General features: G+C 35.4%; 8 protein-coding genes and 1 long non-coding RNA gene across 11 annotated transcripts in view; 6 read left to right on the top strand and 3 right to left on the bottom strand.

The window, feature by feature from the left end:
* LOC107631408 (FACT complex subunit SPT16) overlaps positions 1-2,077 on the bottom strand; it is a 5,271-nt gene extending 3,194 nt beyond the window's left edge. The window contains exons 1-3 of one of the 2 annotated variants that reach the window (XM_016334840.3): positions 1,639-2,077; positions 778-976; positions 1-308 (exon numbers count right to left, since the gene is read on the bottom strand). The exon at positions 1-308 is cut by the window's left edge and continues 3,194 nt beyond it. In XM_016334840.3, coding sequence (XP_016190326.1) covers positions 1-294 — 294 coding nt within the window. In that variant the 5' untranslated portion in view covers positions 295-308; positions 778-976; positions 1,639-2,077. The remainder of the gene's footprint in view (positions 309-777; positions 977-1,638) is intronic. The other variant, XM_016334842.3, reaches the window with a different exon arrangement.
* Positions 2,078-9,666: 7,589 nt separating this feature from the next.
* On the top strand, positions 9,667-15,039 carry LOC148572557 (uncharacterized). The gene is made up of 4 exons (XM_088507586.1): positions 9,667-10,335; positions 11,245-12,343; positions 12,425-14,038; positions 14,576-15,039. Exons 1-4 carry the CDS (start codon positions 9,667-9,669, stop codon positions 15,037-15,039), a joined length of 3,846 nt encoding a protein of 1,281 aa, XP_088363712.1.
* A 519-nt stretch (positions 15,040-15,558) lies between these two features.
* On the bottom strand, positions 15,559-16,431 carry LOC148572556 (uncharacterized). Its single transcript, XM_088508536.1, has one exon. The coding sequence runs from the start codon at positions 16,429-16,431 to the stop codon at positions 15,559-15,561; it is 873 nt and encodes a 290-aa protein (XP_088364662.1).
* A 2,888-nt stretch (positions 16,432-19,319) lies between these two features.
* Positions 19,320-25,287, bottom strand: LOC107631410 (UTP--glucose-1-phosphate uridylyltransferase). Its single transcript, XM_016334845.3, has 21 exons — positions 24,943-25,287; positions 24,746-24,793; positions 24,470-24,561; positions 24,281-24,371; positions 23,781-23,841; positions 23,601-23,678; positions 23,468-23,518; positions 23,296-23,369; positions 22,518-22,590; positions 22,338-22,395; positions 22,180-22,226; positions 22,017-22,082; positions 21,701-21,733; positions 21,218-21,270; positions 21,065-21,140; positions 20,929-20,985; positions 20,762-20,845; positions 20,583-20,681; positions 20,401-20,505; positions 19,515-19,586; positions 19,320-19,434 (listed from the first exon to the last, which is right to left on the bottom strand). Exons 1-21 carry the CDS (start codon positions 25,023-25,025, stop codon positions 19,408-19,410), a joined length of 1,428 nt encoding a protein of 475 aa, XP_016190331.1. The 5' UTR covers positions 25,026-25,287; the 3' UTR covers positions 19,320-19,407.
* Positions 25,288-29,106: 3,819 nt separating this feature from the next.
* On the top strand, positions 29,107-33,378 carry LOC110270373 (uncharacterized). The gene is made up of 4 exons (XR_002359830.2): positions 29,107-29,628; positions 30,225-32,269; positions 32,732-32,831; positions 33,069-33,378. It is a non-coding gene; the product is annotated as an uncharacterized LOC110270373 (long non-coding RNA).
* Positions 33,379-41,336: 7,958 nt separating this feature from the next.
* Positions 41,337-43,799, top strand: LOC107633813 (uncharacterized). Its single transcript, XM_016337412.1, has 5 exons — positions 41,337-41,538; positions 41,762-42,346; positions 42,670-42,841; positions 42,929-43,034; positions 43,134-43,799. The coding sequence occupies exons 1-5, from the start codon at positions 41,337-41,339 to the stop codon at positions 43,797-43,799; spliced, it is 1,731 nt and encodes a 576-aa protein (XP_016192898.1).
* A 9,278-nt stretch (positions 43,800-53,077) lies between these two features.
* LOC107631411 (protein REVEILLE 2) lies at positions 53,078-56,564 on the top strand. Its single transcript, XM_016334846.3, has 6 exons — positions 53,078-53,879; positions 54,332-54,466; positions 54,572-54,683; positions 54,813-54,874; positions 55,024-55,419; positions 55,546-56,564. Exons 1-6 carry the CDS (start codon positions 53,868-53,870, stop codon positions 55,903-55,905), a joined length of 1,077 nt encoding a protein of 358 aa, XP_016190332.1. The 5' UTR covers positions 53,078-53,867; the 3' UTR covers positions 55,906-56,564.
* A 2,719-nt stretch (positions 56,565-59,283) lies between these two features.
* On the top strand, positions 59,284-61,969 carry LOC107633814 (expansin-A13-like). Of its 2 annotated transcripts, XM_088510266.1 has the most exons (3): positions 59,367-60,039; positions 61,122-61,452; positions 61,635-61,969. In XM_088510266.1, the coding sequence occupies exons 1-2, from the start codon at positions 59,498-59,500 to the stop codon at positions 61,429-61,431; spliced, it is 852 nt and encodes a 283-aa protein (XP_088366392.1). In that variant the 5' UTR covers positions 59,367-59,497; the 3' UTR covers positions 61,432-61,452; positions 61,635-61,969. The 2 variants fall into 2 exon arrangements, with proteins under 2 accessions (XP_088366390.1, XP_088366392.1); XM_088510264.1 differs by lacking the exon at positions 61,635-61,969 and having other exon boundaries at positions 59,284-60,039; positions 61,122-61,616.
* A 49-nt stretch (positions 61,970-62,018) lies between these two features.
* On the top strand, positions 62,019-63,692 carry LOC107633815 (glutathione S-transferase U19-like). The gene is made up of 2 exons (XM_088510267.1): positions 62,019-62,639; positions 63,064-63,692. The coding sequence occupies exons 1-2, from the start codon at positions 62,322-62,324 to the stop codon at positions 63,406-63,408; spliced, it is 663 nt and encodes a 220-aa protein (XP_088366393.1). The 5' UTR covers positions 62,019-62,321; the 3' UTR covers positions 63,409-63,692.
* The last annotated feature ends 7,353 nt before the right edge of the window (positions 63,693-71,045 follow it).

The raw sequence follows: 71,045 nt of genomic DNA, 5'->3' as shown, positions 1-71,045 counted from the left end.
TAAGATATAGATCTGCTTCTTCATGAAGACCATAATTGTCTCCGGGAATTCAAACCCAAGCAACCATAAATTTAGTGCTGTTGATTTCAGGTATCGCAGATCTTCTGAAGGTGGTGGACATGCAACAGCAATTGCATCCGAGGAGCCCCAGAGATCCGTTCTTTGTTCATCCCAGTGTGAATAGAACAACTTAAGTCGGGTTTGAAATGCATTCAGATCAATAGAATATGCAGATCCAGCAGCGCTAGATTTTCCATTGGCAGCTTGGGCACTTCCATTCCTAAGCTCAACCATGGTGTATTATCTCTCTGAAAGAACAGGGAAAATTTGTAACTAAGGATTCTGAACAAGCAGTTATGGATGCTAATAGGATTACTATTCTCTTTGGAGAACACATAATATGGGTAGATAGACCAACAAATTGTCCAGCAGATTCCTATCTCAACAAGTTCGGTCATAAAGCATAATATGGAACTAGAGTACACTAGGATTGGAATTTATTCCATTATCATTTGGCATGTGAAAACAAGTAATTGCAATGCAGTTGGATTTTTCATTGCACATATCAGAAACACTCAACAAAATAGAAAATAAACTGATATGTCACTTTAGTCCCCAATACATACAGGCCAGATGTATGGTTCAGTTGTCAACACAGCAAATAGCAAAGTTCCAAAAACTGTTACCACATCCAGGTAGCAAATGAAAATTGTTTGCACACCATAAGAGCATATACAGATATACTATGAATGATTCCAGTAAGTAGGAGTGTAGGACCTTTTGAGGGAGAAATTTTGGCAAATTCCAGTTTGGTGTGCAGAAGGCAAATTTTCTTCCACGGTATTAGTAAAGACACAGTTGAGGTAGCAACAGCAATCCAGAAGGCAGAAGCACAGAATTCCTGTCTTATCCACTTCTAAGTGAGCCTATATTCACAGTAGTAGTAAACATAACATCACTAGTTTTGTACAATTCCCTGCAAACAATCAAGATAATTATACGAAGAGCCTGACCCCTGCTTAATCACATGAACTATGCACAACAAAAAGCATCACATAAAATCAATCAGCATGCAATTCACAAACCAAAACAGCAAAAAATCTCAAATGCGGAACTGTAAACCAAGACACACAAGCGCAAAACTTTAGGAGAAACTAGATCAAACATTTCACTTGACTCCAAACCAAATAGATCCCAGCCAATATTCATAATTCTTGAGCGAATATTAATTTGCAAATTTTACAGCCAACAGTTCACTGTTGGCACAAAAATTTTGAGAACAGCAAAAAAAACTGTTCGTATTTTCTAAAATGAAATCTAGGGTTTCACTTCCCTATTCTTTTTTCTATAAATAAAAGAAGATTTCACAAATCATCACTTCTGCAACTACACCGTATTTGTAAGCATCCGCCTAGGAATCAGTTCCACGGCAGGCGCTTACGGCGGATGAAACAAGCACCGCCTTCAGTCGTTTTGCAGTTCTGACACTGGAGAACCCAAAACACACACACAACCTCGAAACTCACAACAGGTTTAAATAGGAGGAGGAAAAAGAGAAAAAAAATGAAAACGATGAACGAGCAGAAAAGTACGAAAGGGTGCGCGATTTCAGCGGAATTAAGAGTTTGAAGTAAATACCGAAGTCGTTCACAGTGGAAGGTCAAAGTCGGCAAAAGACACTCGCTTCGTTTCGTTCCGTTTCGCTCAGTTCCTTTAGTAGGATTTGAAGAAGTGCCTCTGTTCAGTTCGAGCGTCGGAAGAAGTTAGGGTTTTTTGTTTTCTCTCTTTTCGTTCAATAACTTCTTCTGGGGCCTAATTAACTGTGTACGAAGGGTTACAGTGTCAGAGGGTGCAAGTATGAAGGAGAATGGAGTGTGAATTTGGTTAATGGAGTTTTCAGATCACTGAAAAATGCTATGGAATGTGGTGGCGGAGAAGAAGACTGGAGAAGAACGTAGAAAGAGCTCTTCGAACTTCGAAGAGAGGGAACAATTAGGGTTCTTTTGGCGCTGATGCCTCTTTAGTACTTTTAGTATTTTAACTTGAACCCGCGGAACGGGACTGAAGAAAAAAAAAATTGCGCCAAACTTTATTTTCCGCATATATCCCCTAACTCGGCAAACCAATAATTAATTCGTCGTGATACTGAGTTTTAGATGAAAATTCCAGTTGACTTTACGTAAAGTTGATAGTTGAGAATCGTTAGATAAAAATTTAGTCAAATCATTCAAAATTATTACACCTGAGTTTCCATCGAAGGGTTGTTAGTTTGTTGCTGGCCAATGGATTATTGTATACACAATATGAAATTCAAACTCTTGACACTTACTTAAGCGAACTAAGGGCTTGTTTGGGTGAGCTTTTAAAAAAAGATCTTTTTTTGAGTTATCTTTTTTTAAAAGATCTTATAGAAAAGTAAAAGTAATTTTATGTTTGGATATCTCATGTAAAAAGATCTTTTTATCTATCAATTATGTTTGGATATAACAGTATAAAAGTACTTTTTTGTTCATTTATTACATGAAAAACATCTTTTTTTTAAGGAAAAAAGATCTTTTAAAAAAAGATGTAAATTACAGCTTCTCAAAAAAGATCTTTTTTTGATTTTACTAGTGCTTTTACTTTTACTACTAGAAATTTGCCAAACACGTTAAAAAATAAAAAAAGATCTTTTTTCATTGAAAAAAGATCTTTTTTTAACAAAATAATGGCGCCCAAACATGCACTAATAAACTAACTATTAAACCAACCCAATTTAAATAAACAGCTTAATTAAACTCTTTTTGAAAAAATAGCTTAAACAATAAATGATTATATTAAAAGTAGTTTATAAATAAGTTATTTTGTATTTGGATTTTTAGTTCTAAAAGTGCTTATTTTATAGAAATGTGATAAAAAGTAATAATATTATGAAAAAAGTCATTTTTTTAAACTTCTCTGTAAGCTCTTAAATAGCTTCTTAGAAAGCTGCAATTTGGTTTTAAAAATTGCACCAGACATCAATACTACTACTTTTTATAAGTCAAAATTTCAAAAAAATTACTTTTGAAACTTTCCAAACGAACACTATGTGTTTGTTTTATTAGCTTTTCTAATGTTCAAGTCCAACTAAATTGATTTAAACTCAACAAAAACTACGTTCATTATTAGTGCATGTGAACACGTTAACTTTTCATATTTTACATTTCTTTTTTGCATTCTTTTTTTCTTTGTATTCTTCTTCTCCTTTGTATTCCTTCGTCTTCTTTACATCTTTTTTTGTCATTGTCGTTCTTTTATTGCTTTGTTATGATTGCATTTTTTTCTTTTCTTTCTCATTTTCTTAGAGATTTTTGTAGCATTATATATATCTTTTTCTTTGTTTGATTTTTTTTCCTTATTTTTATTTTTATTATGAAGATAAAACAGACAAATTATGAGAAATTGAAAAAAAAAAGATGATGATGATAACAAAGAAGAAAAATGAGTTTTGAATTATGCAGAATTTATCAGAAAATAATACTAGAATTTTTTATTATGACACTAAAATTTCTTCATTTTAACACCGAAATTTCTTAACTGTAACACTAAAAGGGTGAAATAAAAATTATAAGAATGTAAAAGAAGAGAAGGAGGAGGAATTGTTTTGAATATTATTTAGTTGAATGAATATATGTTTATATTTATTGGATTGAATTTTTGTCATAAACAAAAATAATACTGAAATTTCATAATTTTAACATCAAAATTTTGTTATAAAACACAAAAATATCTTTTTTTATGTATTTTTTTTCTTGTTATTCTTTCTTTTATTTTGCTCTTACATCTTTTTTTAGGAGTATTGCTTCTCGTATTGGATTTGAATGAACATGTTTGTATTGTATTACAATCTTATTTAATTGAACGAATATAAGTTTATACTTATTGAATTAAATTCTTACCATAAACAAAAATAGCACCGAAATTTTTTAATTTTAACACAGAAATTTTGCTACATAAACATAGATTAATCTTACTTTAATGCTATATTTTTTTATTTTATTTTTTTGTTGCTCTTAGTTCTTTTTTTAGGAGTATTGCTTTATATATTAGACTTGAATGCACACATATTGGATTGAAATTTTACATGTGCAACCAAAAAGAATGAAAGAGAAAAAAGAACACTATGATGATGATGATGATGATGATGGATGACAAAAAAGAAAGGAGTAGGAAAAATTCAAATGAAAATGAAGGAAGAGGAAGAGGAAGAGGTGACGGCAATGGCGGCGGTGGAAGTAGAGAAGAAGCGTGAATATGAAAAACAGTTATAGAACTTAGTTGAACTTGGTTAGATAAATCATTTTGTTATAAGGTATTTTTAATATTTTAAAAGGTGAAAACTCTATGTAGTTATTTTCATATTAAGTTGATAGTTAAGAACTGATAGATAATAATTTAGTCAAACTTATTAAATTATCTAACAGTTCTCTAATATCAATTTTACGTAAAAATAATTGCATGTGATTTTTCATATTTAAAAAAAAGCAGTCATTACATTAATTATTATGTTTTATATAAATAATTAATTTTTAATAAACATATAATATAGTTGTTTATTTAAATGATAATTCACAACAATTTGATAGAATTTTTTATTTAAAAAAAATAAAAAATATTTTATTTATTGAAATAAATAATTTTAAAAATTATTATGAAAATACATAGGATTACTTATCTCGTTTACAATGTAAAGGAGATAAATTTGCACGTATCTCGCTTACACCGTAAACGAGATAAGACAGTGTGTGTGACACATGTATATCTTGTTTATAGTGAAAACGAAATACGTGCAAGTTTATCTCGTTTAAACTGTAAATGAAATAAGATTGGGTGACGCCTATGAATAAATGTCGTTTACAACGAGGTTCTGTGCCCCATTTTCAACCTTTTCATTACTTTCTTCTCTCTTCTGCTATTTTCTGACCATATGTTTTAGTAAGATAAGGATGCACATAGATGCACGTGATCCGGACATCAATAGATTGCATGCGACGTGACACTACGTTGGGGCAACTAACTTCGCGGTTAGTTTCATTATCTTGATGTTTATGTTATTCCATATATGTATAGTCATGGTTAAGATACTTATGAAAAACTAGAATACAAGTTATGGTCTAGGTGGCTAAATGTATTGGTAGTAACAGGTCACTAATAGGGTATAATTCTAGAAATGTGGTTCTTATTTTTTTGTAATTAAGTTTTTAATTACATAATTATTAATTTAGGTATTAAATATTGGGGTAGATATTTTCTAACTGTTGAAATTAATTTATTGGTTCCATGTTTCTTAATTTATTAATTTAGATATTAACTATCCAAGTAAATGTTATTTTTTAAGTTAAATGAACAATTATGTAATTTTGTATCTACCTAAATTAAATTATTAAGTAAAAGTTTGTGAATTAGATTATTAATTACTTTAGTCAATGTTTTTATTTTAAGTAATGTATTGAGAAAATGTTTATTAATTAACTAAATAAATATTAGCATAAAAAATTGTATCAACAGAAATTCAATTAGTACATATGTGTAAATTTATGTTAAATAAATGTATACAATAGTTTATTCAGTTTGTTATGTCGATGCACGTATATAATTTTTTTTCTAATTGTGATCATTTATTTTTTGTTAGAGGCCTCGCTTACTTCTGCCTCGATGAGTGAATCACACGCTTCCACCACCGGATGCCATCGTCCCGTATTTGAGGGAGGCTGGCTTCGGCGACACGGTGCCTCTCAAGGACTTTGTCTTTGACAACTCCCTGATCACGGCATTTGTGGAGTGCTAGCGTCCGGAGACCCACATGTTCCACCTGTCATGGGGTGATGCTGCTATCACCATGCAGAACGTGGCGTACCACCTTGGGCTACGCGCGCACTGAGAGCCTGTGGGGTGCTTCCGTGATTTCTACAGATGGTACCGAGACATGGGAGTTGGCGGAGTGACTGCTCGGTGCCAAGCCTATGGTGGTTGCGCAGCAGGGGGCACAGAGACACTCCGACAGTATGCGAGGTGTTACATCTTGTTACTAATTGGGGGTTACTTGATAACGGACACGTCGAACAAACTGGTCCATCTCCGGTGGCTGCCACTGTTGCTGACGGATGTGTTGGGCTGTACCAACGGCAGGATGACCTTGCAAATGAGGCTGTTGTCCAACTGTTAATGGTATTGGGACATGGTGGGTGCTAAACACGTATGCGCTCCACCAACCCTCCGGACCTCCCTAACGAAATAAAACTTTCATAGTTGGAAACTACAATAGATATAGCAATCATAAATGAGTAAATACGCTATAATTAAACTTTACCTAATCAGTATTCGAGATTCTATCGGAGGGCTACACAGAGACTCTAGGGATATCCAATTGCAACTTGGCGGCAATGCACATGGTACTTTAATCGGTCTGATTCGACCACTCGTTACTCAACACTTATGTGAATGCTGTAGTTCTTCACACCCTGCATTACTGCATCTCTGCTTTTGAATTTGTGGCCGACCCGAAACTCCACTCTACCGTCTAGGTTGTAATCGTCTTTTCCGGTGTTGGAAAACGGAGATTTCTCATGCATCGCGTCCAGATACAATGCATGATAGTGACTTGGTACATCTGATAGCGTCGGAATCGGGTGGGGGAGGCAAAATATAGCGCACCGCTGCCTCGTCCGGTGTCTCCGGTATAAACTCCTCCTCCTCATCATCTTCAGAGGAAGCACTATCGTTGCTATCCGCAATGTACTCTTTGTCGGAGTCTTCATCTCCCACGTCCATATCTTCCACTGGATTAGCAACATGAATCGGTGGTGGTGCGAGAGGTGGGTCATTATGCACAAAGATCGAGATGACGGATCCACTGCCATCAACATCACCAACCTTGGTGGAAAGTTCCATCACTTGTTCCGCCATGATTTTCCCATGGATGTCAAATATGAGTTGCACATGCTCGTCGCCTTGGAGCCGAAACAGGCGAAACCGAAAAATTCCGTTACGCAATGGTGCTAGTAACCTATACCCCACCCTTTCGATCTCTTTTCTCCTTAAACCACTGAAGTTGCTCAATACCAGATTTTTCAACTCGGACAACGAACTTACGCGCCGAGTGCACAATAGTAACGGATTATCACACTCAAATATCATCCCATTGTCACAGTTCCTCATACGACAATTGGAATACACACAGACAACCACATATCCACTACTGCTAGACATTTTTGCCCATTTTTTGGAAGAAAAACGTAGGAGAAGAATATATGAAATATATGTGGAGAATGCCAAGAGTTGCACATCCTTTTATAGTTGTTAGAAATTTGTCTTATTGTATCTCATTTACAGTGTAAACGATATAAACTTGCACGTATCTCGTTTACAGTGTAAATGAGATAAGTAATCTTACGTATTTTCGTAATAATTTTTAAAATTATTTATTTCAGTAAATAAAATATTTTTTAATTTATTTAAATAAAAAATCCCAACTTGATATCTTTATATGATTAGTCTATTAAAATTCCAATTATTTTAAAAGTTTTACGGATTTCATATTTATTAATAAATTAGAAATATTTTTTTTATGCACATTGTTATGCGTTTTTACCGCAATAAACTGCAAAGAAACCAATACGAAATTATAATCTTTTAGAACCAAAATCAAAATAAAGAATTGGAGGAACTGAAATTCCAAATATAAAAGCTTTTTATACATCAAAGATAGGTATTATTGAAGTGAACAAAAATTATAAGTGAAAAAATTAAGTTGGGTTGGTTTAGTAGTTAATTTACTAGTCCGTTTAAGTAAGTATTGCGAGTTTGAATCTCGCTTTGTACATGTAGTAATTCATTGGTCGGCGACAAACTCTTGAATGGAGCTCTGATCCGGATTAGTTATTATCCTGTCGGGTTGGAGAATACCGTGAAAAAAATATATATAAATAAAAATTTTTGAGCTAGCATAAAATGTGAAAAGAATTAAGGAAAAAAAATACAATTTCTAATTTAGAAGAGAAAAAGAGAGAGTAAGAAAATCTAGACTAGCTAATAACATTAGGGATAAAATTCGGACAAAAAAATATTAACTAAGCAGTAATGACAGCCAAACTTGATAATGAAATAACATATAAAATTATAAGTGTAAATTTTATGATCATTATTGATCAAAATGATCTTGAGACTAACAACATCGAATTGTTAACAAATCAATGTTTATCAAAAAAAATTATTGAGCCATACTGAAATCCAAACGTTTTCTCATCCTGGTCCAAGACAAGGTTCAAGCATTTCATGCATTCTTGATTTAGGCAACAAAATACCGAAACTAATAGAGATAGAGTATGTAATATAACAAATCAAGATCAAGAGGATTAAGATCAAGAAGATCAAGACACATTGTTAAGTGATAGTCAAACTTAGCTTGTTTTTAATTCTGTTATTCTATTTTCTATTTTCAACAGAATTCTATGGTAACTTGCTATATATATAGTAGAGTTGTCTCATCTATTGTAACACATCCAATTACTCAATGATAAATCAACAATTCATTTGAACTCTTTGTTTCATTGAAAACTCTTTTATGGTATCAAGAGTATATAGGTGATAGATCCATGGCCTCAATTATCCCTCATCAACCCCTTCTTTTTCTTCTTCCCCTTTTCCTGAACCCTTTTACTGTGCACCTGTTCTTGACAAATTGACTGAAAATATTTTGACTTGGATCTGCATTTTGTCTGTGAGAGGGTTAATCAGAATTAATTGAAGGTTGTGCACATACTCTCTATAGAACAGGTTGCTAACATTTTCAATAAAGCCTTATCAGCTCCTACTTTTAAGAAGTTTCGTTTTAAACTCAATGTTATTTCCAAAATCACCATGAATTTGAGGGAGGGTAATAGAGATAGAGTATGTAATATAACAGATCAAGATCAAGAGGATCAAGATCAAGAAGATCAAAACAATAATAGTCAAGCCTAACTTATTTTCAATTCTGTTATTCTGTTTTCTATTTTCAACAAAATTCTATGGTAGCTTGCTATATATAGCAGAATTGCCTCATCTATTGTAACACATTCAATTACTCAATGATAAATCAACAATTCATTTCAGCTATTTGTTTCATGAAAACTCTTTCAGAGGCAATATACAAACGCCCTCACTAAGGATATAAGGAGTTGCATTTCAACATACATACTGAGTGTATTCCATTAGAATCTAACATGAAAAATATCAATTTACCTCTGTTACGGATCCGACCCACCATCCCGGATCCAAAACCGAACCCAACACCGGTTCCCCGGGTCCGACCCGTTCCTCACTTCTAGAAGGCCCAAAAACGGCATTCTCAGACTCCTAACCGACTTTTGAATTCAAACGTCTCCTTTATCTTAGCCAAATAAGATAAGATAAGATATTCTCCATCACCTATAAAATAGAGGACTCAGGTCCCTCCAGGTATTCATTCATTCCATACACTTCTACCTCTCAGATCCATTCTGACTTGAGCATCGGAGTGTCTTTGCAGGTACCTCCCCCCATCGCCCCAGTCAAGTGATCCGGCATCCGCCTCGACCCGCAGGTTTCCGATCCACCTCTCAACCCGTACCAGAGACATCTTGTACATTGGCGCCGTCTGTGGGGACCCTGCGCCAACCGGGCCCGATGGGGGACGTCCTAGAGGAAACCCCCTCAAGCCAGGATGACTCTCAACCAATTAACCCAACCCCCGAGCACCGTGAAGTCACAAACCAAGCAAGAATAGCGAGTACGGTCCAAAACGCGAACAATTACGACGTCACGGACAGACGACATCCCGAGAAAGCCAGCGACAAAGCAGCGCAGATCATCCAGGATCTCTGCCTCCGGGTTCAGGAACTCGAAGGCAGGATAACCAACAAAGGAAAACACAACAACGAGCACGGAAGCCATGCAACCTCCAGATCAAGATCTCGCCGCGGTAGATCGCCAACCCGAAGACACGACAGAAGAGACGGTCGCAGTTCATCACGCGATCACAGACACGAGAAATCACCAGAACGGCGATACAACAAGAAACATAACCGTAGCACCTCTCGAGATCTGAGTTCTCAACACTACTCAGACAAAGATCGGAGGGACCGAAACACCAAACGCACGAGAAACGACCATATAATAATGGGCGCTACACCCTTTACAGAAAGAATCCTAAGAGCAAAACTCCCCAAAGGCTTCGACAAACCTACCGATATGAAGTACGACGGAACCAAGGATCCCCAAGAACACCTAACGGCTTTCGAAGCCAGAATGAACCTAGAAGGAGCAGCCGACACGGTCCGATGCAGAGCCTTCCCGGTAACCCTCGCCGGGCCAGCGATCAAATGGTTCAACGCCCTCCCAAACGGATCCATAACCAATTTCCACGATATCACACGAAAATTCATGGCCCAGTTCACTACAAGGATCACTAAAGCCAAACACCCCATCAGCTTGCTCGGGGTCACACAAAAACAAGACGAATCCACAAGAAAATACCTCGACCGCTTCAACGACGAATGCCTAACGGTTGACGGACTCACGGATTCTGTCGCAAGCCTTTGCCTGACCAACGGACTAATGAACGAAGATTTTCGCAAACACCTCACCACCAGACCGGTATGGACCATGCATGAGATCCAGAACGTCGCCAAAGACTACATCAACGACGAAGAAGTCAGCCAAGTCGTCGCAGCCAACAAGCGGCAGCACGGCAACAACCAACGCGGCAATTCGGCTTCTCACCATAACGCAACACCCAAAGAGAATCAACGGGACCACCTGAGGCCGACCAACCGGACACCGAGAATAGGCAAATTCTCCAATTACACACCCCTAACTGCACCAATTACCGAGATATACCACCAAATAGCGGATCGAGGCATCATTCCGAAAGCCCGACAACTCAAGGAAAGGACAGGAGGCAACAAAACCCTCTACTGCGAATACCACCGAGGCTACGGTCACAAAACGCAGGATTGTTTCGACCTTAAAGACGCCCTTGAACAAGCCATACGAGACGGCAAACTCCCAGAATTTACCAAAATCATCAGAGAACCGAGACGCGCAGAGAGAGACAGGTCACCGGAGAGAGAAGGACGTAACCCGAGAACCCAAAAGCGACCCCCAAGAGAAAGTCCAGAAGAAGACCCGACCATCATAGTAAACGTCATCACGGGCAAAGATGCACCATGCAAGTCAAAATCCAAGATAAAAAAAGACCTCCAGGTAATGGCCGTCAGAAACCAAGCCCCAACTCCCGTGTCCAACAAAGCAATAACCTTCCTACCCGAGGACTGCCAGCACGGCACCGCAGCCGAATACGCACCCTTCGTGATCTCGGCGAAGATCGAAACCGGACTAGTCCGAAGAATACTAGTAGACACAGGCGCAGATTCCAACATCCTCTTTCGAGGGGCCTTCGACAAGCTTGGGCTCCGCGACGAAAATCTCCAGACGCACCGCAACGGTGTCACGGGACTCGGGGACAACTTCCTCAAACCGGAAGGCTCCATCACACTCCCCCTCACCATAGGAACCGGTGACAAGAGGAGGACGCTCATAGCCGAATTCGTGGTCCTAAAAGACTCCACTGCCTACAACGTCATCCTCGGAAGAAAGACGATCAATGACTTTTCGGCCATCATCTTTACCAAATACCTCCTTATGAAGTTCGTAGCGGAGGACGACTCCATCGGGACCATCCACGGAGATCGGGAAATCGCGGCAGAATGCGACAACACCAGCCTGGCTTTACGGAAAAAATCCCGCGACGCAGCCGGGATATTCCTAGCCGACCTAGACGCCCGACAAGACGGCCAACCTAGACCCGAACCAGAAGGCGACATGGAGAAACTGCAAATAGGACAGACCAAGGACGAGTACACCTTCATCAACAGGAACCTCCCCTATGACCCAAAAGAAGACCTTTCCCAATTTTTAAAACAAAACAGAGACCTGTTCGCTTTCACGCCAGCCGACATGCCGGGGATAGATCCCGACTTCATGTCCCACCGGCTAGCCGTGAACCCCAAAGCCAAACCCGTAGCACAAAGAAGAAGAAAAATGTCAGCAGACCGAGCGGCCGAAGTCAAGAGACAAGTACAAGCCCTGCTCGAAGCAAACTTCATCCGAGAACTTCCCTACACGACCTGGTTGGCAAACGTTGTACTTGTAAAGAAATCCAACGGAAAATGGCGAATGTGCGTCGACTATACGGACCTCAACAAAGACTGCCCAAAAGACGCCTTTCCCCTACCGAACATCGACGGACTAGTGGACTCCGCATCCGGACATCGATACCTCAGCTTTATGGACGCATACTCCGGCTACAATCAGATACCCATGCACCGACCCGACGAGGAAAAAACGGCGTTCATCACCCCCGACGGCACGTACTGCTACACAGTCATGCCCTTCGGTTTGAAAAACGCCGGAGCAACATACCAACGGCTCGTCAACAAAATATTCCAGAACCTATCCGGAACAAAACTAGAAGTCTACATAGACGACATGCTCGCCAAAACTGACTCCGACGAACAACTCATCAACGACCTCAAGGTCGTAATGGACACCCTAAGAAGACACCAAATGCGACTCAACCCAACAAAGTGCGCCTTCGGAATGGAGGCAGGGAAGTTCCTCGGCTTCATGATCACACAACGCGGAGTTGAAGCCAACCCGGAGAAATGTCGCGCCATTCTCGAGATGACGAGCCCAAAAAACCTACGCGACGTTCAGAAGCTCACCGGTCGACTGACAGCCCTATCTCGCTTTCTCGGAGCATCAGCCCAAAAAGCAATCCCCTTCTTCAAACTAATGAAGAAAGGAGCCCCCTTCATGTGGAAAGAAGAGTGCGAAGCGACATTCCAACACTTCAAGAAAACCCTGGCGGAACCACCAATCCTTGCCAAACCCCAAACAGGGGAAACCCTGTACTTATACCTCTCCATAATGGAAGAAACACTCGCAGCGGCACTCATCCGAGAAAACAAGAAAAAGGAGCAAAAACCTATATACTTCACAAGCAAAGTCCTACAAGACGCAGAGACCCGCTACTCGCGCCTAGAAAAACTAGCCTTTGCCCTCCTCACGGCGTCCCGACGCCTGCGACAATATTTCCAAGCCCACCCCGTAACGGTTCGAACCGACCAAGCAGTCAAACAGGTACTACAGAAGCCCGACCTAGCGGGTAGAATGCTAGCATGGTCCGTCAAACTATCCCAATTCGACATCAAGTTCGAACCCCGATACGCAATCAAAGCACAGGCCATGGCCGACTTCATCGCAGAGATGACCCCAGGAAACACCCCTCCCGAGGCATGGAAACTACACGTCGACGGCTCCTCGAACGTCACTTCCGGAGGCGCCGGAGTCATTCTGGAAAGCCAAAACGGCGTCGTGATCGAACAATCAGTCCGATACGATTTCCCGGTCTCAAACAACCAAGCAGAATACGAGGCCCTCCTGGCAGGCCTAACCCTAGCCAGCGAAGTCGGGGCAAAAGTCCTGGAGATCAACACGGATTCGCAAGTAGTCAGTTCCCAAATCAACGGAGACTACCAAACGCGAGATCCCCTACTACAACAATACCTCGCCAAGGTCAACAAACTAAAAGAAGAATTCGACCAGGTAATCATACAGCACGTCCCCAGGGAAAGAAACGCCAGAGCCGACCTCCTCTCCAAACTTGCTAGCACCAAACCAGGACACGGCAACAAATCGCTAATTCAAGAGATCGTCAAAACACCGTCTGTATCCTTAACAGCCGACACCCACCTGACACACTCCCACCACGAGTCATGGACCTACCCCATCCTACAGTACCTCCTCAACAGAAAACTGCCCGAAGACCCTAAAGAGGGAAAACGAATAAAAAGGGAGGCCGCCGGTTATACGGTCGTCGCAGGACAACTATACAAACGCGGATTCTCGCAACCCCTGCTCAAATGCGTCGAGCCCGGGAGCACGGAATACATACTACGCGAAATCCATGAAGGCTGTTGCGGCCACCACGTCGGAGGTAAAACCCTTGCCCAAAAAGTCATCCGCGCCAGCTACTTCTGGCCCACGATCATCCGGGACTCCATGCAACTAGTGAAAAACTGCGATAAATGTCAAAGGCACGCCAACATCCACCAAGCCACCCCACATCAGCTCAGCATCATATCGGCAGAACGGCCATTCGGCACCTGGGGGATCGACCTTGTCGGACCTTTTCCCACGGCACCAGGCCAACTCCGATACCTCATCGTCGCCATAGATTATTTCACCAAATGGATCGAGGCCGAGCCGCTAGCCTCTATCACGGCGACCCAATGTCGAAAATTCCTTTGGCGACAAATCATCACCCGATTCGGGATCCCCGAGATCGTCATCTCGGACAACGGAACCCAGTTCGCCGACACAAAATTCAAGGAATTCCTAAGCGGACTACGCATATCCCACCGCTTTAGCTCGGTAGAACACCCCCAAACAAACGGGCAAGTGGAATCAGCAAACAAAATAATAGTCAAAGGCCTCAAGAAATGACTCGACGAAGCCAAAGGGCTATGGGCAGACGAACTCGGATCGGTCTTATGGTCGTACCGCACGACCCCTCAGACAGCTACCGGGGAAACCCCCTTCCGATTAACCTACGGCACGGAAGCTATCATCCCAGTTGAAATCGGCGACCCAAGCCCACGAAGAACAATCGGAGGCAACGACGAAGAAGCAGAACGAGACCTCACTGGCGAAATAAGAAGCGTAGCCCACCTCAGAGAGCTAGCCCTAAAACAAAGAATCAGCCTGAGATACAACCACGGAGTCATTCGGCGAGAGTTCACAACTGACGACCTCGTCCTACGACGAAACGACATCGGTCCCCCAACCCCGGGAGAAGGGAAACTCGCCCCCAACTGGGAGGGACCATATAGAATCAAAGCTGCAATCGGGAAAGGAGCGTACAAGCTCGAACGGCTTAACGGTAATGAAGTCCCGAGAACGTGGAACGCCGCCAACTTACGGCGATACTACTCCTAAAACCAACCCAGGTCTCCATTCCCCCCCCCCCCGTTTTCTTTTACGCTTTCGCTTTACTTATTTGCAAAATTACATTTACATTTCAAAACTACGCCTATGTATCAAACTCGGGTACTCTTTCCCGCCAACAACGGAGGGTTTTAACGAGGCCCACCCATCAATAAAATCACATTACAAAGCTATCCCTAAATTCTTTATTTTTTCACACAATGTCCCAAATACGGAACAAAAACACGGCCACAACTGGAGGACCGATCACCCTCCAGGCCCAACCCACGGATATCCATATAAACCCGACCACACGACGGTCCACTCATCCCAAATACGGGAAGAAGATTAATTAAACGGAATAGCTTTAAAACGAAACATACGAAAAGAGCCCGAACGGCTCGAAAAGTTGTTAAAACAAAAAACCAAAAGTTACGGAGTCACGGTTACACGGCCCACGGCCAAACCAAAAGTATCCAAAAAACAAAGTAAGTCTAAAAGAGCGGGAGAACAAAGATTACAAAGACAAAGCTACTCGAGGTCGACTATCCGGCCATCACGAACGGTCTTGAATGCTCCCATCACGGACACATCCACTCCCGGAGCAAGCACCAGAGCCTGCGCCTTCATCGTCTCCTCAGTAGCAGCAATTGCATCCTTAGCATCGGCCAGCAGTTCCGTTTTCTCCCTCTTCAATGCAGCAACCTCGGCATTCAGAGCCTCCGTCTCACCAAGAAGTACGGCAGCCCGGGAACCCGCGTCGAAAGCCTTGCGCCGCTCCTCGCCCAGCTGAGAAAGGAGTGAAGTCTCAACCTCGGAAAGCCGGAGAATCTCCGCCCCGGCTTCCTCAGAAGACTTCACCGCCTTCCCCCTCGCAATCTCGGCAGCCTCAAGCTCCTCCTTCAACTTAGCCACCTCAGCCTGAGATTGGCGAAGTTTCTTATCCAATAAACCGACCTGAGCCATCACGGGCTCAGCCTTCCGAACAACAACAGCAGAGCGAAGGAGAGCACGATACACTGACTTGGCCTGGAACGAGACATCACAGCCATCAAAATAAGGCTCCGTACCAGGCATCAAATGTTGATCAATAAAACCCGGAGCATCAAAACGACGATCCATCACACTTGGCACCAAACCCTCCTCAAAAGTCTCGCTGCTCGGGTCCTCGGGCCTCTTTCTCTTCCGAGAAGCCTCAGCAGCCGACACTACCACAACCTCAGGAGAGTTCACATGGCCAGGGGAAACTTGAACCTCGGCCCGAGCAGCCGAGGAAATCACCTCCTGGGAAACATGTTGAGATTCCACGGCAGGATTGGAGACAGGAGTAGAAGGAGACGAGGATCCCTCCTCCCGGCCCATCGCCACCTTCAACCTAGCCAGAGAAGTCAGCCCACCAGCCATCTCAACTGAAAGAAATAAAAAATAACAAGTTACAAAAAGGCAAGAATAGAACATATGAAATTGGGAAAAGAAGACAAGGCACACACCGATATACGCCCGACAAGCCTCGGGATCCCCCATAACGTCCCGAGGATTCAACGGACGCTCACCAAACAAATGCCACAAAACATTGGCAACGTCCTTATCCTCCTGGGACAAGCCATCGTAGGTGAATTTAGTTAGAACCGACGGGCCAGCCTGGAAATTCCAGTATGTCGAAAACCGACGAACGCCCTCCGGTGACAGCCAGAATGGATGGTGCCCCTGGACAGGGCGCACCTTAAAATACTCCCATTTAAAACCATGAAAAGAATCCTCAAATAAGCCAAAAATACGGCGATGAGGCTGAGCCCGGAAAGACATATACCCCTTCTTATGCTTCCCCTCCTTAGTCGGGAGAGTGCATAAGAAAAGAAAAAGAAAAACAGGAACGGAAGCCGGAAGGTCGAGATACCGGCACACCAACTCAAACGACCGCACAGCAGCCCAGCTGTTCGGGTGAAGTTGAGACGGCGCCACGGAACACCGACTCAACAGATCCTGAACAAACGGCGAGAAGGGAAGTCGCACGCCAAGCCGAGTGAACATCGACTCGTAAACCCACATCCAATCCGGAACGGTGGGGGAATGCAGATTCAAGTAACAAACGCGCTCGTCGGCATCCGGGAGGACGAGCTCATACCGCCCCTCCTCATCACCACCGCCACAGATGGCCCCCTGATCACGGAGCCGTTGAAGGTCGCCCTCCGTCATCCGCGACGGAACGCCCCATACATCACTAGTCACCCAACCATAACGATTGGGAATGCCCCTGGAAGGGGCTACTGGAGCCCTCACACCCTCATTTCTCCGCCGTTGCATACCTAAAACAGGGAGGAGCACCACCATCAGCCTACTAACCCTAGACAGAAGCAAGACAGAAACCTACACACCACTACCAAACCAACGCGGCGGTACACCGCCATCACCGAATGAATACGGCGGTGCTCAACCCCTCCAAAAACTCAACAACCACCCCCCCAAAGAAACTAGTTCAACGCAAAACTAAAAACAAGCAGAACAATGCATGGCAAAAGACAGAGCAGCATTCACAAAATAACAGGAAAGAATAAGCGAAAACGCGCTAACCTGAAAATGCAGAAAGAACACTTGAGGAAGCCCGAAAAGCAGAAGCAGCAAGCAAAAACCAAAAAACGAAAGACCACAGAGAAAGGAGGAGACTTTCTGTTCAGATAGAAATTCTTCAGAAGAGAATGGAAAAAGGAAAAAGAAAGGGAAACGAGCGAGGGAACTGAAATAAAAATCCAAAACGGTTTCAAAGAGAGGGGTGAACTGACACAATTACCCCTAGGCGCAGGTAAAGCTAGTAGGGGCAGAAAAGGGAAAACGTCCCTTCACATTTAATGACCCTCCCTCGAAAAAAGAAGCTAATAAAGCATCGAAGAACGCAACAGACACGGCAGAAGCGGAGGAGTCACGTCAAACCAAAAAACGGTTAGACGAGCCCCCAAGCGAAACCGGAGCCAAGGCACCGATCTCCCTCCAAAAAACAAAACGAACTCCCGAGACAAACCAAAGCCCACGGACAGGCATCGCGCCTTTCAAGCGACAGACCGACCTTGTTCGCTCCCCCGCTGCGGGGGCAACTGTTACGGATCCGGCCCACCATCCCGGATCCAAAACCGAACCCAACACCGGTTCTCCGGGTCCGACCCGTTCCTCACTTCTAGAAGGCCCAAAAACGGCATTCTCAGACTCCTAACCGACTTTCGAATTCAAACGTCTCCTTTATCTTAGCCAAATAAGATAAGATAAGATATTCTCCATCACCTATAAAATAGAGGGCTCAGGTCCCTCCAGGTATTCATTCATTCCATACACTTCTACCTCTCAGATCCATTCTGACTTGAGCGTCGGAGTGTCTTTGCAGGTACCTCCCTCCATCGCCCCAGTCAAGTGATCCGGCATCCGCCTCGACCCGCAGGTTCCCGATCCACCTCTCAACCCGTACCAGAGACATCTTGTACAACCTCTATCTCATTTCCTCTGAAATTTTGATTTGTGAGTGTTTGTAAGGAAGAAAATTAGAAGAAAGACTAATGAGGAAAGCAGCAATGATTGATTGTTCCCTCTCTTTTCTGTTATTCTGCATTCCCTCCCTCTTTTCTCCCAGAACTTTCTCTTCCTTTGCATTTTCCGCGCTCCTCTATAATCATTCCTCATTTATCAGATTATACTCTCTTCAATTTATACCATATATATAGCACTGTTCCATTGAGTTTCTATAATAAAAATCCTAACATCTCTTTGGAAATTCATACCACTCTTCCTGCATTAGTTTCTGCAATTTAAGTTTTCACCCTTCCAGTGTTCATCAAGTCAAGTTCTTAGAGCTTGATTCCTAGCCTTGCGGTGAGACCCCAGGATCCTTCAGCTCCCTGAGGTTCATTTATTTTTCTCTTAATCTTCCACATTTTCACTTCCCTGCATAAAAAATTAGGCAATGTTTGTGTACGCCAATACTTATTTCATATCTATAGCCAAGGGAAATACCATTTCACGTTTACTGCTTGTTAGTTTATTTTAGTTCTGTCTCTTGAATTTTTCGATCTGTATACGTTGTTTATTTTGAGCCTGCCTTGTGAGAATTGGCGGCGGTACGAAGTACGGCTATTTTCCACTTTTTTTTTTTTCCGGGAAAGCTAACGCAACAAATTATTATACAAAAATGGTCTAAAACATGGTCCTCTTTGAGTCCTCGTCAATTGCTCACAAATCACACATTTAATGGAAACATTACAAAGTTAACCGTAAAGCTCCATATGCAGATAACCTCAACAAAAAACTACTTTATTTTTCTTTTCCTATGCAGCTTAAAAACAATACATAAAATAGCCCACGACTGCCAGGCTACACATCAACACTCCATTAGTTTCCTCACAGATCCTCTGGGCCATTAATTTCCTGCGCATCACAATTCAGGGTACTTAAAACGATGAACTTATAAAACACTGCCCTTTTGTACACTAAAGTTGGTAAAATACCTTGTTTGCAATGACAGCTTTGTCAGGTATTTCCAGCTTTACACCCGACTTTGCGACGATACTTACTTTTCCCTGTACCAAACCACGAGGATAACAGCTATCAAAAAGCCAATTAAAAAAAGTTTCATAGCCTCAACTGATGAGCGATTTTTTTTCCCCCTTATCAAGGCAGAAAATGAATTGCTAGCAATGAAAACATAAAAGAGGAACCCTCATCGAGAGGGTTCACTTCGGGGTAGCTTGAACGTCAATTAAATATAACATGATCAGTATTCTGTTATTCAAAGTTTACTTAATCATACAACCACCACAACCAAACCTCATGCTTCTAGTTAAACTTAGATACATGATTAAACGATGCTATAACTATGTCTAAAGTAAATGCTTTTCATTTTTTCATAGCATAATGCTTTTGTTTTTTAATTAAGCCTATAGACTTCAAACAATATCAGGTATAACTATAAGAATATCAAACTGTGTATAAGATATTCCAACTTTATATGGTTCCTATTTCAAAATTTTAGCATCAGGCTTATATTAGAAAAACAATTCTGGGTTCCTAAAACAGGATAATGCAACTCTGACTTTATTCATTGCAAGGGGAATTCCTTTGGTGTATATGCACGTGGATAGGGGAGGGGAAATAGAGGATTTGCTGGATGATCAAACTTCCAATATGATCATCACAATTACTCTAATCCTGAAGAATGTGGACCATAACAATTGGGCTACGAAAATTTGGAGTACAGAAATTTTATCACTATTAAGCAACAGTAAGCATTTCTCTACCCCGTAAAATAACCAAAATAATAACTACACGGAGAACAAAGAAAGTATTACATAAATTAAAAAAGAATCAAACGTATGTGAGGATTAGATCCCAAACCTTGAGGACAACACCAGCTCCAAACCATACATCGCCTGCCACTTTTAAGCTGTCGAGCTCAACTATACTAGGGATTGATTTAAAACGATTCAAGAAGTTGCTAACCTGTGAAGGAGATTGGGAACATCAATAATTGCATTAACCATGTTATACAATGTAGTCAGTGTTATATAGATCTTAACCTTCTTAAATTCTGGCCCCAACTCAATAGATGGGTTTTCTGGATTTGCCCTTGCTGGGTTCCTAGTAACAAATCCATCCTGTAAAGTGTAGAGGTCGGACTGCAAAACAAGAAAAACTACATTTAACGAAAGATCAATTACCAATCAATTTCCAATCACTTGAATAAAAAAACCATAACCTGGACAAGCAGCAAATCTGAAGTTGCCTTCACCGGAAGGAAGCGGGATCGAGGAACATTAATTCCAATAGCCTTGTCAAAGAACTGTTAAGAGAGAGAAATGTCAGAGCACTAAACAGTTTCCACATTAAGATCATTTTAGTAACATGTTAATATGCATTCAGTACCCTTATTGCTGCACCAGCTGCAGTTTCTAGCTGAAGAACTTTTACTCCATCAACTTCCTAAAACTCACGTGTCAGCAATTTTCCAAATAAAATGGAAAGATGAGCTATTTCACATCTATAAGTATGCAATATACACCTTTGGATTAGGAATAATCTCCATCTTAAGAGCATCAGCTTCAACAAGTCTTTTAACTGCTTTCAAGTTCACCCACCTGTAAATTGTATGTTATCAATACCCCAAATGAGCATATAATCTAAAATAACTAGATAGCTAACCAAAAAAACATACAAATTATTTGTGTTGAAAATTTTGAACTTCTCGATCGACTTGAATTCATTGACCTGCATAAAAGATAGCAGCATATGTTAAAGAAATAATTGTTGTGTCAATCAAAGTTTTAGGCTTGTATTTGGAACATGCTTCTAACTTAAATTCCTAATGTAGGTGCCATTATCAAGCAAAATCATCTTAAACCATCAATGTTTATAGTGCATAAATGATGATGGGAATTATTTTAACAACTGATGATTGTATTTCATATCATCGATGGTTATCTGTTAGTAGCAGCTGAATATGCATATATGTCTAGTAATAAGTGCTCCTGAATTTCTAATTTCCTAACATGGGAGACACCATTTCCTACTTCATTAGAGAAACCGGAAAACAGAGCTCATCATAGAAAATAACTAAATAGTGCCCTAAAGCAATTTCCCCCCTCCACTTGGGAACTAGGGATGATTCAAAAGAGAATGAGAGAGATTAGTAGCTCACGTGTTCATCTGGGACTTGGGCAATCTCCAGCAACTGCATTAGAGAATCAAAGATAAGCATCACTTAGACACTATTGCAAATTTCGAATGGACAATACAGTTTTAAAATTTTGTTTTAAGGCACAGAAACCAAAATTAGAGCGGGACAATTATCAAACTAGCAAGCAAAATATCTTTCCCCTTCTAATTTTCGGATAAAATTTGTGGAGGATTTATTAACAGGAGCAGTTTTTAATTAGACATTTGCAACCATCACAGTACAGATTTAATCAGCTAAATCTTGATTGAGAAGTGGTGATTCAGCAATGGTTACGTGCCTGAACTCTTCCTTCATAAGAAATCAAAGTGCCACCCTTCACATCAGCCAATGTTTTGGGAGTCACCTGCATAACAGGCACCAAAAAATATAAGTAAATTAATCAAAATCATGTGAGGTCTACAACTCAAAGGCAGTTGCTGATGATAATGATCGTTCTTCACCTCCATGCAGTATTCATTCTTGTTCTGGATCAAATGATTTAAGATTTCTAAATTAACCAGTCAAGGAGGCTGGATGATACTAAAGGTACCACCTTCATATAGAATTGAAAAGCAGTACAACCAAAAATGAAGAAGCGCGGAATATTAAATAAGGATACTCAAATCAACTACAGCACCCAAGTTATCTGAATTGGCAACAAACACGTACTCCTTGCCCTGTAAGAGGGAAAAAATGGGGGGAAAACAGTGATAGTTACGATTCTTAAAAAGAAAAAAAAGGGTGAAATATAAGACTTTGTCCATCCACAAATAAAAATAAATTGAGTTCTGGTGTAAACCTGTGATAATAGTGCATCAAGTTTTCCACTATTCAGTAATGATGGGAAGACATCTCCATGGCCAGGAGGGTACCTATGCATGAAGGAATTACTCATAAACCAAGCTTAGGAAGCTATGAGCAAAGACATGCTCAAAGGCCAAAGTTATGGCAGCTGACTAATGAACACACGACAAATTCCACAACAACAACAACAAGCATGTGTTCTACTTCCAGCATAACCATAATATGATAATACACGTGTTTAAGATGTACTTGGAATATGATATTACTTAAATTTGATAGATATTTTATGTCAAAGTTTGTGCCTAATTGTGTCACATCATATACAACTCGGGGTACACTAATAACAGCCCTGAAGGCTGAAATAATGATGACTGCCAAAACAAAACAGACAATATAAACTACAAATGTTCCCTCCCAAGCATGAAAAGTCGATTTAATTCAGATTGTTATCTCCAGGATTGCTGAAACATGACATTGAAATGCAGGAGACAAATCACATACCAAAAACAACGAAAGTTGTTCAACTGAGCTCCAAAGTGTAGTTAATTGGCCATAGATTCATATCTTTCTGAATCTGAATAGCCATCTAAATAGTAGTTTAAAGGATAGATATGCTATGTAAGTATCTAAATCAACCTCTGATTCATCAACAAACTATATTTATAGCAGTCCTGGACTGCCAATTCAAAGGGAGAGAAATACATGACTCGAGTGACACTAGTTACATCAATGCAGTTGAATAACAAAGGCAAAATACACAAATGAAATCATACCACCCGTCTCTGCCAGTCTGCCCTTTGGATGGGAATGGCAAAAAGTCGTCAACAACCAATCGGGGATATTGGCTCTGCATAAATTTGAATTTGCAAAACCAATCTCAGATGAGAATTTAGAGCTTGAATTCTAAAAAAACCATAATAAAGCAAGAAACTAAGTGATACAAACCTGGTTAAAGGTATGAATCTCAATGTTTGAGCTCTTGTATTTTTCAACAATCTACAGATAGTTAAATTGTTAGATCCGCAATAATTTATCGCATAATTCCAGCCAGAAGAGTTAAAAGAAAATTTTTATATACCTTTTGAGTGTCATCATGAGTGTTGAATGAGTTCATCAACAGCAACGGAACATTGCTTCCATATTTGGCATTGAGGTTCTACAACAATTTATGTTATCAGTGGAAAGTGCACACGAAGTGTATTTATCAGTGGAAAGGACGCAAAATAAAGGCCAAGCAAAGAGAGGACCGTAAACTAACCTCAATTTGGATAACAATTAAATCAAGAAAAGTCAGCCCATCACGAACTTCAATGACAGATCTGCATTACATTTATACATAAATTAAGAGTTACATACATGCCATGGAACAATGTGATGTGATATATTAAAAATAGTTTCCATAATTTTTCTCGTTCACGAATCTATAAACTTTCATGACAATACTAATAATAAAGTGACGATGTCTAGCTTGAAAGGAAATTATTTTTTAATTTTCTTCTTTTTACTGGTGATTAAATAACCAAGCTGAAAAACCAATCGAAACGCCTAGTGATGTTCCAAATTCTAGTCAATAAAGTTTATCAGACTGATCATTGCGATAAGCATCAAGGAAGCACGAACCAGAGATTCATTGGCAACATCAGACAGATGAGCTTAATCTTTAAATCACATACTGAAAATTCCGCATCTAAGGTAAGCATAAAAAAATACAAATAATTACAATAAACAAGTAAAATAATAAAATCAGATTCGGCATACTTTGGACCAGTGCAACCCATAGTTGTCCCCAAGCCTCCATTGAGCTTAAGCACCACAAGCTTGTCCAAGAGGCTCTTCACCTCGGAAGAGGCTGCACCAGTTTCAGTTCAGGCAGCAAACGCATTGATTAGTCACATCAGATTCAGATCAACCAATCAGACAAAAGAAAAACGCGAAAAAGAAACTTACCTTCAGGAGTTGGCGCTAGACTGTCATAAGGCACAACGACTTCATCCGTAGGCGTTTGGATCTTGCTCCACTCAACATGTTGAGCTTCGCCACTGCGATCCATCGTCATGCATGAAAATCGATCAAGCTAATCAGACTCAAAGTAAAATGAAATTCTCCGCCATAACGTAGCAATTAGCATAGTTCGAGAGTGAAAGACACATGCTGAGTGAATCTAATCATTATCATTAATCATGATTTAACATTAAGTAAGATTCCTGAAATAAGGATCCAGACCTGAGGTAACGAGAGACGAGGTTGATGAAGCCGTTCTTCTCATTCTCACTGCCAAAAAACAAATCAAGTTCCGATTGGAAATCGCGACAAAATTTGGCGCGCAAACAGCGATTTTCACGAGAATACAAAGGAGAAAAGAGATCGAGAGAAAAAGAAGTAAAAAGAAGCAGAAATGCGCTATGAATGGAGTATAGAACCTGATTTGGCTCAATCCGGCAACTGCAGATTTGAGATTGGAGAGCTTGTCGGTATCGGCGGGGCTGAGAGTGGCGGTGGCCATTGGCGAAGAAGAAGGAGAAGAAAGTTCCAGAAGAGAGTGTGTTTGTGTGTGTCAGTGATGGGTATAGGGAGAGATGCGAATAAAGGGAGAGAGTGGTGGTGTGGTTATAAGGGAGATGAAAGAGATCGAGGGGTGTGGTGGTGATTTCAGAGGTTGACAGACAAACAAAACGTTAATGCTTATTTAGACAGAATATGCACCGGAATATTTATACGTCACACGGAATTTTAAGGCCTTGTTTGGTTGGAGCCACGGCTCAAATGTGTAATAAACGAGTGGATTTTGTATTTGACAGTTTCAAAAGTTGCCTTCTTTTTTTTTTTTTAAATAGTTTTTAAAAGTGGTAATATTTATATTATATTAGATAATAAAATAAAAGTTGTCTCAATAAGTATAATCGTATAAGTTGTAATAATAAAATTATGAGTATTTATTTATTTTAGTCTTTAAAAAATTTTGGATAAGATATTTTAGTTTTTAACTAAAATTAATTATTCGATTGATTTTTTAAGAATTAATTTCATCAGTCATTTAGGTCATTTGCTCCGTCAATTTTAACGGAAGATAAAATAGTCTATAACCATTTTAATAGGGACAAAATGGTTCTTGACCCTCTCTGTTCGAAAAGGGTATTATTCTCTTCCAATTTCTATCATATTTTGCATAATCCTAACAGTCTAACACTACAAATTCAAGTTACACAATGCACACTCTACAACTTCAATATTAAAAATTCTCAACTTGTTCTCAACCAATTCATACTCAAGAAACTAATGACTATATCTCTCAAGTACTTGTTCTCTTCGATGGATCCCATTAATCTAGACAGCAAGTTCGATTTGTTAAGATCTATCGTCGCTGTCGCCATCTCCCTCCTCTTCTTCCCTGTCATCTCCATGGTCACATTGTCCACCACTCTGATCGCTTCTTTCAACTTCTTCTCTGAACCAATGTTCAGTAATCGCTTCAGTTTCCATATGAGTGACGACGACGACATTGCTTGCTGTACTGATAGCTTGGATGCGAGGTCGAAACTGTCAATTAGCTTGGACTCCGGAAAAGAAGGAATAAAACACTCGAGATCTATTTCAAATAAGAATTTGCATATGATGTCAAAAAAAAATCTTCTCACAATGTTCTAATATCTAACAATCTACATTACTTGCCAGGAAGTGAAGAAAAACGTGCCCTTGAGATAGTTGTAGAACTTGGTCTTGAGAATGTGGTGGACGTTGTCGGGATTGGAGGTGATGTTGTTATCAAAGACGTAGAGGTAGATACTTCTGGTGGGTGAAGTGCGGAAGACGTGGGTATACCAGTCACAAAGATTTAGGAAGTGTGTGGTTCATGACATATTGAGGTAGGTGTGACACGCATGGCAGTTATACCATGGTTTGATATTAGAGCTAAAGAGGAGGAAGGAAAAGATGGAGAAGAAGAATGTGAAGGTGAAAAAGGAGATTATGAATGTTAGGGTTATGCGAGATATAATGGAAATTGGAGGAAAATGGTATCGTTTATGAACAAGGGGTCAAGGATTATTTTATCCCCTATTAGAATTGTTAGGGACTATTTTGTCCTTCATTAGAATTGACGGAGTAAAGTACTTAAAAGTGACTGACAGGGATAATTATTAAGAAGTAATCGAGAATTAATTTTAGTTAAAGATTAAAGTGTTTGATCCGAAATTTTGTGGGGACTAAAATAGATAAATATTCTAAAATTGTAATAGGTGTTTTTTAAGAATATTCTTATCTTTTAAATATGAAAAATATAAATACATAAATTTTTTATCTATCAAATATAAAGTATTACACGCTTTAAAAAATAAAAAGCATTAATAACCTCTTAATCAACTTTACCCTACTCACCCAAAATAAAATCTGGCGTAATGTTTCATTTTCCTTTAATGCGTTAAGCTGGCATTAAAATATGATGATGATAACACCACCAAATTTAAAATTACCAAGAGACTTGTAGTTGTATCCAAACAAACCCTTAACAAATCTGAGGACGATAGAAGAACAAAGAACGAACGCCCCCGGCTTGTTCGGTTTTGAAAAAGAGTAGAGTAGCGGCCCTTTGACGCGAACATTGAGAAACTTGTTCTGAGCCCATTGGATCTGAAATTCAAATTCTTATAGTCAATTGGGCCCTTTAGTTTGTCGTGGGCTTTTTCTACATTGTTGATGTCACCTCACGATTCTGGAAGCATTCGAGTTTCAACTGATATTTAATATTTTGGTGATTGTTAGGGTGCTTTACAAAATGGGGCTAATTTATTAAAACATATACCTAATTAATATTTAATACATTTTAAATATTTGTTTTTTTATTTTAAAAATTAATTTAGATAATTTAAATAGTAAATACCAAAACAAAAAACACCATAGAATTTGTCTATTTTTATTTTATTTCTTAACAAAAAATGGATATTTGCTATATTTACAATTATACAATTGTCTGATAAAAATTATAGAAGGTTGATGATTTTGTGGCTGATGTAGACTTGCCTAAGAAGGATCAAATTACATAATAATTAATAAATTTTGATCCATTGTAAATATATACTATTTTTTTAAAAGAAAATCAAATTTAATAGTATAAGTATATATAGATCAGTTTACACCAATGATTTATCAATCAAATATTTTAATAATAATGTAAATATACGTGCTAGTTTGTTAGAGTATACAACAATGATAAAAAAAATCAAGAAGCTTTAGTAAAGGAATAATTATGTTACTCACTAACTAGAATTATCTGTTCAGCAAATTAATTCAACTCAAAGTTTGTCTTTCTGTTATAACTAATTTTTGTACTCATGTATATAAATAGATAGATGTACTTATTATATTCTATCTTATATCTTCCTATATATTATCATCATCATAATTATAAAAGACAGTATGCTGTAGTAGAATTTTAAGTTGTCAATCCTCTTAAACATGGGGCACTATTCATATCATGTTTATCATTCCACATGCCATACCATGGTATATATATGCATAGAGATTGGCTACCAGCATCTCTCAATATCATAATACTCGCATATATCATGTTCAGATAGCTGGTAAATACCAAACAAAGATTTCTAGATGTTTTACCTCGAGGAGTGCTACACATACAAGTCTTTTTGACTTACAAGTCTTACAAGTTACTAAGCCTTTTAATGCGTTATTCAACGTTTCCTATTTTTAAAGCGCTACACTCAAAACGGTTCTTCTTCCTCTTCCTCTTCCTCTTCTTCGTTTTTTTTTTCGATTTTCATAGTTTCTGAAATCAAGCTTTGAAATCGTTTTGAAGAAGAAGAAGCAGCAGAAGATGAGGAGAAAGAGAAAGAGTTCTGAATTATGCAACGAATTTTGGGTGTATTTCTTAAATACTTTGGGTGTATTTTTCGTAATCCTTTGGGTGTATTTCTGTAATCCTTTTGAAGATAATGGAACTTCAGAAATACACCCAAACGATTACAGAAGTACACCCAAAATGATTACAGAAATACACCCAAACGGTTACAGGAATTTACCCAAACGATTATAGAAATACACCCAAAGGATTACAGAAAATACACCCAAAGGATTTAAAGAAATACACCCAAAATTTGTTAAAATACATCTTATGCATAATTCAGAACTCTTTCTCTTTCTCCTCCTCATCTTCTACTGCTTCTTCTTCTTCAAAAACGATTTCACCATGAAAAATCGAAAAAAAAAAAGATAAAACAGAGAGAAAGAACGTAAATAAAGAAGAAGAGGAAGACGATGAAGAAGAACGTGCAGAAACGAAAGAAAAGGAGAAGAAGAAGAGTAAGAGGAAGAAGAACGTGCAGCAAGAAGAAGAAGAAGAAGGAGAAAGAGAAGGCAAGAAACGAAAGAAAAGAAGAAGGAGAAGACGAAGAGGAAGAAGAATGGTTCGAAGCGTGTTTTGAGCGTTAGTTTTAATTGAACTTGTAAGGCTTACAAGCCTTAATCGCTTGTATGCCAAGAATTACTCTTTTACCTCCTAATTTCTCCTCTTTTTAATACCATACTTAATTACTAAACACATCTTTCTGTAATTCCCCTTCTTAGCTAATAAGATCAATTGCTTATATCTCTTACCCCCACTTTTCAATCTGAAATCATATATATTTTTCTCATTTACCCCATTTTCATTCCATATTTTTCAAATTTTGTCCCTCATTTTAAAATTTTTAAAATTTAAATTTTTTCAGGATCATCTTTTCGTATATTATTCCCTCACCTTTATATAATTCCTTCGTTCGCACATTGTTCATTTTAATCGCGATGCAAAGACGTCGACTCCGACATCGATGACGATCTCCCCTCAAACGGTGCGTGTACTCAAGGGCTTAGGCGAGAGCTATGGCAGTGGTAGTCATAGTTGTTGTGCGTGGTGGTGGATACAAAAGAGGAGGAGGTGGTGGTGATGGTGCTTGCTGCAGCTGTGGTGGGATAGGTCACATGGCCACATATTACAACCAAAGAAGAGGCAAATGTAGTGGTAGATATGACGGCGGAGGCGGTGGTGGAAGCTGCAACAATTGGTGGGTATTCTGGGCTTTTGCAAGGGACTGCCCAACAAGCTCTCACTGAAAAATGTAAGTATAATGCTTTAATTTCTCTAATCATTACGTTGTGTTTGACATATATAGAGAACGAGTAAATGGATTTTCAATGGTTTGCGTTTTCTTGGGGTAGTTTTTGGATTTTAATTTTGGAGTTTTTATATTACGGTTTTATTTATTTTAATTTCCGAGTTTTTGTGTTTGACAAGGAAATATGTTATTGAATATTTTCTATTCTGTCTCTATTGTTGATATTGTGGTCTTTCTGTTCTAATATTGCTCATGGTTATTCTGTTCTGTTATGTATACATATACTACTATTGAGAATTTACTATTAAGTATTAGATAATTATATTGAATTGCTTATGTTGTTGTTGTGGTTTGTCGATATATGTTCTTCCAATATCATAGTTTCTAAATTTGTTTGGCCATGTCTATAAAAAATAATAATAAATAATATTATGTTAATTGATATCATTATATAAACAAGGTTTATCATTGGTTTCTCTCTAAAAAAAGGTGGTCAAAGTGTTCCTCTCTGAACAGATTAGAAATTATACTTTCTCATGAACAAGTGTCTCTACTTTACATCATTGTTGGTTCTAACTTTTTTCTTTATATCCTTTCAGAAAGTTACTACAGAATCTTTTGAGCCACCACTCTTCTTCTTGAGATTATGGAGAGATTTGAACTATGGATGTAGCTGAGTTTGAAAAAAAAAACTATTTGCAGCAAGTGATGCTAAGGAGGTAACTTTAATAATTTTTAGTATTTAAAAATGATAAAAGAGAAACATTTTAAAGATAATCAAGATGCTATATATGTTAATAAAACCAACTTGGTTTACACTTCGAGCACACGATTAAGTTTGGTAGAAGCAATGATACAGATGACAGAAATTAAGAATGAAATACCTTCCTTTCACCAAAGCCTTCACTGTTAAAGGAAAGAATTATAGGCTATAGATTCTAAAATTTAGTCTACTAAATTTAAGATAAGTAACATTGTGAAGATGTCCAGTAATTACTCAAAAACAAAAGGAGACTTCTTACAACTTCAATCTTTGGCCAGTAATTGCACCGGTTCATTCACTGGCAAACCTTTAATAACTTGATGTTATACACATTCTTTAGCTGAAGCATTCTTGCATAGATTAGATGTCTTGTTTGTATAATGTAGTCATAGGAGGGAGTGGCTTTGTTGGTTCTGTCATAGTCTTCTGAATGCTTCTCCCTGTGCACTGTTAAATGTCTTTACCTCTCATATATGGTTATTTAATTTGATCATCCAACTTGCTCTGCCTATCTATGTTTGTTTATTTTACTCATGGCTGAGTTGTTCACCATTCATTAGTAGCAAGGTCTAATTTTCCTAATTAATTACTATATAGAGGCTCATGAATTACTTTGTCCATATTATATTCCAAGCTCTTGAACTTTCATAGAGTTGAATATATAATTAATACAACCTTTAATCTTCATTTAGAAAGTTTTCCATTTTAAATTTGTGATAGGTAACAATTGCTAGACTTTTGAATCTTACATTTTTTTTTATTTTGTTTTTTTTAGTTTATGACAATTTTTTATTCCCAATGTCTGCCAGATCTCAAATACTTCTATCATTCATTTTGTAATTGCTTCCTTCATTTAAGTCATGCCAAAGATTGAAGTTGTAAGAAGCTTAGCTTCCTTTTGTTTTTGAATAATTACTGGCCATCTTCACAATGTTACTTATCTTAAATTTAGTAGACTAAAACTTTGGAATCTATAGCCTATAATTCTTTCCTTTAATAGTGAAGGTTTTGGTGAAAGGAAGGTATTTTATTCTTAATTTATGTCATCAGTATCATTACTTCTACCAAGCTTAATAGTGTGCTCGAAGATGAAGTTGGTTTTATTAACATATATACTTACATAGTACCTTGCTTATCTTGAACCTGCTGAAGAAAGGATAAGATTTCTTGCATAGGTTGTCTTTGGAGAGTTATGATATATCTCAAATTTGACCCCTTAAATACAATATTGCTTGAATATAGGATGATCCTTTTATGCATACAAGTTAACTGATTTTTTTGGGTAACGTTGAGAGTTGATGATATAAATATAAATCTTAGTAATATTTATTAACTTTGACATCTTTTTATTTGGTGATAGGTATATCTCTCTTATTAATCAAAATTAGGGGAAAAAATAGGGATAGTGATTGCAGTTGCATTTTGATATGGATATATTTGTATAACGTTGATGTGTGCATGTGCCTTTGAATTATAAGCATACTTCTAGAATTTTTATGTTTAAATCTTAATAGAAAGTATTGTCATAAAGGATGCATTTGTTTGTGATTTTGGGGTGCAGAAAGTACCTTTCGTTTTTTTCATAATTTTAGTATTGTTTAATATGTGATTGTGGTATAGATATTGTGGATGCATGCAATTTTGGATGTGAAAATTTGAAATGTTACTACATCTTAAATACTATGCATTCTTTGACTGAACTAGTGAAATTCAAATTCCATATCGACTTTTCTCTTATATGATACAAATGGGGATGGATTTGTAATTAGCAAAGCAGCAGGTAAAATTGAAGGCATTCATGATAAGTCGCTAAATGAAGCCGAGGTGACAGCAGCTACTAAAGAGAAAAGAACTCGTACTTTTGAAATTAATCCGTCTCAGGTAACTTAGTTGTGAGATTTTCAAAGATATTGTTTTGTTCTTTTACTTTCATACCAATTCCTTTTTTTTAGTTTTCCATCATTATTATTATGATAATGATAATCATGACAATTACCTTCTAGTGGTTATTACAAATAGTCAATATTGGTTCAAGTAACAGTTTAATTTATTTCATATATGATTGTTTATGATTAACCATATGCACGTTTTTATTCGTAGTTCTGATTTGTGTTGCTCAATTATTATAGGATACTAAGAAAAGTATTTGTGATACACATATAGTAAATATTTGCTCAATTCTTGGTTCTGATTTTTTTTCTTTTCCTCTTTTCAAAAAGTTAATGTAGAATCTAAGTTATCACTATTATTTTTTTTGTTTTGCTATTTTCATCTTTTTCTTCTTCTTATTATTTTTTATTAAGATTTTCTTCTTATAAGTTTTTTATTCATTGGCTAAAACAGTTGAAATTGGTTAGCATCCAAATTTACAAAGACATTTGAACTATGGATGTAGATGAGTTTGAGGAAGAACTGTTTGCAGTAGCCAACAAGTGATGGTAAGGTATGATGATTGAATATATCTTGAATAATTGAGGGGTAATTGCATTGATTATATGGTAAGTTCCCAAATATTCAGTACATAAATTGCTTTTAGCCATTCTCCATATCTATTTTGTTTGCCCCCCTCTTTGTGGTCCGTGGAAGAAGTTTCATGTAAATTTAATCTTCTTTTGTTTTTTGTTTTCAATGTTTATGAATTAAGATCATAACATTGATTTAATATTGGTTATTTCAATAGGGTTCAAGGTATGATCAAGAAGCTTTGCCTTCAGTTAGTAAGAAGAAACCACCAATTTCTTCCTTCAAATTGCTAAAGAGCAATGAAACCTCCAACTTTACTCCTACACAAATCAACAACAGCTTCTGATTCTTCAAAGCGAGATAACAGTAACATTTCTGCTACCCCAACTAGCAGCAACAACAAGCATGCTTAATTACTAAAAGTGAAACTAAATTATAATCTATATAATCCTTCTCTATGTAGCTTGTAAAATTATGATCTTTTTCACACTTTCTCTAATCTTACTTCAATATTTAATCATTGTGTATCATAGCTATAGTATTATTTTACTCATTGCTCTCAGTTGTTCATCATTTATCACTAATAAGGTCTAATTTCCCTAATTAATTACCACATAGAGGATTCACGAATTTGTCTGACCAGATTATATATATATATATATATATATATATATATATATATATATATTTATTTATTTATGAATTATTAATGTCATCATTGCAAGAGTCATGCACTTTTTTTTCCTTCCATATGCATGAGACAACATGGTAATAAAAATGATGTGTGTATCTTCAGGGTAGAAAGGCACAATGAGCCATGTGTTATATAGCACTTATCAATGCAGATTTTTTTAGTGTAAATTCTATTTTTTTTCTTACCAAGTATATAAATAGTACATTCAATAAGGAATGAAAAGCACATTGGTGAGTTTTCGTTTTACAGCATCCAAACCTGTAATAAGATTTTTTGGTGACATATGACATATTATTTAGATAATTTTGCTAAGATTTTGATTAAGTATCTTCATAAATGCAAATTTGGTTTAAGATAGGAGCATTTATATATTATTATGACGAATCATTTTTTTCTTTAATTCAATTTTTATGAAAAGTAATAATAAATTATTGTATCATTAAGCCAAAATTATTTATTCCCGTGCATCGCACATACTCATTCACTAATAACAATGTAATGTACACAATCAATAATAAAATTTAAATTATTCTTACTCTTTCTTATTCGTTTACAAATTCTGTCATAGTTATATAAAAAATAAGTGAACACTAACAACATGCTAGATAAAGTATAGTTTTCTTTTTTTCCTTTTCAACTGGTATATAGTAACATTGCCACATGCAATTAAAAATCTTATGTTGTTGTCCTAACTTCTAATTAAGCTTTTCGTGTTTATAATCTATATACTAATAATAGTTCCACCATCTTTAACTTTATAATAATAATCAAGTCTTTTTCATGTGTAAAGAATTTCTTGAATAAAATATGATATATTTTTGTGAGATAATATTAATTTTAATATATTATTAATTATAGTTGAATATTTATTATCTAGTTAAATTGTAGACTTGAATCTTTATTTGATGTAAGATATTCAATAATTATGAGTTTTTGCAAAATGTTACATTAATATCCAATAAATACATCATGATACAAGCCATTTTTTTTAGTAAATGCGAGTATGTTTACCCGTGCTTTATTTATTTTATAAAGCTTTGACAAATTAATGGAAATCAGAATTGTTTAGTAAATTTTATTGTGTCTTATAATTAGTCAAATTGACATAAGAAAGAGAAGATTCAGTTGCATAAAAGTTCAATAAAAAAATGAATGGGTGTTTATTATTAATTTTTGTGTAGGTTTTATAGGCATAAATGGTATCGGAAGATATATAAAGTTATAGGTTTACTAAAATTATTTAAAAAGAGTTGTTTCATCTTGGGTCAAAATTTTTATTTAATTTGTATTAGTCAGTAGAGTTAATAATAAAAAAAGTTGAATACATTGGGTGTTATTGATCCTAAGGACAATTTATGTATACTATGTAGTAATTAAAAATGTTAAAAATATTCACCAATTGTTTGATGCCTGTGAGTATTTTTGACAACCGTAGTGTACACTACACCACATTTGATAAATAGCAGCGGTTATGCACAGGAATAGCAGCGATTTTTAACCGTTGCCAAATGGATAGCAGCGGTTGATATACCCGCTGAAAGATAGCGTGCGACTAAACCTTTAGCAGCGGTTAATAGTAACCGCTAGTATAACCGCTGCTAAATGGTATTTTGCAGCGGCATAGTTTTGCGGCGGTTCTATCCGCTACGAAATCGAAAGAATAGGACTGCTTGGAGATGGCAGCGGTTGTTAACCGCTGCAAAATGCCATCCGTTGACAAAATTTGTTAAGATATAGCGGCGGATTAAAAACCACTGTCAAATATAGAGTTACACTTTTTTTTTTAATAAAATCCAAATTTATAATAATATATGCCAATTCTTTTATTTCTTATAGGGTTAAGTTCTGAAATCGTCCCTAAAGTCTGGGGTGAAAATCAAAATCGTCCCCGACCTTTTTTTGTTATTAAAATCATCCTCAACGTTACAAAACGTTATAAAATCGTCCTTTTCCACTTCAATTTTATTTTTTTACCATATTACCCTTCATTATTAATAAAAATAATTAAAAATAATATTAAAAAATTAAAACAAACCCCAACCCCCCACCCCCCACCCCCCTCAACCCTTCCCCCTCCGCCCTCCTCCCTCCCTCACTCCCTCCCGTAACCCCCTCAGCCTACTCCCTCTTCTTCCCGAAGATCGCGCCCGTAAAGACCGGTGGCGGCGGCGAGGACCCTTCCCCTTCCCCCTCTTCTTCTCGAAACCCCCCTTTTCCCTCTTCTCCCTTCGCGTTCCCTTCCCCCTTCCCCGAGGAACTTTCCTCTTCTCCTTTCAAATAATTTACATCTTCCCTCTCTGTAAGCAAGATTCAAGACTCACAAGTCATAAACAATCACCTTTCAAACCACAAGAACTTTGAGCAATGGAGTCAACAAGAAAAAATAAGTCCACACCTTCCGATGCAGGCTTGACTCAATTTCCAGACTTGGTACAAGAATTTCCATCACCTAGAATACACCCAACCAGACCCAACCTCATAAAAGTACATATATATCAAGAAGAGGAACGCACACAGACAGGGCCAGAACCAAAATCATCAATAAACAATCCCAGAACCAAAATCATCAATAAACAATCCTAATCCAAAAATTCAAGCCAATTCAGAGTCAGAATTTCAACTAATCAACAACAATTCCACAAATCTAGAATTCAGATTCAGATTATGAAGATGCAGAATTAGAGAGAGCAGCAACAAAAATTCTAGAATTAGCGATGAATCTAGAACACACAGAAGAAAAAGTGGAGAACACGAATCTGTGCTTGAAGTCCGTGCCAGAAGCGTAACAAATTACCACATTTTACACTCTCATAACAAATTTCACGCACTTTGTTCTGCTGTTGGAGGAGCCAATATGCTTTATTACCAGCCCCTGCCTTCCCCAAGTAGAACCACACTTGATTCAACACCTGCTCTTGAGAAACCTGAACACAATGGAAAAATATTATTAGATTCAAGTTTTTCAGAAATGCCTTCTTCCCAAAGACGGTTTTGTTACCTGAGGAGCGTGGTTATAGAACGAGCGGCATACGGTGGTGTGGAGGTCCTTCGGTGCTGCTGCGGTGGCACGTGTAGAGTTAAGAAACCCTCTGTTGCTCTGAGACACGTGGTCGTTCAGCTTCATCCTAGCCACTTGTCCTGCGGCTTGGTATATAACCTCCCAAGGGTCGTTTCGGTCGGCGAACGGCGTCGTTGAAGGGGAAGGAACACGGGAAGATCCGTTCGGTGTTCCTTCGCCAGAAACTAAGCTATGGCCGGACCAGCTTCTGATTCCGCTAAGGGTAGACTGAGGCGAGCCGCCCATACCGCGAGTTTTGCATGCCTGTGAGGATAAGGGGTGGGGGTAAGGGGTGGGGGTGGGGTGGGGTGGGGTGGGGTGGGGTGGGGTGGTTTTTTTTTAATATTTTTTATTTTTATTGAAAGGGCAAAATTGTCCAGAAAATTTTATTTATGGATAAAAGGACAATTTTATAACGTTTTGTAACGTTGGGGATGATTTTAATAACAAAAAAAGATCGGGGACGATTTTGATTTTCACCGAAGACCTTAGGGACGATTTCAGTACTTAACCCTTCCTTATACGTTCTTCCACACAGTTACTTTAATTTATTAAAACAACCAACAGCCAATCAAACAAAAACACACAAAACAGAATAAATATATATATGCAAAAGTGAATCATTATAATAGTAATTTGAATTCAGTGCATCAATGACTGTAAACTACAAATAAAGTCACAAAAAAAAAGAACTACAAATAAATATCTCAAAAGTCATTAGGACAGTGAACAATAAAAAAGTATTCAGATTCCAACATTGATAATTCAGATCATTAGTGCCCGCACATCATCTTGCATGGGATGAGGTCGGTGCACTTCTCAAAGAATCCAGATCTGCAGCTATTTCAGGTGGCAAATTACCTCCTTGTTGCTGAATTATGTATCTTAACAAATTTTTCATATTTTTGCCTTCTCCTCTGCTGCCTCAGCCTCTATTCTCTGTCTCTTTACCTTTTCCTCTGTTTCTGCTGCCTCTGCCTTAAGTTTTACAATCTCCATCTGATACTCCTCAATCTGCACACCATAGTCAGACTGCTGTGAAATGTTACGAAAACACTGACTGGGACATGGACCGAAACCGAGTCCACGAACTCTTCCTGGGTGCTCCTTTTCAAGCACTTGTGCAAGGGAATCATTCTGTAAAAATTCATTGCTGGAGGGGTCTTGGCTCTCAATATGTTCAATATGTTCCATTGCTTTCTGCAGACATGCGGCGCTCTGACCTATGGAATCTGTATCTCTTCATATGGATGGAATGGGATGTAATTAGGGCTAACTGGAGGCTAAAACGGCAACATTTTGATATTCCTTCAAAAAACCGGCCGGATCACGGTTCGGTTCGCCCGACCAATTCTCGGCTGGTTCACCGGTTCAATTCTAGTTTTTAAAATATCCAATTTTTCTATTTTACCGAGTATATTTAAAAATACAATAAAAAAGAAAATAAGTCATCTTGATTATGCCGAAACTAATCTTTCGTTAATTACCTAATGTTTATAAATATCTTTTACTAAAAATTTTAATGATGGCTTCATTTTTTATTTTTTCGATTATTTATGTTCTATATAAGGAGAAACAATAAATTAATTTTGTGGACGTTTTATATTGACGAACTTTTTATTTTTATTTTTATGTTTGTTGAACGTGAAATATGTTATTCAAGTTTAATTATTCCTAAATTATTGTTTCGAATATAATCATCTTAAATTATTTTTCATGATAAAACTTGTTGAAAATATTTTGATGAATAGATAAATTTTTTGGAAGTAATTTTTTGTTTACTAACTCTTTTACTTCTTTTTTATACACATTTTAGACTATTATTTTGGCATCTTTGACCTACAAAGTACAAACATAAGGTGCGTAATGAGTTATGTGTATATTTTGTATTATTTGGAATATCTTAACTTTATTAGTTCCCTTTTTGGTTTGTCATAATATTCCCCATGTTTGTCCTTATTATTTACTTCTATGAAATGGTCATTTATTAATGAATATCGATATTATTTGACATATTGAATTAATATTTAATGTATTCATTTTCTAATTAAAAGTATTAATCCTGAATTATAAAAATTTTAATACTTAATTAAATAGTTTGTCTCAAATTTTTATGTCTTTGCTGTGTTCCTCCACTAAGTATTAATTAGTAGTAATTCTATTGATGATTTATAACTAACAAATTGATAAAATAAATAAATAATGTCATATTTATCCTAGAAAAAAATTTCTGGTGAATTACATCATTTTAAAGAATCTTTTTTTATTATACATATTATTAAAGAATTTTATTATTATCTAAGTTGCCTCATATTTTTAATCTCTTTTATGTTCTCTTTAATCGTCAGTAGTCACTACCATATATATCTTAAAAATAAGAAAAAAAAAAAAGTCTCATAACTCTTATGTTAATCATCTATACTCCTATAAATGTAACGAACAAATAAGTTTTATTTTTTTCTATTATATGTATTTTCAATTTTATTATATAATGCATACAAACTACAAAGTCACATAATTTCATTTAGAATATAAGTTGAATATTAAAGTTAGCTGATATTAGTACTTTTTTGCTTAACAAATTTTAATTAAAGTTAAAAATTAAAGACGAAAACTAAAAAAATAAATAGCTCTAAAAAATAAAAAAAAATTGAATTTTGTGTTACTATATATGGAAACAATAATTTTTTTATTATATTTATATTTGTACTAAATAACAAGAAGGTTAAATCGTATATCCAATTTTTATTACTTATTTTACTTATGAACAGTTGTTTAAATTAGACTTTATAGTTTTCGAGTCATGTTTTCATCCAACAAAAAAAATTGTTATGAAGTCATTTTCAATTTTTTAACAAGAGTACATCCATTATATCATTATTTTAATAGTTAATGTAAAATTTAAAAATTAAATAAATATATATTTACTTTGATTACATTCAAGATTGAATTATCTGTATTCCTATGGTCAAGAAATAGACTTAATTTCTTCTATAATAAAATTATTTTTTAATATTCTAATTTATAAAAAAAGTCGCATTTTTTATTTACTTTTTCCTAAAAGTAAAAAATCAAAACTAATGTTAAGATTTTTTATTAACATACCTAAAATAAAACATAAAAATAAACATTGAATAAAAATAAAAGTACAAAAATTTTGAATCTCAACTCATAAAAAGGTTATAAGAGGAGTGTTTTACGTAGATAAAATTTTTGTAAGGTAGTCCATGAATGAACTTAGATGAATGACTATTATATGTAAAAATGAATCTTAATATTTTGTGACAAGAATTAATTGGTGTAAATTTTAGCGTCATATTATAACTGTAATTATGTGGCCTTTTTTTTATATTAGTTTTATATTCTACAGTTTACTACACATTTTAGTATAAATTTTAATGTTTTTAGTTGCACACGTATTTTACCTTAATCTTATGTTTTTAGAACGGCATTTGTTATATCATGCGGATAAAATACACTAAGATACTTAACATTATTTTAGTGATGAAAAAGTTGTATCATATTAATTGCTAAACCATATCTTTGGTGTATAATAGATATAGACAAAACCTGAATTCTTAAGCCACGAGATAGCATAGAATATAGACGAGGACTTAATAAGTTCCTAAACTTTGCATTTGCGAATGCATCATCGGATGACATAAAGTGTCCATGCCCTCAATCTGGGTTTCAATTTATGCAAACAAGAGAGGATGCATACGACCACCTGTTGATAAAGCCCTTTTCCCTTGGATATATGTTGTGGTTGCGTCATGGTGAGAAACCAGCTGAGGAGAGCTCTATTTGCACACTGATATAGTTGAGAAACCTACAACCGAGGTGAATCCATATTATCAAATGGTGCACCAGGCATTTAACTTCACAATGCGTCCCGGAAGTGAGGAGACCACAGCAGGCGATTCTGTAGAAGACGATGATCTGGAGTTGCTGTACTTGTACAATAGTTCAAGTCGTGAGGCACAGGATTTTACCGATCTTCTTGCAGATGGAGCGGAGGAATTATATCTCGGCTGCTCGAAATACTCAAAGTTGTCTTTCCTAGTGAAGCTTTATCACATTAAGTGTATGTGTGGTGTGAGTGACAAGACTATGTCAATGATTCTGGACTTATTGCGGGATGCATTTGAGCAAGCCAAACTCCCGTCTACTTTGTATGAAGCCAAAAAAACTATCCAAAAGTTAGGGATTGAATACAAAAATATAGATGCATGCCCGAATGATTGCATGTTATATCGGGGTGATGATGAGGATGCGACCAAATGCAAGCAGTGTGGGACTTCACAATGGAAGCAAAAGACACGAAAGGGTTCCGTTATGAAACTCAAAATACCTGTCAGGAAAAACGAAAAGTCTCTCCCAACAAAGACTCTCCGTTACTTTCCTCTTATACCACGACTGCAACAGTTATTCATGTGTAGCAAAACTTCAACTGACATGTTATGGCATAAAGAGGTTGATAATACTGATGGGTACTTGAGGCATCCAAGAGACGCTGAAGCATAGAAAGACTTTGATGCAAAGTATCCTTTTTTTTTTCTAATGATCCGCACAGTGTTCGTTTAGCTTTAGCTAGTAACGGATTTAATCCTTTCAGAAATATGAGTATGAAGTATTCCATTTGGCCTGTGATTTTTATTTCATACAATCTTCCTCCCTGACTTTGCATGAAACAGGCATATTTTATACTATCTATGATTATTCCCGGTCCTAAAATGTCGGGTAATGACATAGATGTTTATTTGGAGCCCTTGGTGGATGAGTTGAAGCAACTCTGGGATGGCGTTGAAACTTATGATGCTAATAAGGGGACCACTTTCAAGATGCGTGCGGCACTAATATGGACTATTAGCGATTTTCCAAGGTTGAAAAATTTATCTGGGTGGAACACGTATAGTGGGTTAGCATGTCCTACGTGTAACGTGGACGTTAAGGCTCAGCGACTAAAATTCTGTCGAAAATGGTGTTACATGGGCCATTGCCGCTTCTTAAATCAGGGCCATAAATATAGATTAGACCAGAGTAGATTTGACAGACAAGCTGAAAGCAGAGATCCACCACAGAAGTATTCTGGAACAGATGTCTTAAAGGCAGCAGTGTAACATACAAGTATCATTTGGGAAGAACTCAACTTTGACAGCCAAAAGAAGATGCATTGGTGAAGATGCAGATCAAGATGACTCGTATTGGAAAAAGAGGAGCGTGTTCTTTGAACTCCCGTACTGGAAGGATCACATGTTGCGTCATAACCTTGACGTGATGCATATAGAGCAAAACATTTGTGACAATGTGGTCTTCACTATCTTAAATGATAGCGTTAAATCAAAAGACAATCTTAAAGCTAGCAAAGATTTACAAAGCATGGGCATAAGGCCTGAATTGTGGCCGGACGAAGGTGGTAAATATCCTTCAGCAATCTTCACAATGTCGAATCCACAGAAGAATGTATTCCTGAAGACTCTACAGAACGTGGTCTTTCCAGATGGTTACTCGAGCAATATTACTCGTTGTGTTGACATCCGAAAGCGCAAGTTGTATGGGTTGAAAAGTCACGACTGCCACATTCTAATGGAACAATTACTTCCGATTTTGGTGAAGAATGCATTGCCGAGTCCGGTGTCGACTGTGATTGCGAATCTGTCTTCATTTTTTCGAGAACTCTGTGGAAAAGCTGTAAACCCTATGCAGCTTGGTGGCCTTTCGAACCATGTTATGCAAATTCTGTGTCAGTTGGAAATTATTTCTCCTCCTTACGGTGTATCTTGTTGATGAACTAAAACTTGGTGGCCCGGTACATTATCGGTGGATGTATCCAATATAAAGGTTAGCTTGTTACTAAACGCATTTAAGACATTTTTTTTCAATTTCGTTATGTATATATTAAGCGTTATGTCGTATTTATATAAAAGGTACTTAGGACGATTGAAGCAATACATGCGTAACAGGGCACAAGTAGAAGGCTCAATTCGGAGGGCTATTTATCCGAAGAAATTTTGACATTTTGCTCCAGATATTTGGATAATACTGATACTAGAATCAACTGACCAGCGCGAGTTAATGATCAACCTGTTGATGTTACAAACAATATAGGAAAAACTATGTTCCCAGAAATTGGAAAAGCTTCAAGAGCTGTTTCACATTTTGGACTGACCCTGATGGAAAGAGATCAGGCACATCGTCATGTGCTAGTCAATTGCGAGGCCGTCGTTCCATTTATTGAGTAAGTATGCACATGTAATCATTAAGCACGATTATAACCCATTTCAAACACTCAGTCATTGGACTAATTTTTTGTTATGTCGTAAAGTACATTTAGGACAGAAACGAAGCGAAAATTATGGCATCAAACAAGGTCGCCATCTAAGATAGACCGTGTTGTGCATGCAGAATTTTCTCGCTGGTTCAAGCGTAAGGTTCGTAGAAATTTAACCTGACCAACTTATTTGTGCCCTAGAATTATAAATTACGAATTTCAATATTTTATACGAACAAAATCTAATTTATGGTGCCAGGTTCCAATGGACAGTACTCTACATTCGAAAGAAATGAAGTTGCTGGCATGCGGTCCCATGCAGGCAAGATGTTTTAGGGCGTACAACATCAATGGATACAAGTTTAGAACTATCACAAAGGAAGACGGGCTGAAAACCCAAAATAGTGGAGTTTATGTCTCATCCAATACAAGTTATGCAAGCATGCGTGACAATAGAGTGGCTGTTGGTAGTGTTCCATATTATGGAAACATTGTGGACATAATCGAACTGAACTACAGCTGCCATTTCACAGTGGTTTTGTTCAAATGTATTTGGGTTGATACAACTACGAGCAGAGGCATCAAACAATACCATCTGGACCTTACCAGCGTTAATTTCACTCGTCCAACTCACACCGGTGATCGAGAAGAGGATGAACCGTACATATTGGCATCAAAAGCTCATCTCGTGTACTATGTACGTGGTGAAGTAGATCAAGAATGGAGTGTAGCGGTTCATGTAAAACCACGAGACTTGTATGACATGGGAGGAGAGAATGAAAAAGTTGAAGCTGCTGCTTTTTCTCCACAACCCGGGTTGAACATGTCAGCAGCAGGTGACATCAGTGATTTACAGTTGACAAGGGAAGATGATATAGAAGACCCAATAGAAGATGTTTCTGATAACATCGATGATGTGGCATAGTGTAAATATGGAAAACGTGTACATCATTTATAGAGTATCTGTGTGTGTTTAATAAGTTTAACATTGTTTATGATGTATGCAGTTTGCTGGTTACATTACGATCTGTGTTTTCGTATTTGAATTAAGTTTTTATTTCTTGTTGATTTTCATGAATACCGCTAGTTCCTCATTTCTTCCAATAATTGTTGATATCAGAAGTTAGTTTTCAAGGCTTTGTTGTTGTCATCATCATTGTTGTTGTTCTTAATCTCCAATAAAAAAAAATATGATATCAAGTAAATTGCGTTGAATTACAATATTGTAATCATTGACCAATATAGTTAACATAAAATGGTGTTGTAACAAGAGAATTGAAAATGGAGGATTTCTCATCATGTTGTGTAGGCACAACATTCGCTAATGAAATGGCCATGGCCTCTCCATTCTCGTCATTGGAACATGCAATTACGGTTGCCAGAGACATATGGTCTCATAAGTTGAATGTTAGGTCTTGGTTGGAGGCTATATCAGGATGATCTTGTTCTAATGAATACTTGGAAATGGCGAACGAAGATACTGTGCAGGTCTGTTCATTAGCCATATCCTTAAAAACTTGAGTTAAACAGTATTTGAATAATAAGTATTTTAAGTTGATATATGCTTACAACATTTAACCACTGATAGTTGTTACGTTCATGCTTCTAATTGTAGAAACTTCATGAATGGGGATCAATGTACGAGGAGAAATTTGGGTATGTTTTTGTGACATTTGTAGCTGGTAGGACCTCTGAAGACATACTTGTTGAATTAAAGGTTAGAAATAAATTTATAGCATAGAAAATGAATCACAGTGACACAATATGCTTTACAAAAAGACCATCAATTATACATTTTATTATGATGCAGACGCGCTTTAATAACTCGCATGTTGTTGAGTTGGAGATTGCTTTAAAAAGAGGAATTAAAGTATATAGAACGTGCTATTAGAGAGCTTCTTTCCAAGAAATCTGTCCAAACTACCGACGAAGGAGATGGTAATAGTTAATTTTGTGTTTGTTAATTTTGAAAGTCCTCTTCCCATAATTTCCAATTTTTTTCTTAATAACTAGGTAATGACCTGGAAGTTATCATTTTCTTTTAAGTAGATTTATGTTGTTGGTTGCATGTTCATGTATTCAGTGTCAGCTGAATATTCAGGCGAAATAGTTGATGACACTCTAGATGGAGCAGACACTGATTCAAAAGATGATTTAGATGCTATCTCCTCTAGTGGATATGACATCTCCAGGAATGTTGAGCTCAATAAGTTTCCAGAAGAAGACAATGAAACTTTAAACACCCAACATAGAGAAGATGACATACATGCTGCAAAAAGGGGTTTCGATCTGAACAAGTTGCCATGGTTTGGAGACGACTTATCAGATCCGTTATCACGTGACTGTAGTAGATTTTTGATAGAGTATTTCTGGCCAGGTCAATACGATGTTGATGAGAAATTTTGACTTAATACTTGTATGTCTACTTTAGTAAATCTGATTTTTATGCTCTATTGAACTTTGTTTTGACTTTATGAATTCGGACGTTCACTTGATTTCTTTATTACCATTTATGCTTGAATACAAACTCAAAATGCGCTGATAGTATAAGAGAAAACCTGATTCGTAAATTTGTTTTTTGTTATTCATTTATGAATATTTTTTTTAATTAATGAATTATTTTTTATGTAACACAAAATTGAAAATTTGCTTAATGCATTAAGTTGCAGTGTTGGAAACATGTTTTTCAGTAAAAAAAAATAACGACTACTAGAATAATTTTAACAAGGCAATGTTTAAACAAAAAAATTTCAAGTTAAAAATAATATTGCAGCGGTTGAAAGAAAACCGCTGCAAATCAAGTATCTAAGTATTCACCCATTCGATATTTTGCGGCGATTACAGCAAAATCGCTGCAAAATGAGATCATTTGGTAGCTTACTCCAAATCCGCCACAAGAACCGCTGCAAAACGGGTAGCTAATTATTCACCTACTCGACATTTTGCGACGGTTACAGCAAAATCGCTGCAAAATGAGATCATTTGGTAGCCTACTCCAAATTCGCCACAAGAACTGCTGGTAGATATTATTTAGCAGCGGTTGAAAAAAACCGCCGCTAAACAACCGCTGCTATCTGCCGGTTTTTTTGTAGTACTTGGGCTTGTAATGCTGGAAGTTCTTGGATCTTTTCAAGCATGATAAAGGAATATTTTGAGAGTTGGATGACAGTGACAATGAAAAAAAAATCGCAAAAAGTGGTTGATAAATTTGTCCTCTATTATTTGAAATATTTGGTTAAAAAAATTAAAAAAACTTTTAGAATAAGACATTGGATATTGCGAATATTATTGCATCTTCAATCAAAAGCTACAAGGAGTAATATTATAGTGTTGTATTGATTTTTTTTAGTCATTGATGGTAATATCTAAAATAATAAAAAAGTTTAAAATTTGTTCTTTGTCCCATGTTTCTTTTTTTTTTTTTTTATGATTCACTTTATTGTGTTGATCTATTGTGTTTAAAACAAAATTCAACAACTATGTTCTTTTGCAACATGTTAATCAATATTCAATAAAAACATGATGACATAAGCCTTTTAATTTCTTTAGTAAATGCGAGTATGTTTAACCATGCTTTATTTATTTAATAAAGCTTTGACAAACTACTGCTTTTAAAAGTTTAGAATAACTTTTTTAGTAGAGAATCATTTGCAACTAGATAATGACAATGTGCGTGTGTGTTATTATTGTAATTTGCCAACTTGATGATGAACGTCAATTTAATGGTACGTGGGTTTAGAATAAAGAAAAAGGAACATTGTTATCTAGATTGGTTTGCATTGGTGTATTCCATTTAAGTCATGTCAACCTCCCTCTTTCAACCTACGCTTATTCGAGGCCATTTAAGAAATGTAATCTTATGGAATTCAAAGTGTTTGGCAATTGATTATTGGCAATAGATTTGGGAGTGTTGGTGTTACTATAAGTGCCAATATGATCCTCCATGATTGTTATTTTGCAAGTTAGGAATGCAATCATGAACTAATTAACGCCATGTGACATGTCATCTCTATTGTTAATGTTAGGCATCTTGATTGGTACTTGGGCATCTGCCATTTTCAGGCAAGTTAGGACAAACTAAGAGGAAGTTCGGTCTCGGTTTAGTTCAGCCTTTGGAAGTGACGATTCGTTTTTATTAAGTGGGTGCAGTGCTGCAAGGCTTTAGTTTTTAACTTTTTATCATGTGGTTGGAAATTAGCTTATTGGTCGCGGCCAAATAAAAACAAGTTAGCTCATGACTTTGTAACAAGTTACAAGTATGATTGATCTATCCGGAAACGTGATTTGTTTGAGGTAGAAATTTATATGCATTTGTTTTTATATAAAATTGATAATTAAGGGCGATTAGATTACATATTAAATTATTTAACTGTTTTTAATTAATAATTTTATATAAAGATAAGTATACGCAAATTTTTACTTTTGTTTGAATAATAGTCATTTTCTAAAATCTTGTGTATATTTTAAAATAAATTATTGGACTAGATACAAGAAAAAAAAATGTTGGGCTAATAAAATGAAAAATATTAAATGACTAATAAATTTATTTTTATTTTTATTTTACTTAATATTAATTAATTTGTTATTTTCACTAAAAGTATTATTATTGTGCATTTAATTTGTGTTTTTTTTTTAGATTTTATGAAAAAAATTATTTTGACTGTTTTATCTATTTTTTTAAATTTTAAACATAAAAAATATTAAAAATAAAACACAAACTATGCGCACTTAATTCTCTCGTATTTTGCATAAAATAATTCAGCTTGTACACCAGGATGAGAGAGGATTCGAGTAAAATCTCTCAGAGCCTGAAAATAAAGATAAACAAGAGCTTATTTAGAATTTAGTTAGTATATCATGTCATCAAGTTCACTAAGAGCAATATTATATGATTAATAAAATTTATTATTTTTTATTAATATTTTATATTTTAAATATTAAAATTTTTAAATTTTAGATATTAAAACTTAACTCTTAATATAAAAATTAATTATTAATTAAAAATATTGACTAATATTAATAAAAAGTATTGTCACATTAATCATTTTGCACTTTTTATTATATGGAGTAGTAGGAGTGACAATATATATTTTATCTGCAGATATCTGATCTCTTACTTATGTATATATTGTAGGTGCTGAATCAAAAACTTTTAATTTAGTGTAAAAAATTTTAACCATTAAATTAAGATCATTAATTAATAATTTCACACTTTTATTTATATAAAAATTAATTTTATTTTAGTGATATATAAATACAACATTATATCACATTATTTTTGTGTTTGTATTATTAATTTAAGTAAAAATTTTTATATAAAATTGAACATTTGATAATTATGTTATTTATGAGACGATTATATTGTTTGTTGGGTGATTATATTATTTGTATTAAATTTTTAATTTATATACTTATTAAGTTATATAATAATATTACATATTTATAAAAATTCGCAAATAAAATCGTATACACCCGTGAGTTAAATGCAAATAGAATTAGAATTAGGTTGTTTTCAATCTATAAATAAAATAGGATTGAATTTTAATAACAAATTTAATCTATAAATAAAATTATGATTGAGTTCAAATCCTATTTAGCCAATGTTACCCCCTAATGTGGAAGGCTCACCCACCGGCCACGGCTCCACCTAAGGCATTTGTAATCACGATATTGTAGCATAGCCATAACTACTCCATCCGATATTCTTTAAATATATAGCACAATTATATGTTATTCATTTTAGATATCTTTACAAGTATATCGTATCCCTAAGCTAATGACACCACCATTGGCTGGCTCAATTCCAAACTCTCAATCTTCACACTCAACTTTAATTCTGTGTTTCGGTATTTCAAGTAACTTGAGTACTCGACGCAGCATGTCTTAGGTAGCGTTTGGTAGAGAGATAGAGATGAAAAGAATGGGATTGAGAGATTAAGATTAAGAAATATAAATTAAAATAAATTTTAGTATTTTGTTTGGTATAAAGTGGGAGATAGAAATTAAAACAAAAATAAAATTCTAATTTAATTTGTACAAAGGGTAAAATTGAAATTAATTAATTGAAATAAGGATATTTTAGGTATAAAATATTATTAAAGTTCTAGTCTCCATCTCTAAAAATTTTAGTTTTTCTGTGTCCCTACTTTTTAGAGATACTGAAATACTGAAATTTTAGAGATAAAGACAGAAATTTTAATACCAGTCTCTAAACCAATAAACATAATACTGAATCTCAATCTCTTAGTCTCTATCTTAGTACCTCAAAACAAATGTTACGAAATCTTAACCGAACCAAACGCATTATTTCTATAATATGAAATACAATGCACTACCTAATTATGAAAATGATCGAAGGGTATATAGTTTGAAATTAAAGGGAGTCATAATTGTTTTTTTCTTTTAATGTGTTGTAATTCTTAATTATTATTAAAATAAATAAAAATTTTTAGATATAATAAATTTATAATTATAAATATTAAATTAAATAAAATAAATTTATATTATTGTTTTTCTAGCGTTACTCCCTAATTATTGCTAGGTGCTAACTCTTTAAGTATTCGCGGCCAATATCAAACGATTAATTTCTAATCGGTTTGACTCTGACATGCTTAATGAAACTAAAGTGAAAAATTATTTAAATATAATGCTAATAAATTTTACTTTAGTGTTTTTATTTTTTAATTAGTAGAAACTATAATAAAAATAGTTATTTCTCAAAATAGTAGTAGCTGTTATAATGGAATAACACAAACTAGTTTGAGTTAGTACAGTGGTAATAATTAGTTCATTTGTCTACTTTAATAAAATACAAATAGTTCGAATTCTGTCTTATATATAAGGTAAGTTATTGGCCAGCACAAACCCTTAAATAAAGTTTAAATTTGCGACGAATTAGTCTTTAACTTGTTTGATTAAAAGATATTGTAAAAAAAAATTGCCCTAATTATTCTGATAGTCTATATAATTTATTAAATCTTTATCATTTTAAACTTTATAATTAAATTTTTATATTAAATAAATTGTTTTAATTAAATCATTGCTTGTAATTATCTTTAAGAAAATAACGTAATAATTCTAAAATATTCACATATAAAACATTACAACAATTATTCTTAAATCAATAAATCAAATATAAAAATCAATTTGTAAATAATATTTCATATTTTTTAACAAAAATAGTTAGTAAAAACTTGATTAAAGCAAACATATAACAATAGCAAACGCATACAGCCACTTTAGCAGAACTGACCTATCCTCGGGGTTCTTAACCACTTGGTAGAACTTAGAAGTAATCATGAAAATAAAGCCACAGTATATAATGCTTGAAAACCAACAAAAATAAATTTAAATATAATAAATATATAAATAAATATTATAGTATAAAATTATAAATATTATATTATATAAAATAATTTTAAATGTTTTCTTTTAACATTACTGATATATTATATTAAAAAATTTTCAAATATATTAGTATACATTGATTTTAATTATAAAAAATATATATAATATATATAATTAAAATTAACAATTAAAAATTACTAAAACATCGGTGTATCGATATCCTTGAAAACTTTCCTATTATATATATCTCTAAAGCTAAAGTAGAAAAAGTATCAAGAAATCCCACTTTAGGGAAGAGTTTAAAAGCCAAGGGTTATCAATCATCATTGTCAAATTAAAGGCAAAGCAACAATAAAACCCAGTCAATCACCTCAAAAGCAAAAACAAAGGACTGAAACTCAACAACGTGTCCCGGCTATTTCAAGCGTCAGAACAACATCAATATGGCTTCATTAATGCTAATCAAGATTCAGACACCAAACCAATGGATTAAATTATTAAAATATACTCAGCCTGAAATTTACCCATGATGATATTGATTGTCACTTTTATTTTAACAATATTATTTTTTATAAATTTATATTATATAAATATATAATACAAAAAATAACGTTAAATAAAATAACATTATAAAAATAAAAGTAATATTATCATTTTTTAATTTTACACAATACGTTTAAAATAAAGACCGATCTTTAATTTAAAAGCAAATTGAACCTATATAAAAAACACTTGTTAATATTAGTAGGAGTTTAATTTCCATGATGTGATAAATATAAAATATTTTTGCATTGTTCTCAAATTATACATTTACATTTGTTTGAGTTTTAATATTACAATGATTAAGACAACTGTCGCTAATATAATAATTTTGAAAACTCATTTTTCTTATATTTATTTTATATCGTTATACTTATTCATCTTATGAAAGTATGAAACAAAAGTCATATATTTTTTTAAATGATAACTTAATAAGAATTTTGTTAATAAGTTGTATAAAAGAAACTCATAAAAATGATAATGATAATCATATTTTACTTCTAAAACACTTACTAGTAAAGCTAATATAACAATAATATATAATTAAATTAAATAACATAATGAGTCCACAAAAAAGATTAGTCACACTACTAGACAGTTCTCTTCCTCTTCAGCACAGACACTGCGTTGGGCCTCATTTTTAGCGCTGATTGCAGCCTTCCACTCTCACCTACACCTGGCATTGCCTAATACTTACCCTCTACCGTTTTCTAATTTAATTTAATTAAATTAAAAACCCCAAATAGAAACGTGTGGCCAGAGAATTTTGAGCTTAATAAAAAATGAGAAAAGAAACGAGTGGTCTAGAACGAACTCTATTTTCTTTCCACTGTGACACGTGGCGTTGTTTCTTAAGTGTGACGGCATGTGGCTGTGACGTGGCCAAAAGCGCAAGGGTCCCTCTGACCCTCTTTTATTTTCGATCCACAAATCATGCATGGCTTCGCCAACCCACACTCTTCTTAATTTTCAGAGGCTCAAGATATTTTAGCCTAAAAAATATCCTCACATTAATAATATAATGAATCCAATTTTATTTTATTTTTTTATATCATTTATCTTTTTTTTTTTCAATTACAATATTTATCCATGTGATGTCTGTACTGCACCATTTGCACAGCTCTGGCTCATTCAGTCACTCTCGATTCTATTTGTGTTTCTCAATTCCTTCTTTCCTAGCATAGTTTTCTGTTTAACTTTTTATCATATTGTATTTTATATTTTAGGCTTTATTTTGTGAAATTTTCACATTAAAAATTTAACGGAAAAAAACTATATTCATTTTATTTATCTTAATAAAAGTCACAAAAAAAATAAACACATCTAATAATCTACATGGCAAAAATGACGACATACATCTTAAATAAAAAAACTATTCATATTTATGATTGGATGAAAGATTTTGACATTTTTATACGGAGAAAATATAACAAAAAGTCAAAACTACTATAAATAAGTAAGAAATATAAATAAAATTTTGTGTGCACATAAAATTAAATTTTATAATTTACAAAATTTTTAAATTAATAAATAATTAATCCAAACACTCTTGATAATTTAATGAAGAAATTATATCTTTGGATGATGAATAATAGATATTCTTAATTATCAGATCTTTCTCAAAATATACACAACATAATAATAATAATAATAATAATAATAATAATAATAATAATAATAATAATAATAATAATAATAAAGAAGATAAGGAGAATATTTGATGGGAGACGGATAAATATAAAATCGTGACATTTATCTGTTTTGAAAATTAGGAAAACAACTTCGGCCACAACTTATTTGTTCAGGCAAATAAATGGACACACGTGGCACGCCCAAAGCCGCGCGTAGCAAAATTTGGCGCGTGCGGCTTTATCCACAGTCTGCTTCCTCCGCCCACCGAAGTAAAACAAAATTTCCGTTTTTCAAAAAAGCGAGGAACCTACGCCACCACTGAACGCCACGTGTGCGCAAACTCCTTTGACATGAGCCACAAGATTCCTTTGAATTCTCGAGATTTCGATGTCGGAATAATAAAACGAGTTTAGTTAATAATTGTCTTTTTAATTGCTAAAAATATGAATTTAAAAATGTTTTAAAATGCTATATTTTTTGTTCATTTGTATACTTAGTATTACAGAAAAATATTTTATTAAAAAAAATTTCTTCAGTTTACATTATTGGAATTTTAAAAAGTATTTTTATTTATATATTTTTTTGAAAATACCTTTAAAATATTTATTAATACTGTTTTTAGAATATTTAAAAAAATATGACTTTTTTTCCAAGTAAAATGAAAATAGAAATCAAACATCTGACGTGTCACCACTCACCACCTCCTTGCCCCTTTTTCTTTTTCGTTTTTTTCTCACAACCATGAGAGCCACTCTCTTCAGAGTCAGAGATTTCACTTGTAACTTCCATCTTCCTCTTCTCTTCACTTCTTCTCCTCCTAACGTTTCAAAGCTTAGAACTTTCTCTCTCTGTAGTTTACACCAAACAATTTTGGTTATTTCTCATCGGAGTGTGTTTAGGAGCTTGATTACATTGATCACCGGTGCCAATTCACGACGAGTTTGGTTGCTCCGGTGATCGAAAAAAAGAAACCCGCTGTTTTCTATTTCTGCCTGCAAGGTGTTTGTGAATATCTCCTCCTATTGTTTTTGCTTATTTTCCCTCACAATTTCCTTCAATTTTTGGTGACTCATTCCATTTCCGCTTTTCTATATTGCAAACAAGATTCTGATGAGTTTTCTTGGTTCTCTGTACAAAAGGATCCAGATTTGTGTGGATACTATTGTTTTTTCATGAACATGCTTTGTAGTGCGGGATCACCGGATCTTATAGCCAAGAGGGTTCTGTATGTAGTTTTTTAGCTGAAAATTGGTGTTTGATGAAAGTGGTGAGACATGGAACTGGGGAAGAAGGTCCTTTTTTCTGTACAAAATTTGTTCATTTGATTGTTTATGTAGACCATACTATTGTTGGGTGGGGATTTGAGTAAGCAAAGAGTGGCTTTTTGGTGTCTGTTGTTTCTGTCTTTGGGCGAGGGAAGACAAAGTTGAAGAAAGCTTGGCACTTTTGAGTTTGAGCACTGATTTCTGCAGTTATGGCCATTCACGTACGTATAAAATTTTCCCTGCTATATCCTTTTTTTGGCCTTCGATGGAAACAATAATAGATAATTATACATATTATCATAGTCTCATGTTCATGTGGAAGTTGAAATTGTCAATGGTAGCAGAGTTTTGACAAAATGATGGGAAACATAGGACTCTAATGTTATGGTTTTTCGGTTTTCAAATGTCAAATATACATGGGTTTCGTTCCTTCACGATAGTGTAAATTTTAAATGATTCGCCCCAAGAAACAATTTATTAGGAGCAGGAACCTGCTTTGCTTTCCTCCCTTTTAGAGAATGCAGAAGCTTTCATTACTGATTAATTTTTGGAAGTATTTTCACGTGAAGTGAAGAATTTTCGTGGAAGATTAATGACTGGTGGATAAATGATTTCCTGTTATGAATTAATGATCACATTATAACTATATACATGCTGTTTGAATCTAATGTAGGATCAAAATCGAGTTACCACATCACAGGGTAGTCCTCCAGTGGGAAATGAAGTATCTTCGGGTTCTGAACTGAATTCTGTTACAGATATTCAACTCAAAGACCAGTTTTCAACCACAAATGATGGTGCTCTCAAGGTTCTCCCTAGATTCTCATCTATTTGTGGCTTTGGCATGTTAAGATTTGATTTTTGTGTGCTGGCGTCATCTTTGTTTTGATCAAGTTTCTCTCTACTTCAATAGGTGAGGAAACCGTACACCATCAAGAAACAAAGAGAGAGGTGGACGGATGAAGAGCACAAGAAGTTCCTTGAGGCTTTAAAGTTACATGGCAGGGCCTGGCGTCGTATCGAAGGTATCATTAATTTTCAAACTTCATTTTCTATGGAGTGTATACTATTAGGATTTTAGCCAAAGAAAGATATAAGTAAGCATTAAAGAAGTTTGTTCTAAAGTTTTGGAGTCCTCTATTGTTTCACCACAGAACATGTTGGCACAAAGACTGCTGTTCAGATTCGAAGTCATGCTCAGAAGTTTTTTTCTAAGGTTTACTGCTCTATTCTAGTAACCATAAAGTATGCTTGGATGTTAATGACCACTATGTATCCAAAATAATATCTTCTTTGGTATTGAAGGGTTAACTAATCTATGCTTGAATTCACTTTAATTCTTTCTATGTTATATATTCATGGCAGGTTCTCCGTGACTCTAATGGTAAGATTATCAACTCTGCAGAGTCAATTGAAATTCCTCCTCCAAGACCAAAACGAAAGCCGATGCATCCTTACCCCCGTAAGCTAGTAGGGACTCCTAATAAAATAACTTCGGTCAAAGAGCAGCCGAAGAGGTCTAATTCTCTGAAGTCACAAGCAGATTTTGATCAAGAGAACCAATCTCCCAAGTCAGTGTTAACTGGGGTTGGTTCAGACAGTCATGGTTCCTCAGATTCAGATACACCTAACGGAAGCTTATCCCCAATGTCATCCGTTAGCGGGGTCAATTCAAGCGGCTTTACACTTGTGGAACCCAAAACCCCATCCGAGGAAGCTGGACTAAATGCCGATTCAGCTCACAATGAGAACCCTCTTGTGGTACTTACAATTCCAATTCATTCTATTGACTCCAATATTAATACTATGTCATATTGACAATCCTTAGAAAAAGATATATGATGCCATATTCTTTTCCTTTTCTATTTTGTTTATCGTAACATCCAGATATCCCAGAAAGAAATCAAAGCAAGCATGGTAGAAGAATCATTTGGTCAGACTGTAAAGCTTTTCGGGATGACTCTATCGGTAACAAACACATGCAGACCCTCACCTCCATCAATTGAGGCATGCAAACCAATACCCGTACACATAAATGTGCATTGCTTTGGCAAGGGGGAAGGAAAATCGGAAATTCCTAGCCATATTGTTCCAAGCGAAACTAGAGCAACATCCAAGCTAAGGCCTAGAATGAGAACTGAAACCTGTGGGAGAGGTTTTGTCCCATATAAAAGGTTCATGGCTGAGAGAGAAAAAAACCACTCTTCCACTGATAGGGAAGAGCAAGGCATCCGGCTTTCATTATAGTTCCCTCCAATGAGATCATATTCAAAGCAGGTTTTTCCTTTGAGAGATGCGCTAGCTGGAAGTATCAGGATTTGGGATGAGTAGAAAAGATAAGAGTAGCTGAAATTTTTGACATTTGTGCTACATACTTGAAGTGCAAGTTGTTCATATCCACAAACCTGCCTTTACTTTCTTTTTCATATATATAGCTCCAGGACGACCTTTTATTTTCCATTTTACCATGGTCGGGATAGGCTTTCTATTGAGCCTCCTTTTACCCCCTTCTCTCTTCCTAATTTCAACTGTGAATTATCTAGTGTTTGTATCTTTCAGTTGGTCCTCATAGAAGTGTTCCTCGTTAAGGTACATATCTTGTTCATAGGCTTTCAGTTTTTACCAACAAGGCATCTCTTGTGGGTTGTTAAAGAGGAGTTATCCGATGTTGGCTTATGTAGACAAAGTCCATGAGGTAGTTTACCATCTGCCAACAAATTTTTCAGTCTGTTTTTGTAACCTTAAGGGTGCACTTTTTAAGGACCTGGTGTGTTCTTGTGTTTCTTCACACGTACACTTTTCCTTTCTCTTCAACTCCTATTTTATTTGTTTCTGTTTTTCATCTTCTCCCTCTCTTGGATGTTATAAATAGGTATGTCAATGTCTTTACATCTTGACCATTATCATGTCATTGTTATGATGAAAGATGTTATTTTCATGTGAAGTTGATAGTTAAAAATCGTTATATGATCTAAGATAATTTAATCAAACTTGTGAAATTATCAAATAATTTTCAAATATCAATTTCATATTAAGACAATTACATGTGAATTTTTACCTATTAGGAATCATATAAGCAAATGAGTCAAAAGCATATGGTTGATTATATGTATCTTGGCTTTTGGAATTTTCTCTATTCTATGTTATTTTGAAATGAATGGTCTTAGACTGTTAGTAATAATGGGTTTGCCTCATTTTTCTAACATTTCTAGAACGTAGGCGGGTGGCAAATGAGAAAGTCTGTCCTGTCCTACCAAAAGCCCGTTAAGCTGTTCTAATCCACCTAGTAAGGCGGTCTTGAATTTTTTCCTCGTCCTGTCTAACAGCAGGTTGACGGGTTAAGCCCATAAATATTTTTTTTATAAATCATTAAATATTAAATAATATATATAATTTCACAATCATTTTAATAAATTTAAAATTTTTAAAAATATAAAAAAAATTATAATTTTTAAATTCACAAAAATTAAAATTTTTATATTATAAATATATAATAAATATAATCATAAACTAAATTTTTTAAAATAAAATAATAAAACTAATATTATCCAAAGTAAAACAAATATTATTTAAAATATATAATTAAACATCTTCAAGTTTATAATCATAGATCAATAATATCATAAAAATTTATAAAAAAAAAACATCTCTGTACAAAAAAATACCTGACCTGTCAAAAAAGTCTGTCCCACCCTGTCGAAGTCCGTCAAAACCCATGGATTAGATTGTGTGGGTTAGACGGACTTTTAAGATTGGTGGTTTCAAATTTTTAACCTACCCATCTTCTTTTGTGGATTAGACAAATTTGGACCCATTTGTCACCCCTAAACATAGCCCTTCTATGACCACTAGCAAGTAGCAACACATATGCAGTCTAGCAGTCGTGTTGCAGCGTAGTTTTTGGATCCTATACAATTTTTTTTATGAATTTTATTATTTGAGTAAAAGATAAATAGGTTTCTGACCTTTTTTTTCGCAGATATTTTCGTCTTTGACCATTGAAAAATACTTTAAGTCACTAACGTCCTTAAAAGTTGGACGGATTAGTCCCTCCGTCGAAATCTCCCGTCAGACCCAACGGAAAAACTTGTCACGCGTACACGTCGCCTGACAGATTTTCCACTCACGCGTACGCGTTGACATGAATTCTCAGCTTCACCATAAATTCTCCACTTTGCATACTGTTTCCATTTCTTTCAAGCCATTTTTGCCTTCAAAACTTTAAAACACTCAAATAAACATATCAAGGCATCGAGTGGGAGAAAAGTAAATTAAATTCAGCAATTTAGGATATGTTTAGCTTAGCGTTTGAAGCATCAAATGTAGGTTTAGTTTTTTTTTTAAGTTTCACTTTTTAGTTTGGCTATTTTTTCTTCTTCTAAACGTAAACGTGGTTCTTCTTGTCAACCTAAGTTTAGCCAAATCTAAAAATGATAGCTTTTGCGTTTACATTTTCACATTAGATTGAAATTTATTTTCTATCTCATTGTTCATATAATTAATTTTATTTTTTTTTATAATATTTTTTCTTTAGTACTCTCTCATGGATATTATTATTCTTTATAAAATTCTTATTTTTTGTTTATATACATTTTTTACCTATTATTTTTTTGTATAGAATAATAATAGTAAAATTATAGCATACTAAAAAATATCTATATAAAAATATCATAAAAAATTTTTAGATTTATTTCCATCATTGTCAAGATAAATATTTAATTTTTATTATTTGTAGTACTCTCTTTAATAATTGTAATTCTCCTGTACTATATTTTAGTATAATTTTTTTTATAATATAAATTATGATCTCATTAAAAAAGAAAAATTAAATAAAATATTAACCATAGGTAATAATATAATCATAAACGTTGGATTCCAAAATAATATTAAGAATAAGATTATTGAGAGTATTGGAATAAGAGTACAATGTAAAAGAATACTAAATTAACATTTTGATATACAATGCAAGGCTATGATGACGAAAAAAAAAGCCGACAAAAAATGTTATTAATAACGACTTTTAACTTTGAGAGCAGTTTTATCATGGTAACTTTTTTTAATCATGTAGAGGTTGTATCATTCTTACTTTTCTTACATTCGATGCCTTTGATATGTTTGTTTGAGTGATTTAAAGTTTTAAAGGAAAGAATGACTTGAAAGAAATGGAAAAAAATATGCAAGAATTTATGGTGAAGTGGAGAATTCATGGCAATGCGTGAGTGGGAAATCTGTCAGGCTACGCGTAAGCGTGATCCAAGCGTACGCGTGAGTGGAAAATGTATTTTTCAATGATTAAGGACGAAAATGTCCACACAAAAAAAGTCAAGAACTTATTTATCTTTTATTTTTATTATTTTGTATTCTAAACACACATTTTAAAAATTATAAATTAAAAAAAATATTATTAATAATCTTATTATATACGATATTAGGTAAATCTTTTTATATTAAAAACTTGGGATGAAAATTAATAAATGGCATGAAAAGCATGGGTTTTAGTGCTTCTACAACTACTACTAGAGGTTATATCAGATTAAAATGCAATCATGGTTATCCCCCTTGGTAGGAGACTAGGAGTAAAAGTGAGTAACTTCTGATTGTTTTACTGCTGGTGGGAAAGTCAAATAAAAATTGAATGGCAGCTGCCAGTGAGTTACTGTTCCTTTATCCAAGAAAAAAAGGGACTCGAAAGCAGTGGTATAAAATGAGGGTTCAAAATGGGGATGAGTGGGGATGGAGACGAAGTAGTAATAATTTTGCGACCATCATTATTTATCATCGTCACGATTCTCAAGTTGGGGAACCCTAAAACCTTCAAACTAGACACGAAAGGAAGCAAATGCAAATCTCACTATCTACTATACTCGCCATCTTCTCCATCACACTAGTAATTCTCACTTCACCATCCACCTCTCTCTACTATTCTCCTTCACCTCCGGCGGCGCCGTTTAACTCTTCTTCCCATTCTTCTCACTTTTCTCCTCCTTATGCGGAATGGCTGTCCGCACACGCCACCTACTACACCCCCGCCAATTCCACCGACGCGCTTGGAGGCGCCTGCGGCTACTCTGACGGCACTGGTGCGGCGGCCGCGGCGATCCTCAGCCACGCGGTGTTTGAGCAGGGGCAGATCTGTGGTGCGTGCTTCGAGCTGCGGTGTGCCGAGGAGGATTCTCCGTTCGACCGTCGGTGGTGCATCCCCGGAAGGTCGGTGATGGTAACGGCGACGGACTTCTGTGCACCTAATTACGGGGTCGACGCCGACGAGGAGAGTGGCGGCGGGAGGTGCAACCCTCCGAAGCAGCACTTCGTGGTCCCCATTGACACCTTCGAGAAGATCGCGATCTGGAAGCAAGGGAACCTGCCGGTACAGTATCGGAGGTACCTACTGGCTACTGTGCTAATCTACTCTTCTTTTTTTTTTTTCTTAATTATTATTCAACCTGCATAACAGTAAAAAATGTCACACTAAATATTAGTTAAAACAATACGTAACTAGTAATTTTAAATCTTCGAAATCAGATATCAGCCTGCTTAGATAAGCCTGCGTTGTCCTGGTATTTGTGTTATTATTATCTGCTGCCTCATAGATTATGGTTTGGTTAAAGTGTGTATAACTTTTTGGTTGGATATGATTTGGTTTTCATCAAACTAGGGATTGGCGTTCACTTTCCGCTAAAAGTTCATTATCAATTATAGAAGAGCCAATGCCCAGGGCATCTAGATCCGTAACGTATAGGTTTCTTAATTTATTCTATTCATTATTCTAGTTTAATATTTGAGCGTTTCTCTTCTCGTAAGAGTGAACTCCTCAAATACGTGAGGTAGATTCAAAATAATTTATATTATGAGTTTAATAATAAAGCTTATTTTTGTCTCTTTTTTTGGGTATTAGAAGGGGCAAAAAGCCCATTTTGGTATTAGTAGTAGGTTCTCAGAAGCTTATTTTTTGTCTTTATAAACATAGTTTGATCCATTTTGTTTGTAGAACTTTTATTTCGGTCTTTTATTTTTTTCCTTTCGGTTTACTTTTGGTCTTATATTTGTGACAGTTAAAAATTTATTTGGGGCCCGGGGCCCAAAGTAGAAGCATCTGGGCAGATCTATAGATCTAGTTAACGGTTTTAATTGTCTAGACAATTGATCAAAGAAAAAAAATGTAAGTCCAGGAGTGTTTCCTGACAAAAAAATTGGCTCATAAATATATTAACAATGAAGCATTTTAGGAAACTAAAATTAAAAACAAAAGAGTGTTGATTCAATTGTAAGACAAAATACAAAATGTTAGTTACTTTATATTTATTTTTAAGAATTATATTGACATACTATGAAATTTATTAGATGATTTAGTACTATATAAAATATCATAGACGGATCTTGATGTTGTTGAATGTAATCGGTTGGTTTATGTTACATTGTTACTTATTAAGCATATATATGTTTACTGTTTCTGTTTGGCGCAGGATAAAGTGCAGAAGGGAAGGAGGAATCCGATTCACGATCGCTGGTTCTGGGATCTTCATTTCTGTGCTGATCAGCAATGTGGCTGGGACAGGAGACATTGTTGCCGTGAAGGTTAAGGGTTCAAGAACTGGCTGGCTTCCTATGGGGAGGAACTGGGGCCAAAACTGGCATGTAAGCGCCTTACTACAGAACCAACCTCTTTCTTTCGAGGTTACTGCCAGTGATGGTGTCACACTTACATCTTACAATGTTGCTCCCAAGCATTGGACCTTTGGACAAACCTTTGAAGGCAAGCAATTTGAGTCTTGAACAACAAAACTTGTTTCAAGGGTATTCTACTAGTCTCATTCGTTTCTCCTTAGAGGACTATTTGTTATTTGTTATAGTCAATTATATTTATTTCAACACTTCTCCCTTGGGATAACTCTTGGGAGAACACCCAAACATTTATACTCGTCATAAATGATTCTTTCAATGAGACTTGGGCAATATAACTACATGGAGTGTCGCAGATGCAAAATGCATTCATGGGAAGCTGTCTGTAGGGGATGACAAAATAATGGGTATCACATTAGAGAAAGTCACCTTGGAATAAAAAATTTATAAAACTTTAGACTCTCTCAAGTCTCAACCAAATTTCAGAGTATGGTGCCCTCAAGGAGTTATGCTTGCTAGTTACCAAGTACCAATATATTAGTCTAAGTGGAGAACAAATTGAAATTAAGAATCATCATCCTCAAGTAATGAGATATTAAACACAGGTGTGACATATTGTCATAGGATGGACCCTCCTGTTGTAACTTGTAAGTGTCATATAAATATATAATGAGTCTCAATTTTATGTCTACCAATTTTGTAAGTACGATTGTATAAATATCAGTACTTCAATAAAAGTATTCCTTTATAACCCAAAAAGAAAAGGAAAAATAAATCATCTCTTCCAAGATAACATAGGAAGATGCTCACGTACTATGTAAATAAATTATATGGCCGGCTAGCGCATAATATTCCCTCTCCAACGGCGGAAAACCACATAAGTTCTCTTAAAACCAAGAACAAGAACAGCAAGTATGTTTCGTTAACTCCAAGATTTCATAATAAACTCAAGTTTATCGTTCTATATAAACTTACAAACTACTCTCACATTGTGTAACGGACATAGAAAAGCATAATAGCAAATAGAAAGGCAAGAAGCTAAGATGTCAAAGACAAATAATGTTCTGTTGGGATTCCCGACAAGTCCTTTTTGCGGGAGAGTGAAGCTTGCCTTGGCGGAGAAAGGTGTGGCTTATGAGGAAAGGGAGGAGGATTTGTTTGGGGGAAAGAGTGAGCTTCTCCTGAAATCCAATCCAATTCATCAGAAGGTTCCAGTGTTCTTGCATGATGGCAAGCCTTTGCTAGAGTCTTCCATCATTGTCAGCTACCTTGATGAGGTTTTTCCTTCCAATCCACTACTTCCAACTTGTGCCTATGAACGTGCCCAAGCAAGATTCTGGACTGACTTCATTGACAAAAAGGTAAATTTCCTCTGCTCCATAATGGATAAGTTCTACTAACTTCACCTTAGCTTAGGCAATATTACACACCACATCATTTAATTGTATTTTCAACGGTGTTAATAATAAGTGTATGTTACATTTGATTATTGGTTCCCAATGCAATCTTTTCCCTTATATGTAATCTTGCTTAAATCTCAAAAGTGGTTTATACTTTGTACATACTTTTAAACCGTAGGCTTTTTGTGATATTGTTAATTTATTCATTCTTGCTGTGCAGTTAATTGAAAGAAAACCAAAGTTTCTTTATAGATCATATGGATATTGTTCACGTGCTTATGTTTTAGATTAACTAGATGCTTGTTATTATTAAATCTCACAACCACTTAAGAGTCTAGCGTGCATGTCCTTTTGAAGTTAGTTGATATATATGTGTGATTGGTAGGTGTTTGAGACCATGAGGGGTATCTGGCTAAGCAAGGGAGGAGAAGAACAAGAAGTTGCGAAGAAGGATTTCATTGAGATCCTAAAGCAACTAGAGGAAGCTCTTGGGGAGAAGGACTTCTTTGGTGGTGATTCCTTTGGGTATGTTGATGTGATTGCAATCCCTCTCACAACATGGTTCTTGGCATGTGAAAAATTTGGTGGCTTCAAAGTTGAAGACCACTGCCCCAAGATTACAGCATGGATTAAGAGGTGCTTTCAGAGGCCAACTGTGGTCAAATCACTCCCACACCCAGAAAATGTCTACCAGTTTACGACACAGTTTAGGCAGATGCATGGCCTTTGAATATGAAACGAAACCTTAACTCGTATGCATCAGTCAGTTCTCGCTGACCAGAGGACTAGAAAATAATACACAGACTCACATGTGCAGTTATCTTTACGTGAAGTTGATAATTGAGAATTTTTAGATGATTTAACTAAATTGTCATTTAACAATTCTTAATTGACAAGTTCAGATAAAATCAATTGGCTGTGAGTTTTTATCAGAAAATAATTGGGATTTTGTTATAACATTGGGTAAAAAGTATTGTTAATTTTTAAAATTCCACCGTTTTGTGATCCCTGAACCAGTGCAGTTAGCAAAATCCTACTAAGAATAATCAGTTATGAGAGTTGTATGTTGTTTGAGTATCTACTGTCTAGGTTGCTTTTGTGTTATGTTATGCATAAAGATTGAAAATAGGGGTAGTACTTCTTATTTTAAAGCCCCAATAAAATGTTGGGTAATAGCTAGAAATAAAAATTTCCTACTAGGATAACATTTTCCAATTTTATGCTAAAAGTGAATAAAGGAGACTTGGATGTTTTTTTTTTTTTGGTTAATGTCGAGGCCGAAAGCTCAAAAAAACAACAAGGAGATTATAAGGTATTGATCCTTCTGGGTCTAGAGATCGTCATTACTGTTTCACAACAAAAACTAAGTCGCAAAACCCAAAAATATGTCGGAAACAGAAAGCCCAGTTAACCCTAAAAAAAAAAAACTCATTCAAACAAGATTCTAATTGATTATTTTTAAGCCTAAAACTCTTAAACCTCCAACATTCTTAAACAAAATTTATATACCATGCTCCACCAAATTAAATAGGGGAAGAATTGGAGAAAAGTGAACATTTTTTTTTTTAAAAAAAATAAAAATAAAAAGAAGAAGCATTAATACCATACCATATTATCATGCGCATTGATTTATCATGACGATTATATTTATAGTCATTTAAGATTCTATCACGAAAACCAAATTAATAGGAAAAACACAAGTTAGGTAATATTAAGTTATTAACAATTAACTGTATATTTGTACGAGTAGCTAGGTAAAAAGTAAAAACATTTGTCTTGTGTTTTAATTAAGTTTTAAAATTTCATCTACCCAAATAAATATGTTTTCCTTGCAGGCTTGTTGTTAAATTAGGCGGGTCCAATTAAATTTCCCATAAACAGAAGTGAAACAGATAAGATTTTCATAACTTTGGTAATGCGTAAATATCATTCCTTAAATGCAAAATTATGAGCTAGTACTACTTTAATTTCCAGATCTGTTCATGGTAGGGCCATATCAGAATTTAATTAGAGATGATTAAATTTCTATCTTACCACATCAACATTTTAATAAGAATTGATGAGTTTTAATGTAGCATGGTACCATATTAATAAACTCAGTTTATTATGAGTGAAAGTGAATGCAGTCAAAACTTAGTTCCAAATTTTTAATACTACTAAATTTCCATAGTGAACAACATCTGCTATGGAGATGAATTTGGTTCAACTTTACAACCTCATTAGTAATTAAGAAATAAATTGATTACCCAAAATTTTAGTAGCTTTTAAGCTTATAAAAAAGAATCTAATAAGATATTGTATGGTTTCCAAGATGGAAGGTGCAGGGGAAAGAAATGCTTTCCCAAAAGCATAGAAAATGGCAGAGGCTGAAAACAAATCATATCATGTCTGGGTGAAGCAGACAATTCCACAAAAAATGGATCCCACAACAAATGACATGGTAGAGAACTGACAAGGGGATCCATATATATATAGCCCTATGCATGCAGTTAAGTACAAAGCATATGAGCAAAAATTGTAGCATGTCCCCAACTATCTTATAGTTTAGGACAAGGCTAATGTCTTGTTACATCCTCCATAGGCATGTGGTAGCATAGTTTACACATTATATCATTGAATGTGTTCAGGATTATAGGGTTAGTCGAGTAATAAATAACTTCGTCTTTTTCTTTAAATAAAATAATATAAAATCTGAATACCAATAATAAAGAGAAATAGTCACTCTTCTAGTAATTTTGAATCCGAATACCACAAAGAGGGAGATAAAATTTTACTAAGGCAAATTAATAGAATTTGGATATTAGTCCAAAAAGGAAAAATTTTAAAACTAAAACTCTAGAAAAAGAGAGAAAAAGGGGGGGGGGGGGGGGTTGAAAACATATCCACATGCCAACAAGAGTACCTCACTTCAAAGTGTCACTCTCAGCAGATGTTCTTTACAATGATGCCATTCACAATTGGTCCATACTCCCCAAAACTGATAAATCTATGAAAATTTTTGGTAGACTAATTAATTTGATCACAGCAAAAGTTGGACTTGAATTCCCAAACTATGGCATTTTAATTAAGTTTGTAATGTGAGTCCTTGAATTGAGTCCCTTTCAAAAGTGCTTTTTGGTGAAGCTACTTTATTGGCCATGTACATGAGATGGGGAAATGAAGGAAAAGAACAACCACAATGCCACAACTAAGCTTTTGAATTGCAATAAAACTTTTGTGTATGTGATTGCCATGAAAGCTCTCTCTTATATCTGTTAGGCAGGGTTGGCTGATTTTTCTTGGAATTTCATTAACCCCCTTAGACTATTGAAGATTCTAATTCAATGCTTATGCGACAAGTCAAAAAAACATTAGCATGTATCTCTATCATCAACAACCACATACAATAAGACGATAAAACATATCATATATATTGTAATGAGACATTGGCATAAGGCTGAGAAAGATCAACTCATTGGTACCTTCATTTCTTAATGTCAGGTTTGGTCAATTTTAAGTTAGATTCTATTCAACATTAATTTCATCTTAATTGGTAGATCAATGGTATAAGATCATCAACGATAAATTCGGACTTTAACCACTAGATGTTATAATCAAGACTAATCAGATGAAGGACATTTTGTACTTATATTATAATTAAGACTAATAAAATGAATTGAAGTGTTATAAGTGCATGCATGATCTCTATTCACATTAAGTGGGTGTGTTGGTCTCTAAGGAAGCACTTTTGATAAACATGTCAAACCACTCCATTGTACCATTAATGATTAGCGGTTTAGCACCATATATCCGAAATTCAATTTTTGCATTTTGCATATTATTATGCTATTATTCTAATTATTTCAAGGTAGTTGCCACTCACTTTCAAATCATTAATAATTTCCCTCCCTCATGACAAACTTATCCCCATTGATGATAAGTCCAACTCATCTGCCTGATTGATATTTTGATCTTCTAATAGTCCCTTTCCCCCTCCATCTGAATTACTGCTCAAGTAATATTGGATGTTGAAATCAAATACATCGATAATAATTAGGAGATAATAATAAGTCTATTTAAATGTAGGTCAGAAAAAATTCTCTTTAGTTTTTTATGATTATGAAAAATCTAGATAACCAATATCTTTTTTGTTAACTATCTCATATAATAGCTAATTTTATTTTAAAAATATGATTTAATAAAATACTAATTTAAATTAGTAAAACGCTGATTCCTCCTAATTATACTCTAATTACACACTACTCCTCCTTTCTATCATGCTCTTCTACGGATCATCACTTCTTTACATTGTGCGCCTCCGTCACTCCTCCTCCCTGCCGTGTCCCTATTGATCATCATTTCACAGCGGACATCGGGACACCAAGTATCTCTGCACCGCGTCCATTGATCACCGTCACCTCCTCTTCACGGTGAACATCGCGGGACCACCTATCTCACCGTCGCGTCCCTCACGCAGCATCACGTCCTTCACTCATCTGATCAGTGAATGACATTTTCAATTGACGAATGAGATTTCAATTTTAATGTTGTAATATTCTTCTGCTCAAAAAATTTGTTAGATAATAATTAAGATTAATCAGTATTATTTAGTATATCTGAATATTTATTATAAAATATTACGTCTTTATGATTTCGATGCATTGACCCTTTTATATTGTATCATTTTATATAATTTAATATACACAAATCCTTTTTTTTACTACTCTTTCTTACCTTTCTAATATGATATCATAATCATAGTATCCTCCTTGAAGATGATAGGTTGATTTAGGTTGATTTTCTTCTAGTGAAATCATCGTACTTTTTATATTTTTTTTTGTGCTATTTTTTCCCTTCTCTTTTGTCAATGCTTTTCTTACCTTACCAATTAACTCATTCACTACTTTCTTATTCTCATGGAGAAACCATATGTTTTTCATCACCTTCCAATAGTTTGTCATCTTTTCGAACTTTGTCACTTTTCAGCATTTTTCCAGCAATTCGCCATCTTTTCAGCAGTTTTGCAGTTGGCCACTCTTGCGGTAGTTCCGTCTGCGCTCTCTTCCGACGGTTCCGTCTGTGTTTTCTTTTGGAACTGTATTTTCTTCTGGCAGTTTCGTCTGTGTTTCCTTCTGGCAGCTCCGTCTACATTTCCTTCCAACAGTTTCGTCTGCACTTCCTTCCAACAATTCCGTTTACGCTTTCCTTGTGGTAGTTCTGTCGGTGTTTTTTTATAGCAATTCTGTCTGCGTTTTCTTGTAGTAGTTCTGTCTGCGCTTCCTTCCGACAATTCCATTTGCGCTTCTTTTTTACGGTTACGTCTGCACCCGTTCTATTAGTTTATGCATTTTTTTATTTCGTTGTTTTAAATCAGTTTCAACTTCAAGTTATTACTTGAGTTTGAGAGGGGATGTTATAGTATAATTAGGACCAATTAGATCAATTAACATTATTTAAGATATATGATTATTTATTACAGGATATTACGTTTTTATTATTTCGATTTTCTCAACACCTATAAATACCCTTCTATATTATATCATTCCATACAACTACAACTTGAATACACACAAATTCTTTTTCTATTATTCTCTTTTACTCTTTCTAATAAGATTGATAAGCATGTGAGTCTTCTTCATTCTCAAGAGATTCATGATGTGTTATTTGTTTTCATTTACTTTTTAATGTACATTCTCAGAAAAAAAGAATCCAAAACCTTTAAAATTTAAACATTCGAAATTTAGGTATAAAAAACATTTGAAATGATATTTTTTTGCAGTTTGTTTTTATTTATCTTTTATTGGACATTTTCAAAAAAATATATATAAAATCTCTAAAATTTAAATATTTAAAATTTGTTATTTTTGGGATGTTCTCAAGGTTGCGAGAACCGGACCGGTCAATAAACTGGTGAGGTCACTGGTTCAATAGTTTACTGGTTCGACCGGGGTTCAACTGGGGTTCAACCAGTTTAATTAAATATTAAATAAAATTATTAAAAAATTTAAAAATAATTTTAAATATATAAATTCAATAATTTCTAATTTAATAAAATTTAAAATTTCACATAATAAATTATCCATAACTTAACATTAGAAGTTCACAAACAACTTCAAACATCAAAGTTTATAACTAAACAACTTCATAGATCATTAAGGAAGAGAAATACAATGATATTAAGAATTTGAAAAGTTCCACGTTCAACTCTTAAGTAACAAGTTTAAAAACAGAGCAATTTCTAGAAATTTGGGTAGCAAGTAGCAGTAAAATATAAGCACATGAATCCAAAAATTGCAATTAACATAAGAAAAGCATGGATTGCATGTACAGAGGCAGCATCAAACTTAATTTCACTAGTATAGTTCAGCAGGGCAGCATGTAGAATCAGGTCACATGAAACAGAAACAACACAGTAATGATCACACCAACATTATTCAGCAAATAAGCAGTATTAAGCCATGTTGGATAATCAAGAACGGAGCAATTATCAGGCCTAGAATCCTCTAACCACAACCTAGCTACCTAACAGCATATATATCTATCTATTCTAACAAACAGAATTATTAAGAACTCCACAGAACATGAACTCCTCCTCTTAGAATCCATAGTATGAGCAAGTGAAGGCTCCAGCAGCTGATCATGGAGTAGAGTTCCACGCCATTCAACCATTCATACACAACTTTTCCCACCAATGGACCGTATAACACATACTGTATTTATCAAATTGAAAACACACAAGTAGTTAGACTTATTCTATATACATAACAGATGTATCACATAATATAATATACCTTGAATAATCCAAAATTCTCCCATGGCCAGCTTGATAAAGGAGCACTACCCATTTCACTGCACTAGGTTCTGCTAGTTTAAGATATTTACAAACCTTGTTAAATGTATGTATAGTATCTTTCTTCTGAGAAAAAACTCTTACTTTTGTAGCTTTCTTTTCTTTCTGTATTCTCCTAAAGCTGAATAGAGTCCCAAAAAACTATGGCAGCCAACGAGCAGAAACTGGAAAAGATCCCAAAACCAAACAATAATGATAATATCAGAGAAGAAGGAAAGAAAACAAAAAAGAACCAATTTCTTAATTCAATATTATGATTAATCAGCAATCTAACTAAAATTAATAACAGAATTAATAAAAGAAAGTAAAGAAACAGAGCAGGAAGCAGGGATAAGGCAGGGGACCTGGAATGTAGCAGAGACAGACTGAAAAATGGAAAGGGGAAGAAGAGTAGAAGTAGTGCCGCCCAGAGTTGATGGTGGCCGGCTGAGCTCGCGGCGGCGCAGAGAGCGGCGCGAGCGGCGGAACAATGCAGGGCAGAGAGATTCAGCTTCTCTCTGTGGCAGTGACGAGAGCTGAGTGGGGGCAGAAGCGTTCGAAGGGAAAAGGAGAGGCGAGAAGAGAAGAGGGAAGGTAAGAATGGTGGTCAGCTTTCCGGACGATGGGTCGCCGGAGACTGCTGTTGTTGGCTGAGAGTGAGACGAGGAGGCGGGGGCTGCTGGCGCCTGGCTGAGAGAGAGAGGGGGGGTTGTAGCACCGTAGTGGGTTAGGTGAGTGAGACTGATGAGAGGGTTAGGTTCGCGTACGCCTTTGTCTTTTTTTTTTTTTTTAGCCAAAACGACGTCGTTTGGCATTGAAGTTGCAAATCACTAAACCGCCAAAAAATCGGACGGTTCTTCCAATTCGACCGGTTTTTTCACCGATTTTTTACCAGGTGATTTTCTACGTTACTCGGACTGGCTAAGTAACCGGTTCCCAATTTTTTCGGTTAAACCAGCCGGTCCGGTCCGATTTTCAGAACCATGGATGTTCTATTTTCATGTTTTAGATGTTCTTTTTTCTATATTATGGATGTTTCTTTTTGCATGTTTCAGTTGTTATTTTCTCCATATTTTTGAATGTGCAACGTGGTTAGCACCATAGTGTTCCGATGGGTCATGGTGAATGGCATAGACTTCCGATGAGACAGCAATGTTCTTTTGACATAGAGTGAGTGAGGAAGATCGATTGTAGTACAGTAACAGAAGTAGCTATGAGAAAAAGTGTGTCGTTGAAAATTCTATTAATGACCTCTTTATGATTACAAAATACTAAAATTGTTGGTCCTAGCATTCCTCTTCATTTATTATTATTGTTTTGTATATGACCTATATATTTGGATTACCGTATGTCCTTGTAGGCCTATGGCTTATAAGGACTTTAAAAATGTGATCTTTGACCAACATGAAGTTGAGTGTGGAGTGCTTGCAAATTGATAAGATAACCTTGATTCCGCCATCGCAACAAACATTTTGGCTTAAAGTGTTTAATCTAAGCATCTATGACGTAAGGAAAAACAAATTAATAAGAAGAAGGAGGAACAAGGACCCATCTAGTCT

This window comes from Arachis ipaensis, chromosome B3 (assembly GCF_059453495.1).
Source record: "Arachis ipaensis isolate K30076 ecotype BB chromosome B3, ASM5945349v1, whole genome shotgun sequence".
Taxonomy (NCBI): Eukaryota; Viridiplantae; Streptophyta; class Magnoliopsida; order Fabales; family Fabaceae; genus Arachis; species Arachis ipaensis.
This window is presented reverse-complemented; position numbering and strand designations above follow the sequence as displayed.

Excerpts from the sequence above, each read along its gene's own strand:
- LOC148572557 (XM_088507586.1), top strand. The coding sequence starts at position 9,667 with ATGGGGGACGTCCTAGAGGAAACCCCCTCAAGCCAGGATGACTCTCAA. Across the intron at positions 10,336-11,244 it reads TCCGATGCAGAGCCTTCCCG|GTAATGGCCGTCAGAAACCA; the intron begins GTAACCCTCGCC and ends AAAGACCTCCAG. Across the intron at positions 12,344-12,424 it reads CTTTATGGACGCATACTCCG|TCATGCCCTTCGGTTTGAAA; the intron begins GCTACAATCAGA and ends ACTGCTACACAG.
- LOC107633815 (XM_088510267.1), top strand. The coding sequence starts at position 62,322 with ATGTCAAAGACAAATAATGTTCTGTTGGGATTCCCGACAAGTCCTTTT. Across the intron at positions 62,640-63,063 it reads CTGACTTCATTGACAAAAAG|GTGTTTGAGACCATGAGGGG; the intron begins GTAAATTTCCTC and ends TGTGATTGGTAG.
- LOC107633813 (XM_016337412.1), top strand. The coding sequence starts at position 41,337 with ATGTCGGGTAATGACATAGATGTTTATTTGGAGCCCTTGGTGGATGAG. Across the intron at positions 42,347-42,669 it reads CCATGTTATGCAAATTCTGT|CGCGAGTTAATGATCAACCT; the intron begins GTCAGTTGGAAA and ends TCAACTGACCAG. Across the intron at positions 42,842-42,928 it reads GCCGTCGTTCCATTTATTGA|TACATTTAGGACAGAAACGA; the intron begins GTAAGTATGCAC and ends TATGTCGTAAAG.
- LOC107631410 (XM_016334845.3), bottom strand. The coding sequence starts at position 25,025 with ATGGCCACCGCCACTCTCAGCCCCGCCGATACCGACAAGCTCTCCAAT. Across the intron at positions 22,083-22,179 it reads AGAATGAATACTGCATGGAG|GTGACTCCCAAAACATTGGC; the intron begins GTGAAGAACGAT and ends CCTGTTATGCAG. Across the intron at positions 21,734-22,016 it reads CTTATGAAGGAAGAGTTCAG|TTGCTGGAGATTGCCCAAGT; the intron begins GCACGTAACCAT and ends TCTCTAATGCAG.
- LOC148572556 (XM_088508536.1), bottom strand. The coding sequence starts at position 16,431 with ATGGCTGGTGGGCTGACTTCTCTGGCTAGGTTGAAGGTGGCGATGGGC.
- LOC107631411 (XM_016334846.3), top strand. Across the intron at positions 54,467-54,571 it reads CAAATGATGGTGCTCTCAAG|GTGAGGAAACCGTACACCAT; the intron begins GTTCTCCCTAGA and ends CTACTTCAATAG. Across the intron at positions 54,684-54,812 it reads GGCCTGGCGTCGTATCGAAG|AACATGTTGGCACAAAGACT; the intron begins GTATCATTAATT and ends GTTTCACCACAG.
- LOC107633814 (XM_088510266.1), top strand. The coding sequence starts at position 59,498 with ATGCAAATCTCACTATCTACTATACTCGCCATCTTCTCCATCACACTA. Across the intron at positions 60,040-61,121 it reads CTGCCGGTACAGTATCGGAG|GATAAAGTGCAGAAGGGAAG; the intron begins GTACCTACTGGC and ends TGTTTGGCGCAG.